We start from the raw sequence: 72,089 nt of genomic DNA on the forward strand, positions 1-72,089 counted from the left end.
CCCAAGGAGTGCATGAGCTTTGAGCATCTATAGTGGGGGCTAAAAATGTGTCCACCCCTGGCTTTATTTTAGCACTTCCAATTATGGATGCAAGAAATGGTCCAGTCAGACTGTTGCATCCTAGCTGGAATGTATCTCCATGGCACCATTCAATTTAGCCTACTAAACATAGCTACCATACTGTTTGACTGATTGTGCAACAACATACTTCTGTCAAGTTCATCTTCTATTCAGAACTTTTAGTTGTGACATAATTGATACTCTGTGGTTTGTGGTGAGGTCACAGATGTTGTAGAATCTGATAATCGTTGATTACGCAATCTCTCTACATATCAGTACCAATCCAATCAATATAATCAATCTACACATCAATCCCTCTACATATCCCTATCACAATTTACAACTAGCCAAAAGTCTAGAAGCAGAGTAGCAACTAGATGTTTGGTTACAACTATATGTGACTGGGCCTGCAAAAACAGGGCATGTGGGTGCAAACTATAGTATGTTCATATTGAGCTGAATCCTCAAAAACATTTAATAACTCATGGATGCAATTACACATGATCTTGAAATTTGGCTCATTTGTAGTACTGCTTAACCTGCTAAAAATATTTCACTCAAATTAGCATACAGTTTTAAAAGTTTTCTGTAGGGGCACGTCCCTAGATCTCCTTGTATTGGCATGCTTCGTATGCTATAGTGTCCTTAGCACACTAAGGTAGCTACTTTATAATACTTTGTACATAACTTACAGCCACCCCATGCACATGACTTGCCCCCCTTCCCGGCCTCAATTCCCCACTTTTGAGTACTGTTGTTTGCCCCTAGTACATGGACACATGGATGGCATTTGACTTGGTGAGGGAATCAAGTGTGTGTAGAAAATTATATTTTGCTGTTAATCTGTTATCGTACATATACCTTAGCCCATGCAAACGTCCAGCTTGTATCCTATCAAAACCTTATGTATTTCATTAATACACAAATAATTAATGATCATATGTAGTTATATATACATCTAAAGAAATACTCTGTCTTTGCACACCGCAGCAGCTTAGTGCTTGCATGTATATGCACGCAAGAAAGCTACTCATCCAATAGATATTATGTTGCTGCATAAATAGCTATGTGGTCTAATATACGTATGCTGAAGATAAATTTACACTATATCTCTGTGCATGCACAATGCTGTTATTATAATTATAGTACCTTACAATGTGGTATAAAATTTAATGGCTCAGCAGATGGCAGCAGTTACAGCTAGCCAACATCATTGATTAATGGATATACAGTGGTCATGTCAGTGTTATAATCTTTGCTGGAAATGGTGTTTAGAATCCTGCAATCATGTCATTGGCAATCTATATACTGGATTTGTCAAAGTAGATCCTGTGTTATATGCGTCACAATTCCTGTAATGGTCAGTGGGAGATACTTTGTCAAATGTGACACTAAAAATATCCCATTTTCAATTTTACAGATGGTGCTGGTGGTACTCCATTACTTCTTGTACACTTGTCTACCACCTTCATAGCATCAAGTAGTATACCTCCAGTCCAATGGTAATGATATTGCAATTTATTATGTATAAACTATAGTTCCTTTGTGATATGCTACTATCATTTGGGGTTGAAATGAGTTTTGTTAGGTACATTACACCATTCCTGATGACTAGAGTAGGCACCAGCCTATAATGCTGGCATACTTTGTAACATAATAGGTGCTTAGAAGCATCAAGCATAATGCTAGCATAATGTAAAATATTATCAGTGAAAAATGCACATCATGGAAAAAGATTGAATATCTGTAAAGTCTTGTGTAGCCATATCACTGCTTTCCTACATACTGAAAAGAAGGTATATCAGTAGTGCATGGTCTGTAGCCTAATGAAGTAGTTATATTTGGCTGCAAATAAATTATTTTTCAATGGTTAACTGTAAACAATTGCTTTCAGGCCAAATATTATTGTCATCCATTATGCTGTATAAAGCATAAAATTATTAGTTTACCCTGGAGGTTGGGGCAAAAAGTATGAGCATAATTTTGAGCATAATAGGTTAAATTTTTGAGCACTGCAGCATAGCATAATAGGCAAAATTAAAAGCATAATAGGCTGGTGCCTAATGACTAGCATCCTTGACACAAGGTTGATTGTAGTCAGTGACTCAGTGTAGTAGAACATCTTTTCATACAGTGTTGTGTACTTCGTGTAGGTGTGTTGCCAAACAAGAGTCCATCCTCCACCACCAATTGTCATATCACAGTAAATCTAAACAGTATAAAACAACTATTTTCCTCATGTTATTATACGTACATGTGCAAACCTATATGTACATATCTGTGTCAGAATTATTTTTAAAACGTGATGAACAGAGTGCTTTATTTGCGAAGTTTATAATTGAGGTTTAAAGACATGATATACTGTATGTTACTGATACGACTGCAAGGTTTGTTGCTCACTTGCGTTGTGTTTCCAGCTTATTTCAAATAGCTATAGTTTAATATTATTTACACTGAAAATTGGGCCATTGCACTATGTTTAGTGTTGCATGCTATTATGGGATATTTTTTGGTTTAGCTGTTTACTTTGCAATTCATTCTACCATGCATGCATATTTGCAAACTGTAATAAAACATTAATCAGCCATGACATGTATGAATTAGGAGATGAACCATATTTAGAAAAATCATGGTTTAAGTACATAGTTCACACGTGAGAATAGACAATGCAAACATCTGGAATCTGAAGTTTATTCAGCTCGGAAATCTCCATTCTTGTTGGAGAGAGACTGTGTTTGCTGTTAAAATACCCACGTATAGCTTTCTTAAAGATGAAGGAAAGTCATTAAACTGCAAAATATTGATATAATGCATATTCTGTACCCAGTAGACTCCACTTTCAGAAGATCTGGTACAATCAGTAGACAATCAGTGCTTCTTTACAGTTAGTTCCTTAGTTTACCCAGTGGATGGTGACAACTTTGCTAAAGTCACTCTTATAGGTAGTTAACTTACTCAAATGGGGTCCATGTTGTACTCTCACATATTCAAATGACTAAAGGATCAACTGGATTGTAAACACTTTCTACTCCATTATCACTTGTACACCGTTTAGTAGGAGTAGTGGAACGCTATGGAAATGACAGTATGTATCTTCAACATTAATTCTCCACGCTGGCAGCAAGCTAGCAGTTACTACTGTAACAGTACTCAAATTCAAAGCATAAATACATAAGCAATGCATGTGCTATGTGTGTTTAGGTACATGCCTTGGTCAGAAGTCCACCTTGTGGATCTGGTGATGCTGCTAGGCTAAAATGTAGCTAAGATATACATCCTATCAAATTATAAGATAAATTCCTTAACTTAATTCAAGCAGAGCCAACACAATAAGAAGAGCATTTATCAATGTCATGCTGATTTTCAAATATAATCACAGAAACTCATAGTACACAGAATACACAAAACCTTGTTTGGCAGTGATTTATAGATGGAAACCACATGTGGGGCAGAAACCAGCTGGTGTGTGTGATTGAGCATGTTCCAACGTTTCTTTATCGTTATGCATAAACAATGGATATGATGAGTATCTAGAAGAGTGAAAACTTTTGGTGCATTATATTCTACAAGATATGCTTAAAATTCTTGGATGCACTTCCAGCAAATTTTCTAACCGGTACATGTATAATTAAGAGTAAATAATAAAAGAGAGAGTGTCTAACTCCAGCATGGGCCATCAAACATGGCAGCCACAAGCCTTTCTGGATATTAGTAAATTCATGCTTATGATGATACAAGTGCTGATTGAGTGAGTAAACACTTTAGGAGGTGGTGACCTTGAGTAGCCCCTTGAAAGTTAGTGCATGCAAGCTAAAGCATCCTTCCTGTAAATTCAAGGGACTTGTGGCTGTCATTTTTGATGGCCCATACTGGAGTTAGACACTCCCTCTTTTATTATTTACTCTTGGTATAATAGTATATAGATTTCACCAGGTAGTTGTGAAAGGTGAATACAGTAGATTGCATTTCTATAGTGTATTTTCTAGAATTCCACTTCACTAAGCAAACAACATCTGCTAGGATGAGCAGTCGTCACTTATCCTTGCCATATAATGCTACATACCAACTCCACCAGACATCTATAAATTCCCCTTCAAAGGAGATGTGATGCCTCCATTGTTTGAGTCATGAAACCCCTAAAAATCCCATGATTGTGGAACATGCAGTACATTTCCATGCAGTCTCCTTGTCTGATCAGCCTTCACAGCTAAAGTTTCACTTCCGTACAATTGCAACAAGGTGGCCACTACACTAATTTCCCATATATTGATATTAGTGATGGTACTATTGAACTTGTGTCAGTCATCCTTTCATTACCTAGGGTCAGTAGTAGCATGTTGTATATTGTGGTGTGATTGCATAACTGGAAACTATGTACAGTGTCCCTTAACTGCTGCAACAGTGTTTGAAGCTTTGAAAATTTCTGTTCCTACAGTACGTACTAGCTAACAGCATAGTATGCCAGCCTGTATATATAGTTATGATTCTGCATTACTTAGTGGAGACCAAGCAGAAAGATTAAGTCTTTTAATCATTGTTATTTAATTATCTTGGTGCATTTCTAGGGCAGAGCAGGCTAGAGGAAGGAAGGATGGTAAATACAGTGTTGACAGTCGATCAGTGTATATGACTTATGGTACAAGTTTTGTTGAACATCGCTGTACACTATCAAGTTTGCCTTGATCCAATGAGCCCAAGGAATGCTGCTCCAAGGAACACTGTTCTTAACATATTCCCAACTAGATCTTTCCATTTGAAACAATGCACTGTCTCCTATTAGATATAAATCCATCAGCCCATCTAAGAAAGCTGTCTGTATTTCCATAGTAGTGATGCGGCACAGTATCAAAACTTCTTTGCAAATCTATGCAAACAATGTCAGCAGACACTCCCTGATCAAGTGACCTTGTTAAAATATCTATCATCAAAGTAGTTGGGTGGTGCATAAGTGGCCCCTTATAAATCTGGATGTGAGCAGATTGTTAGAGGTTATAGATTAACTCATTCATACGTATTATAGTCATACACAATACGTATGAATGAGTTATACTTATAGTTATACCTCTCGAATGTTTATACTTATAGATGCAATCTTGTGTTTTGAAATGCTTTAACAAAGCTATGTATATTTTATATAGCACAATATTTAATATTTCCGCTCTAGAGTCCAGTAAGTTTTACCTAATATGTACGTATTCCATAACATAAACATGTATACGTACATACGTATGTAGCCACTATGAATATATAAATATTTCACAGAATTTGTGGTAAATCAAATGATTCTAATCATTGTAAAGCTGGTTGGTAGTTTGGAATACATTATTTGTATCATAAATATTAAACATTAGAGTTGTAAAATGTGACAATAGAGCTGATTTTCAAAATCCAATCACATATGTACTTATAATCCCTCTTCATTGTTGAGTCATACTATTTATATCATGGTCTAAAGTTGTAAACAACACAATTGTAAAAGTATACCTATTAAATTCAGTGATTTATTTATTTATTTATTATAGGCTTTACAGCACAATATGCAAGAGACTAAATGGACATACAGTGCAGTGGGTACAAAAACAAATGTGCTGAGGGTCTGGCAGAAAGTACTTCTGCCAGCCTTAATTAATTCCAATAAATAAAAACAGACTCAACTTGAGTGTGAGGCATACTACTTCTGACATTCAGGTCGTCAAACTCTCTTTGAAACAATTTTTCCTTTTCTAATAACTAGGTTCTGCTCCCCATCTTTTTTTGCTTAGCAAATTCCTCCCTCAGTTTCCTATTAACTTCTCTCTTCAGGTGTTAAATCAGAAGATAGATAAATTTTACTAAAACAAGTACTAGAACATAAATCCGAAGCAGCTCTCAAGACATTCCATTTCATTCTCTCTGACGCTAAGTCTAGAGTTTCTGCTTTGTCCAAGGCACACCACTTTAACAATATTGCACCTACCAACTTTAAGTTCCTTCTCAAATGTCTTTCACTAGCTCTTCATCATTTAAACCTTCTTGAACACTATGGACAATTATATTGGGTTTCCTCTGTTGTCTGTCAAAGTAATTGTCCACCATCCGAACAACTTGTCGAGCATTGTTGGGCACCTGTGGAGATTCAGGTATGCTTTCTGATATATCCATAACATGAGGTTGCTGTGAGACCTCTTTCAAAGATTGTTTAAATTTCTCTTTCGCTTCTTCCATCATACTGTTCAGCTGATTAACAAGACTATCCAATGTCTTCTGTATCAAAGAGTGGATACTGAGTTTCTGAGGAAGTCTCAGTCTCTATTGCTGTGTCTGAAGAAGGGTTGCATGCTTGATGCTTTTTTTTGCACAGATTACAGAACCAGTGCAGACCCTCTAAGAAGTCCAGTACCTCTTCAGCAAGTTTGGCACAGTTGAGACAATGCCAAACTAGACAACGCTCACATTGAGGTATCTCGTTTGCGCACTTCACAAAGATCTTCTTCTCCATCTGAGCCAGGGGTGACCTTTTGGTTGCTGTTGCCTTTTGTGGCCAGATTCTTGGAGGTAGAGTATGCTTCACCCTTCTTCCGATGTTTGGCTATCCCATCTACTGTATACATACACAGTTACTGTAAACTTTAATCAAAAGTTTCTAGTTTCAACAATGAGTTTGCATCCAGCCTTGATAGCTGCCTTTTTATTTTCATGCAAGTGTACAGTCTTATAGACTTATACATTGCTTCCAATGCATGCATTAATTAAAGCTAGATGGAGAAATGGTGCTTAAGAAAAGGAATGATGTGTGCATGCAGGGCCAGGTGTGTTATGCATACATAATTATACTCATGCACATGCACACAAGTACATGTATACAGTAAGTTATACACTGCTACACACTGTAACACACACCAAACATACACTTCACATATCATTCTATGTGACCGGAGTATGGAAAATCAGTCACTATAAGGGCACATGCATGCAGTCATCCATGTTTGCAACTCAGCATTAATATAATTTAAAATCTAGCTGGGATATAAGCAATGGGAACATGAATATCTGAAATCCTCACTCATTTTTTAGTGCCACCATGCATGCAGTGAACAAGAAACATTTATATAGCTAGCTAGACTTCCAGTTCTATATACAAATTGCAAACATCTACACTGCGTGCAACGCTATATACCAGCTATGCATCCATGTACATGGGAACATTTTCTGAATCAGTTGTTCCCAGTAAATCTCACCGACTTTTCTTTCCAAGACTATAAGTTAGCATATAAGAATGAGTTGGCCTGGTGGTGCAAAGCTACACCATTTGCATATTTTTAGATGACGTAATTAAGGGGATCTCGGTGATGACATCATAGATATACTAACCCCAGGTGTTATGATATGATGACATAGGGGACTTCCAAGCTAGCGTGGCTTCCGTCCGCAACACGGTGACAAAGCGGAAAGGCTTGTTTTTTTGTTTTTACTGTCTGCTTTTTACCAGTTAGGCACTGGAGGGCGAATACTGGAGCTGTTGTCTATATGTGACAACGTGATAAGGAGATGGATCGCAGTGATCATGAAGGGCTAAACCAGTTTAAAACTTCCGAGAAAGGTAGTTTGTTTTGTTTTTATCTGCTTTACCATGCAGTTAGCGAGGCAGTTAGGCACTGGAGGGCGGACACTGGTACTGTAACAGTAGCTAGGTGGCGACTGTGACGTGTGCACGTGTATAGCTATACATATAAACCCTTTATACAGCTACCAGTACTCCACAACTGAAGGACCTCTATGAGTACATCACTCCGCAATATGCTACTTACTGGAAAGTTATGGGAGCACTACTGGGTCTATCCAGTGGAGAACTAAAGATCATAGAACAGGACAATCACTACAAAGCTGCTCCTTGTTGTAATGCCGTTTTGGAGAAATGGCTTGAAGTGGACCCCTCTGCTAGTTGGGAGAAGCTGTTTATTGTGATTGATTCACCTGCAGTGTCCATTTATCAAGTCTGTGATAGAGGTAAACAAGAATTGTATGCTTGTGATAGAGGTAACTAGAATTGTACTCAACTAATTATGCTCCGTTACAAAGGGATCATACCTTACTCCAGGAATACTGTAGGCTACTGATGCACCTGCATTCTCAGTGTAACTTTTATTAGGCATTCTATCCCGATTTGGAAAACTGGACTTTTTATACTCAATAGATAGAGTACTGATTGCCAATCTCATAAATATATAGTACAGTATGTTGGGTAAGAATTGCAATTGGCTACTTTGGCATGCACAGTGCTTATAACTGAAAAAGGTGCATTTTTCTCTGGGGCTCCTCTCCATATACATTTTGTGGGAAAACAATTTCTAGATTTTATTGAATCTCAGTGATCTTTGTATGCTTTTTGGTGAGCAAATAAGTTTCACTGAATGCACACTTGTCAATACAATGGTGTATATATCCATAGGCAAGTGGCTAAGCACAGCAATACATAAGGCAGAGTTATGGTTTCAATTATGGCATTGTTTGCAGACTTTGAAGTGCCTGGTTATGCCAATTTGGTGTTGTTGTTTTCTTGAGCAGGAAACTTTACTCACATTGCTCCAGTCTACCCAGTTGTATACTGGGGAATTAGTGGCCTGGGGAAGTAACCCACCCAGCTGTAACATCAATTATGGGTATCTGATGTTTGCTGGGAAAGTAAATGCTCTTGTCTTGTTTAGGAGTGCACAAGGCTCAATTGAGTGATGCACATGTATAGTGCTGGTTTACTGGGATGCAGCTATACCTGTGCTTTGCACGGCTGCCGTAGGCTTTGCTTTGTGTGAGATATGTGCAGGTAACTTCACATAGTTATTGTGTATACTACAGTGACTTCCAAACCTGCCAAGTCTATGTTCACTGACCAAGGTAAGGTGGATGTATTGTTGTATACTTCATTATAATGGTTTGCTAATTTGTGTAGGAGTCTTAATACTGTCCAACATAGTGGCCCTGCTTAATGTACAAACACGTTTCAAGGTTGACGATGACACCTGGCCTCACTATGAAGGACATCGCAACTTACAACAAGCCATTGCCACCACTAAACTAACACAAACAGGTAATATTGCTTCATTAGCCAGCAATCAACCAGTTCCCAAAAATCATTCTAACTATCAGCCATTGAAAGAGGTCCTTGATACTAGTATTGTTACTAAAGAAGTTGAACAGATCTTAGCCCCACTTGAAAAAAATGATGAACCACAATTTATTTTGATTGAAGGTCCTCCTGGTATTGGCAAATCTGTTTTACTAAAAGAAATTGCATATCGGTGGGGTGATAAACAAGTATTGAAAGGTTTCAAATTTGTCTTCCTGGTCTGCTTACGTGATCCCACTGTACAGCAGATTACATCAGTCCATGATCTCCTCCAGTTGTCTGTGTTGGACACAAAAGAGCAGAAGAAATTACTGATGCATGCAACAATTACCTTTTTGAGAATGGCGGAGAAGATCTTGTTTTCCTTTTGGATGGCTTTGATGAATTTCCAGTAGAGTTTCAAAGAAATACTTTGATCTCAAAAATTCTTGAACGTCGTGTACTACCCAAATGTGGCTTAATTGTGTCATCTCGTTCACATGCCACAAAGAAACTTCGCAAGTATGCAGCGTTTAGGGTAGACATCTTGGGTTTCACTGAAACAGAAAGAGTAAAGTTTATAAAAGAAGCATTGCAGCCACAAGCAGTTGATGAACTTACCAAATATCTTGAAGGCAATTTGACTATCAATGGTCTGTGCTTTGTCCCATTTAATATGACGATCTTGATTTATCTGTACAAACAAGGAATTCCCTTTCCAAGCTGTTCCACACAACTCTACAATTACTTCATCTGTCTTACCATCTGTAGACATCTTGCCAAGTCTGGTTATTCCCTTGACAACACCATCACTGATCTGGCCACTCTGCCTGAACCCTGCAACACAGTAGTTCACCAATTATCAAAATTGTCACTCAAGGGTCTTAATGACAATAAGATAATCTTTACCTTGGAAGAGGTGAGAGCAGCCTGTCCAGATATCACAGGTTCTCCAGGAGCACTCAGTAGCTTTGGGCTCCTGCAGGCCATTCAGCATTTTGGCTTAACTGGACAAACAATGACTTTTAACTTTGTCCACTTTTCCATTCAGGAATTCCTAGCTGCTTACCATGTCACTCAGCTTTCACCACATGATGAGTTACAAGTGCTTAAAGCAAAGTTCTGGATCAAATTTTGTTCTAACATGTTTGCAATGTGTATACACTTCATTTACCAAAGGACAATGGCCTGCTTTCAAACAGTTCCTCTCTGGTGGAGATGACACGATTGTCATTTCAGAAGTATTCTTGAAAGATCAGTTCAAATGTTTTCACCTCTTTCGCTCCTTCCATGATAAATCCATTTGCATGTCTATACAAAAGGGACGAATCTTTGATGATAGAGTAATCAATCTTCGTGGCATCCACCTATCTCCTTATAATGTGGAGTGTGTCACCCTCTTCCTAACCAGCTCACCTTACAGGAAGTGGAAGGAGCTTAACTTATGGAGCTGCCATATCCAAGATCAAGGCCTTCATGTGTTGCACCGTGACCTGTTGCACAGTGATGTCACTATTGGTGTTTTAGACTTGTTAGATAATGGTCTTACTAGAGCATCCTCCCAGTCCATCTGTGACCTCACCATCCACTGTAGAGTGGAAGAGTTGGTAGTTAGGGGTGATGACTACATTGGAGAGGACCACGCCTTCTATGATATTATATCCAATCCCTCCTCTATGCTAGTAAGGCTAAATGTGTCATTTACCAGGTTAACATGTTCTTCTGCCACTGTTCTCTTCATTGCTGCACTAACAAAGGGGAAAACTTTGTAGCAGCTGTATGCCAGCAACAATGGCATCACTGATGAAGTCTGTGACATTATTGCTACTTCACTGAAGGAGAATATTTCTCTGATAAAACTATGGATAGATGGCAACAAGATCAGTGCAGCAGGTACACAACATCTAGTGCAATCTCTTTACCATAATGATACATTACAAGAATTATCACCGCCCCGTTACCCTGATGATGTTAAAGAGATGATCAGATCTCTACAGCAAGAAGTTATCAAGGGCAGAGAAAGTAGAGGAAGTCAAACGAAACTGAATGTTAAGCTTAGCAAATAGGTAGACTATTTTTTAGTGTATGCTACACTGTATGTATATAGTATAAGAAACAATGGAAGTAAAGGCTACAAGTGTCATTTTCTTCTACTTTTAAAGGGATGCAAGTAACAATTATGATTTTTGTCATGTAAAATGTCTCTGGGATGAGTTTTAAAGGTGAAATTTCGGGTAGTGCATGACATTTTCAAGGCAATCCCTGCTTAAATGGTACTACCGTACCGTTTGATAATTAAATGCTTTAAATGCCAATTCCAAACTTGTTTCAACAATGATGCAGTGGATTCATGAAGACTTTTAGGCCTGCACCTAATATGCCGGCATAATCTTGAGAATAATAGGTCACCAATTTCGTGAGAATAATTCCCGAATAATAGGATGGTTACAGGAATAATTTTAGAATAATCGGACGACCACGGGAATAATCGGTGGAATTAGGGTGTGTGTCTCTTCTTGATTACCTAGAAGAAAGAGTTAAGCTACTACAAATTATATAAAGCTGACAGGAGTGCTGGCTGAAAGGATCTGAAAAGCCTCTAAAAGATCGATATACTCTAATAGAACGCTCAAGTACTCTAATAGAGCAGTCGGATCGTTTCATGTTAACAATCTGCAGCCAGCATCAGGGATTTAACTACATGATTATATCTGTAATTCTGAAACTTGTACATCTTCATTGTTATTTACCTAACTTATAATTTATAGTAACTATACAGTGGTTACAGCATATTATTATAATACACTAATTATTAAATATACTTGAATTATTACTGTAAATAGCTATCCTAAGTCTGCTGTAACTATTATGGATAGAAAAATGATGCGTAAGGTGGAATGCTGTATATATGGCTATTAATAATTTGAACAAACTACTTATAGCAGCATCTTGAAAACTAAGCAACAAGCCACAGATATAGTATACTGAATGAGAATAATTACGGAATAATAGGCTGGATACAAGAATAACAAAAAGAATACCGTAGATTCCCTAAAAATTCGGCAGAAATAAATTAATTCCATTCGTGTCTGGCCTAACAATTAGGAAAAAATGTACCAATCCGGCGCTATTGTCGAAGTTTTAGGGATCCATTCCTAATATAGTCTGCACGCTTCATGGTTATGTTATTTGTGATCCGTTTACTGTTTACTCTCTGCATTACTTTCTGCATTTCTTTCTACATGCACCAACTGCAGGAAGACCTTGCGGAGGAATTGCCGGACGATACTGGCCGCAACACTCATTTGGCTGCAGCACTAACTTATATACCGTGATTGCCTACATTATCCAGGAGAGATGATCAATGTTATTACTACCGTAATTAGCTTTTTTCTCGTTGTAAAATAATCTTCGTATGTAAAACTTGTACGAAAATTTCTTACACGAAATTTTTGCATAAGATCGAACTACTTTAATAGAGCAGTCATTCACGTAAATCATACGAAAATATTTTTACACGAAAATTTTTATCACGATAATAAAGCGAATTACGTACGGTCAAGAGTACATAAATATATATATTATGTACTCTTGGTACGGTACATCGCTTTTGAATACAATCACTCAGACGCAACTAATAAAATAAAAACCACAATCAATATGATTATTGAACTACGCATCTCATGACAATTAATTAAATCTCACTACCAGATGCTGCATGAAGTGTTCCGTGGCTTAACAGAGCGTTATCTGAAAGTGTATCATGTTTGTGCATGGGTTCCAGGAAAGATGTTATTTTGTGAACAGAAACGAAGACCGTTTTACAGTAGCCGCCCTCGCGTGTTGTCACATGATGATATCGTTGGGCACGTTCCCTGAACAATTCCACACTTGGTGCTTCATCCAGCATCGAGGTAGCTTATTTTGTGAGGTACTGGGAATCCTCAGTACTCAAGACCTCCGTCAACTATAGCACTCCAAGTGCCGAAAAATTAGCGCGCTTATAACTAGAAACTTTCCTTGCGCTTGCCGAAATTTAGAGCACAATGCGTTCAAAGCACGGGGAGTGCCGAATATTTAGAGATGCCGAAATTTTAGGGTATCTACGGTAATAGAATTTTTTTGGGAAATTCTGGAAAGAATAATAGGTAAAATTTTGAGCATAATAGGCTCAGGCCTACTTTTAATTGAAGTTTCACTCTAAGACATGATTATAGTTAACTCACTTTCTAGCTATAGTGTGTAGAAAAATCAATTCTCAGTAATGCTTCATTGTTAAGTAAGGATCTGTGCAAAAAAAAGCAACAAGAAATGTTAAAGGTTTAAGCATCAATTAAGTGCTAATTTGTAGCTGGCACTTACACTGGTACAGTATATTATAGATTTTCAAGGGAGTCTCCAACAGTGTCACTAAGTTTCTGGATGCAGGGGTCCGGGGGTGCAACCTCAGTGAGAAATCTTGAAATGGTCAAACTCAACATAATAATAGTAATATTAATGCTGTATTTCACAAATGATCGTGAATTAGTGCATTATGTAATGTATAACGAGTCTTTGTGTAACTCCTGAGAAGCAGTTAGCTAGTTAATTATAAGCTACAGACTTGAATTCTTTGGCAAAAATGCACTCATGGCTTATAAACAATAAAAATTGTATTGAGGATCCATCCTGTACACACAAGTGATATTAAGAAAGGAAATCTATATCCATATCATCAAAAGTATGCACAGATTAAACATCAAACAAACTACTAGTAGAGTTGTACCAATTCCCACATTTTAGGTTTCTGATATTTTATTACTAATTATAATAATTAACTGATACCCGATTGTAGTACTCTGTGAGTTATGCTTGTGCATAATCCACTAAAATATAATTGAGGTTAATGTTGTACACATGCCACAAGTCAAAGCTGCTAATTGCCAGGGCTCCAACCATCACTGTTTTTTTTTACCAACTGCATGCCCTTGGCCATGAGCTTGGGTAATTTGTTTGTGGTAACATATATATGATGGGTAATAGGTTTGTGTGACCACAAGCCAGATCCTAACAGTGAAAATTGAAAACTGAAACTAAAAACCTGAAATTGGTCAAAACTTTTAACAGTATATAGGTGCATGGATGCCCAGATACAAATCCTGTTGTAAAAAATTGATATCTTGATATGCTTTACAATAAAGTTTCTGATATATCAATACATATGCGGATCTAGGAGACACTGTTGGGGGGGGGGGAAGAAGTTTTAGCATACAACAGTATTTCTTCCACTAAGAGGATTAGAATGGAACTCTAGTACATAAGCTATATTCATTTACATAACTTTGTTCAGTATAGCTGGATGAATGATGGACATACAGTTTTAAAGATGCTGCTGAGTTGGAAAAATTTTTTAAATTATACTTTCTAGGTTTAAATTTGGGAGCATTTTTGATAGCATTTACCTAACAAAGTGTAACTTATGCTTTGCAAAGTATATAAAGATTTATTAGCTTGAGATAAACCTGTTTGATGGTAACGTGTACTAAATCAAAATAAGGTGTAGCTAGTATTGTTACAATTTGTAAAAAAAGTATAAATTGATGACATTAGAATTGTGACTGTTCTATTAGAGTAGTGACTGCACATACTCTATTGGAGTATCTCAAGCACAAAAAATTCAAACTTATTTGCCTCACTTTCTTTACAGTGTACAGTTTATAACTGTAAAGTACATTTATAACTGTTGTCTTCTATTTGCCCATTGGCTTTCTGTACTTCTGAATACAGTGTGAATGCATGATACATATTCCATGCAGTTTATGGTATCAGTATAGTACTGTAGGTCTAAGGAGGGCAAGAGAAGGGCCAGGGGGGAGGGGGGGCAAAGCACCCTTTCCCCCTCAGATATGCCTATGTATCAATGCATCATTTACATATAAACTTATGTACATATACTGAACAGCTTGTTTGGGCAGGTCATTTAAACAGCACAAGAAAAAAAGAAAGGTGATCCCCAATATAATACTGAACCTTGCGGGACACCAAACTGAACTGAACACTTTGTTTCCCATTCAGTACAACTTGTTGAGACAGTGACCTTACTGACAAGAAACTTTGAATCTACTTCAGTATACTTCCCCAATTCTGTGGTTCATAATGTAATCTAATAATTATTAGGTACTTTATCAATGGCCTTTGGCTGGTCTAGATCTGGTATGAAGGTGGCATCAACTTGTAGCTGTGGTGTATTTCATCATTTTGTGTACGAGGTCATCTTTTGAGACTAATTTCTTGTCTTGTATTTTAGTGAACTAATGTGTGGTACAGTATATCATGAGACACCTACAAGACTGACATAACTATACAGTACATGTATGTGCATGGTCTCAAGTAAGGAGACTTTTAGCTTGATTTGATATGCACCATTAAGGTTAGCTAGCTGGCTATAGCTAACTTTTCATGGTTATTTCATTTGTTCTTGCATGGCCAAACTGCTGTTTCTATCATTGCATGCACTGTAAAAAAGGTTTTTTCATTTTAACGGAAAACTTATTCCTGCTGCAAATAACAGCAAACACACTATTAATCTTGTTAAAATGACAACAGGGAATTTTTGTTTTTGTAACATCATTTTCTTGTTAAAGTCATTGCATTACCAGTCACTTTTCGTTAAAACATCTAGAATGTTAAAACAGCAATTAACAGTTCTGGTGAAACAGTGTGTAGTTTTGTCATTTTGGGGTATTTTTTACAGTGTGGTATAGGAGTGACTTGCACAAGATGTCTACAAAGAATCCACGAGACCCATTCCGTCTACTCAAATCACAAGAATGTCATTTGAGGCCATGTATAACCATGTAATTAACTAAATAGCCTCATGAATAAGACCATCCCAAAGCTATTGTGGTGTGCTTCATGATCTTGACCATGTTCTTCTAACAAATTGAGGGGAAATGATTTTGAGGTTGTAAATAATGAGGACCAATTTGGGTTTTTATTAATGAGGTCATGAAGTACAGATCAACTTTTTATGGACTTACTTGACATGTTCACTATAATGAAGTGGTCTCAGAAATTACGGAGGTGATGAGGTGGACTTTGTAAAGAGATACTTATTAGTAGCATTTTATGTGAAGTTTCAACCAGTTGTACTTTTCAGTTTCAACTTCCAAATAAATATCCCACATGCCAGAGCCTTTAGTACTGTAGCAGTACTAACCACAGCTCATTCATATCAGCGTTGAAACCGGGTCGGGCGAATTTTTTTTTTGGGCACACTTTGGACTTAGAAAATTTTCACGAAATATTTTTTTCCGGATAATGTTGTGTACGTATCCTGGATACTGACATGTTCAAGGCCAGTTAGCAGTGCCAACAACGTCGTGCTCTCCGCCAGGCTGGCAGCCGCTAGAAAAGAAGGGCGAAAAAATTGAGCCAGTTTAGAAGAACTCTTAGTTTCTCCTGCCGTTTTTTCAGAAGGACTGTTCTTACCTTGTTTATTCTCTCACTGGCTGCCTCATCATTATGAACTGATTTGTCAGTGGCGTCTCGCATTATCTGGCAGCACAGAGCTATTCACAGGTATTGGTGAAACTGATTATGTGAGTGTGAAGCAGCTTGTGTTTTATTCTTGTGACACCACTATGTGATTCTTGTGACACCACTATGTGTGTGTGTGTGTGTGTGTGTCTCGTTTTTGTGCTATGTAATGTACCTATCAATGTCACGCCCCACCTACCCCAGGTCGGGAAGCAGGTGGGGATTTGTAGGGGATTTGTCACCCAAGCTCGTCCCCAGGGTAGGGGCATTTGCAACACGAATATCCGTACTTTTCCATACTGTTGTGATTCCCGGGATAATTAGTAGGGGATTCGTAACTCAAAGTTGTCCCCAGGGTTGGGGAATTTGCATTCTCGCATTTGCAAATCCCCAACAGTCCCCACCTCTGCCCGACCTGGGGTAGGTGGGGCTTGACATTGATAGGTGCATAACTGTTTGTACCTCCTGCAAGGAAGAACAGCTTAAGCCGATTGCATTGAGTTTAAACAATAAATCAAATCTGTGCATGCGTGTGCTTGTGTGTGTGTGTGTGTGTGTCAATATAGGTGTTACGAATTCTCTCATGGAAGAACGGCTCTGCCGAATGTGTTGAGTTTAAATTTTAAAAAATTCTGACATTTGTTAACTTATCTGCTTTACCAGTTATAACTGAACAAGGGATGGTCACTACCTATGTATGGTCCTGTAAAACCATCTGTGACTGTGATCAAGATATTTGATTTCATCTCAGGAAAAGGGGACAAAGCTTAATTTACTGTTTTGCTAATACAAGCCACTTGATTGCCTCTTTTAAGTCAGTAGAAATTAACATCACAGTGTTGATCTCTTGGTTGATCGCTGTCGTAGATAGTTTTACAGGAGTATTATATATGTGTGAACAAGCAGTTGTGCTTTTGATGGGTTTAATAAAGAGATGTTTTGGTCCTTGGACGCTATGATATTTGTTGTATTGGAGATAACTTTGATTCAACCAGTTCTACGACTATGCTGCTGTAATCTATGGGCCTCATTATTAGGGTGACATTAACAGAGTTGAATCACTGAAACACAGAGCTTCAAAACTAGTTAGTGACTTTCATCGTTATGAAAGATTACAACCACCCACCTTAGTATACAGAAAATTTAAAGAACCACATATCAAAAATTGAATGGTAACATGCACCAATCCTTGCAGCTTACCAGATCCACCATTTCCCATTGACATTCAATTGTACAAGCATGCAGTGCATGAAAATTTGTGAAGAAACAATTATTTTCTAAAGAATACTAATTGAACATTGGAATGCACTACCGAAACATGTTGTAATGGTTGACAATTTTAAGTGAGATTACTATAAAAATTAAAAAATGTGATTTGAATTGATCAGCCATCTGTCTTAACCTTATTAAGTATTAAAGGAAGACATACAAAAGGATGATAATTATGTGTTTGTTATTTTATTGTTGTAATATCAAGTGACTACAAGTTTAAGACTGAATTGCATCACAATTCACAATATAAAGTAATATTTTTCCCTAATTTGCCACTCAGATGTTCCTTGTACTACAGAAATGTTGCTGATTTTATGTACATTATAGGTATATTATATTAGATAATGATTCACTACTTTATTATGTGGTGATGATTTTGTGTGATGATCTATGATTGAGTGTAATGTTCTTAATTTGTAGGTGGATTCACATTGTTGATTTACTTCTCGTCTAAATGAGGTGTGGAACAATGAGTCCGTACTATGGTGATCTTGTGAGATGACTGATCTATGTTTAATGATGAACAATTTGACTGTGAGCATTCAAGGGTAACAGCAACAACAAAAGACATGATTGAAGTTTTGCATTTAGGTGTATATTACAATAGCACCAGTGTGTGTATCGTAAAGCACCTTTACACAACTAATTTTTGTTGATGGCTACATGTTATTGACATCACCCTCTTTAAGAAAATGGTATATTCTTTTTGCCAGAGTGTAGCCAATCGTATTTTGCTGTACATAGAGTGTATGCTCACCTCAATATGCTAGCTGTATCCTCACACCTGAAGGCTGCATTAGTGTTAGTGTAGTAGATTTAGTGCAAGTTATTTGCTATTTTATCCTATAATATAAGAGCACATGTCATTCATAATTTCCGCAATAAAAATCAATGCATCCTCGTCAATTTTATAGAGTACATCTACTGTCCTTCTTTATGCATGTATGAACTTGAAGTGCTATTGTTATTAACACTTCAGCACTGAAGGTCTATTAGTGTGTTAGTGTCAGGTCATTTGGGTTGCATTTCAAGGGACTTAATGTGGAGCTGTACTCATGCACCATTTGAGAATGTTTTTGGTGTCTTAAGTGATATATGGAGCCACACCCACATCCTCTATGGTATTATGCCCACTTATTGGGTTTGTGTTGTTGTACGCAACAAGTTTGCATGGCATCAAGAAAAGTGCTATGCCTGTTTATGGGAGCCTGTAGACTACCATGGAACCACACCCACTTATTGATCATTGAGTATGTGTGTTTTGATACCTGTAGCTACTTGTTCATTTTCTTTTGCGTACAATTCTTCCTGTTGGTCGACAACCTTGACTTGCACCATGTAACTCTTAATCCTGAATTTAAAAAGCATTGATGGATTATCTAACTGTAGAACCTCTCTTAAAGTACCCTCCACTATAAAGAAAAATTTCTGTGGTTCCTATAGAATACAATTTAAAGGACAAACTCTCAGTAAGATTTCATCAGTTGGTCTCAAACTGTTCGTTACATACGTACGTAGTGGTTCGTTACATAGTGGTTCCAATAGATGAGTTTATATATATGTACATAATTATACCATACATACACTAGGTCATTCAACATATGCTTGACTCATACTGTACGGGAGCAGTTCTAATTACCAATAATATTAGAAATGTTCCTGTACAATAACCTGTATAAGAGATAGCACTGAGAATTTACAAATTTGTCTATATACAATGAAACCTCTTAAAGATTGGTAATTTTTGTCCTTTATAAAAAAGATGTACCTTAACTGTATGGTTGAGTCATATACGTAGAACTATGTACTACATTAGCCAGCAAGTAGACTGTCAGTCACTCAATTAAATGGTTAACAGTAATCACATCTGTGGATCACAATTCCTGCACAGTATGTAACATAGTTATTAGAAACTACAGTGAGTTTCTTTTCTGTTTCCCACATATTTACCCATTATTGCAGATTTAACAATTATTTTGTCTGAATAACAAAAAACTTGAATATGCAGCAAAAGTACAACATTTGTATATAGGTACCTAACTAGTCTCACATGCCAGACAGTTTGTGTGGGGGCGAGAAATAAACAGTCTGATCACTGTTGTATATACACTTTCCATGAATAAACTGACATGCAATTAGATTACATCACGCTATTGTTTTGTGGCAAGGATGAATCGTGCCAGTCACGTCTGAGCAAGCTGAGGTAAATTTTGTGGCAAGGATGAATCGTGCCAGTCACGTCTGAGCAAGCTGAGGCGAATTTTGTGGCAAGGATGAATCATGCCAGTCACGTCTGAGAAAGCTGAGGCGAAAATTGTACTGGTAATGTCATGATGTATTTGAAACATTGCTGAAGGTCTTCCTCGACAATTCCACTACTTCACAAATCCAATGATTATAAGAGCTCTGTACAAGGGGAACAAATATCCTAAGCCTATGGCATTGTTAAACTTCAGTCCTTTATTACAGTAAGAATTTGAATAATTGGTGTTTGTTTTATAGAGCCCGCAAGGCAATCTGATTGGCTCTGCCAACATTCCACAGTGGTCACAGAATGTGTGCAACAGTGACTAGAAGCTTATTTGCCACCCCCACACAAACCGTCTGGCATGGAGACTAGTTGGAACAATGAGTCCTTATTCTCACAGTGATTGCATAAAGATGAGATGACTTCGATCCAATAAGCATTTCTTGGCATTCTGTAGTGTGTTAGGTTACCTCATTAGACGTTGAATTCCCTAGCCAGTTGCTTGCAATATCTGAGTTTCCACCTACAAATAAGAACATCATACCCAATACACACAACATCACACAAAATCATGACCACGTTACCACATAATAAAGTGGTGATGAAAATTAAAATATCTATAATACACCTATCAATGTATTTACAGGGAGAATTGACACAAAACTGTTGCCGCGCTATAGGGCATTAATTTTGATAAACATTCATTAAGCACACAAGTATACTTTTTCTTGTAACTTGTCATATCTCTGTGTGGATAAGTGAGGATTTGACACAATAGGTTTGCCCTTCTATGGGTCATTTGACATTCAGCTGTTTGAAATCCCCATATATGCCCAAGGGCAGGATAGTAGGGTAATACATTGATAGGTGAATTAACCAGTGGCGGATCTAAGATTTTTAAAAGGGGGTTTCTGAAAGTTGGTATAGCTGAATAAGGCATCTGATGACACTTCTCCAGAAAATTTTGAGATTTTAGAAGCTCTGAGATCGGATTTTAGGCTACTTTTAGTTAGCAATTAGCTACAATAAATCCAATGCTTTAAAACTGTAAATAAAAATAAATAAAAACTAACTATAGAGAAAAGATGGTGACTATAAGCTGTAACTTTGATTGGTCTATTAGAGTAGCCACTTGATTGCTCTATTAGAGAAGTTACTTGACTGCTCTATTAGAGTATCTCGATCGATTTAATGCAGTGGGAGATGAAAAGTGAAGTGTTGCTGAGGGTTTAATAGCTATAATGCACTTGTCAATTTCATGCCCCACCCCCCCACCCCCGGGGTGGGTGGGGGAATACAGGGGATTTGACCAATCGTGGTGTCAAATTCCCCACTACTGGGGCAAAATCGGCTGTCAAATCCCCACCCCCATAGTAGGGGATTTGACAACACCTCAAGGATGACTAAGCTCATATTTCATGCATGCGACTAGTAATAAACCTGCCCTGTAGCTAGTAAAATTATAGCAAGTGCGATTTTATTGTTTAGAAATGCAACTACCGAAAATCGGTCAGTGAATTGGACAACTGTCAATTTCCCCAGGGGTGGGGACAAGAAGCAATGTCAAATCCCCACCTGGGGTGTGGGGATGCCCCGGGGGTGGGGCATGAAATTGACAAGTGCATAAATGGTGTCAGGTAAGTGCAGCAGCATGCATGCTACTGAAATACAGTGGTATATAGTTGTTTGATATGACAAATTGTCAGTACAACAATGTTTATGTATTTAGATAAAAGGGGGTTTCTGTCGAAACCCCAAAAACCCATCTAGATCTGCCACTGTTAACGTATATAACAGTAGCATCTCTATAGGGCAAGGAACATCTCTAAGTAGCGAAATGTTATTTTCTATTGGGACTTATTGTCACTACACTTAATATCAGTCACTTAATTGTTACTACAATAGAATAGCAAATAATTTTTCATATTTCTTTCTGAGAAAGTAGAATTTGGTAATACTAATAAGATGACAAAAATCACAACTGACGTTCAGCAACATATTATAGTTCCAATACTCAGTAGGACCATCTGCACAGTCGTAGATGGTTTTACAGAACCACAAATAGGTAGTGACCATTTATAACTGGTACAACAGATAAAAACAAACAAGTTATCTAATGTCAGATTTTAAAAAAAAAATTTAAACTCAACACATTCGATAGAGCCGTTCTTCCATGAGAAAATTCATAACACCTATAGTGACACACACACACACACACACACACACACACACACACACACACACACACACACACACACACACACACTTGATTTATTGTTTAACCTCAATGCAATCGGCTTAAGTTGTTCTTCCTTGCAGGAGATACAAACAGTTTAATACATAGCACAAAAACGAGACACACACACACAGTGGTGTCAAGAATAAAACACAAGCTGCTTCACACTCACATAATCAGTTTCACCAACCTGTGAATAGCTCTGTGCTGCCAGGTAATGCAAGACGCCACTGACAAATCAGTTCATAGTGATGAGGCAGCCAGTGAGAGAAACAAAGTAAGAACAGTCCTTCTGAAAAAACGGCAGGAGGAAATTCTTCTAAACTGGCTCAATTTTTTCGCCCTTCTTTTCTAGCGGCTGCCAGCCTGGCGGAGAACACGACGTTGTTGGCCCTGCTAACTAGTCGGCTTCAACATGTCAGTATCCAGGATACGTACACAACATTATCCTGAAAAAAATATTTCGTGAAAATTTTCTAAGTCCAAAGTGTGCCCAAAAAAAAAATTCGCCCGGGTCGGGTCATCCGGGTCACATTTTCTCCGGATCATCCGCGTTTGACCCGGTTTACAATTTATCCGGGTCTGACCCGGTTTACAATTTATCCGGGTCTGACCCGGATTGGATCACGTGAGAAACAAAATTATTCGTTTGACGACATGGAAACTTATAAACGCTATCGCGTAGCTCTTTCGTGAGCCACGCCCACTTATCGCATTACCAACATACGCTCAGCCACGCCCATTTGTTAGTAAGTGTAGTATGTAGCACGAAACTGAGAGTATATCGATGGTAAGGGGTAGCTATTGTCAGTAGGTGAAGGCCCCCTTTTTTTTTTTTTTGGTCTTCAACCTACAGCTAGCCTGAAGTTGCAATATTTACTCAACACGAATCGAACGCTCAAAATGTAGACTCGTTCGCTCGCTCGAGACTAGCCGAAACACGTCTCGGCTCTAATTAATCCGGGTCAATCCGGGTCACATCCGGGTCAGCAGTAGTGACCCGGTTTCAACGTTGATTCATATTATTGCAACGGTAACAACCGAATTCCAATTATGGTAATAACCATTAATTATCAGCTTCTAGTTTTGTTCCCCATTGCTGTCAGTATGGCCTACATATATAGAAGTATCATAAGTTACTACGATAATAGAATAATGGAACTGATGGAGGTGCATTGAGTCTTAAGCTGATAATGAAAATTATTCTGCAGTGGTTTGTGTAAGGTTTGAGTCACTGAATGATGGCTGATCGTTTTATTATGTGGTTCTGTATAAAAGCCATAATTATCATGATCCATCTGGCACAGGGTCCATCTTATCTTAGCATCGTTATGCAAGTAGCTGTCACTGGTATCATATGCAGTCTGACTATTAACCAGTATCAGTTGCTTTATAGAATCTGTGACATGACAAGAGCTACTGTTGAAAACAATAAATCATCGCTGTGGCTAGTGGTGGAGGAAGCTGTTAATGTGAGGGGGCTGAACAGAGCAAAGAATTTCCCCAGAAGCTGTAGCCATTTTAGCTTTCATGCATGCATGCATGATGTTTCATAGTTCACTTTATAATGTAGACCTACGAGAAGAATCATCATTATTGATGTAAAAGGCATGAACAGTACACTCCTACTTAATGTGATGCGTCTTTGGACTCACGCGACCACATAGCTATGGGTGTGGCTATACTGGTCTCGTGATATCTACCATCACCAGTGGGAGTTGACGGCAAGAGATTGAGTGGGGCGAACCAACTTAAACAACGCTGATATATAGACAGATCCAATTCCTGTATGGCACCATTTGTTTTATTGTTTACTTTGCTTACACTAAGTGCTGCAAGTATCGCCCAGAATGACTTGGAAACCCACGCGGAAACTTCACCTCGAACTTCACTGAAGGAGTACCTACGGATTGCACAAACGGATGGAATAATATCAAAGGAACAGTTTGTACAGCTGCAGGATTTAGCTATCAGATTGGGTTTGCTTTTAGACGATGGAGTAGGCCTACCTACAGAAATTCCAAGTGATACACCCGTTACTAAGCCAGGAATATTTATGAGGCTATACAACCGTTTGACTCTATTGAACGTTCTCTACTTTGGAGGTGGGCTTCTTGTAATGGGAGCCTCAACATTGTTCATGACATTGGCATGGGAGAAACTGTCTGGAATTAGTTTGTGTGCTATAATAGGCTCCATGTCAGCTTGTGCAGGTGGTGTTGGCATAATGTTTTGGAATGAAGAAGAGTACGAAATGGCTGGAGGGCTGTGAGTTGAATATAACAATGTTAACTTGTGTATAATGGGATATTTTTATAGGCTGTGCTGTATCAGTGTGTCACTAGTTCCATTTGCGGTTTACAGTCTTGAGAGAGGACTTGGTTGGTGGCCTAAAGGACAGGATCCAGGAGTGTTTCAAGAGTTTAGGGAATATATTCGTCCTGGTTGGGTAGTAATGGAAATTGCTACAGTAGTTGTTGGAATGATGTACATTCGATTTGTTCGATTTCCGTTTTTGCTTGCTCCAGTATCTTTTAGTTTATGGTTCCTCTCAATGGATTTAGCTCCTTTACTCCCCCAGTATACCAATAATTTGTTTCAAACTAGACGTTGGGTTTCTTTGTTGTTTGGTTTGGTGACAATCATAGCTGGATTTGGAGCAGAGCTAACTCTAGGAAGCCATCCTGACTTTGGATTCTGGCTATACATTTTTGGCATAATTCCATTCTGGTTTTCTCTTATGCTTGAATTCCCAAATCAAGAGTTACTCCACTCAATTCAACTGGTAGTGAATGCTTGTTTGGTTTTAATAGGTTCTGAACTTGACAGAATGACCTTTCAATGGTTTGGTGTCATTGGAATGTGCTTGTCCACAAGTGGGATTCTTTACATCAAAAGTTCAAAGTCACAATATCTTTGGATGCTAAAAGCTGTACTAGCTAGTGCATTAATATCACAATCCTTGAAGAGTGCTGCTCCATTACAAGTTATCAGTGCCTTAGTTGGTATTGTGGCCTTCAACATTAATGCTACTAAATTTTACAGTAGTGGTGAAGTGTATTTTCTAATACAATTGTTCACAAACCTTGGGTATCTGATTAGCTTAGCTAAACTATTCCATCCATTTATCATGGAAATTTGGTTTGTATCACTTGATTTGAGACATTTATTTGCTTTTGTTTGTTCTATTGGTATAGCCTGCTTTCATCTACACATACCTCTCTTCTCACATAATCGCTACTTCTTCTGCTACCGATTCCTGATGAGTATATTCCTTTCTCTGTTATTATTGTTACTGCAAGGAGGATTATTTGTTGTTGCTGGATTAGTTGGTATTCCTACTGTTATTTTCCAAGTGTTACGAAGGCATATATATCGCTCAGATCCACCTTTGTCACTGCTCTTACTGTTGATAGGAGCTACAGTTTTTGGTATTGCATTTTGTTCTGTGCTTCAGTCACCATTGATTTACTATACCTGCTGCATTTTATGTGCAATGTTATTGTACTCACTTTATGATAAATATCGCCATCAAGGTGTAATTGTAGTGCTAATTCTGGTACTGCTGTCTATTCCATTCCAGTCAAAATCACTCCTCACAATATGCGTGCTATACATATTCTTCTATCTAACATGGTTAGCATACAGAGTGTTCCAGAATTCGTTAATGTTCCCAATTGTTCTTGTGGTCTTGGGATTAGGGGTAATATTTCTGGCTGTGCAGTATCAACAGTACGAAATGTTCATTAATGACACTTTTAATCAAGTAACTCCAGTGATCATTCATCTTTTACTAAGTGATTGCACACATTGGGAATTTGTAGACCATTACAAGATATCACCTCAGCAGTCCAGTACTGCTCTTAATGTAGTTTATGATTATATGTTTTGGTCGTCAGCTGCAGTGAGTGGTTTTGCTAAACTTTCTAGTCCAGTGTTAGTTGGCCTCACTATAACAATTATTGTATTGCTGATGTTGCTGTATGCAATAACAACCATACTGGAATCCTTTGATAAACAGTCAGTGGGAAAAGTGAAGGTATGCATGTAGCTACATAACAAAAGCATGCATAATATTGTTGCAACAGAGTGTGAGCAGTGCGTAGACTGTGTGTCTGTTTTGTCTGTGTACATTCAATACTTCTATGTGGTGTGCCTGTCAACAGTACCATTGTCAGTTTTTTTCCTGAAATGTTTAATATACCAATTTTGAAACTTCTCTTTCATTTATGATTAATAGATTGCTCGAAGCTCTCTGTTCTTGTTATCATAAGTTATTCTTCACAAGTACAACTCTGTAATATACTGTAATGCTGAGGTCTGTTAATGGTAATTATCATGCAGTTTTAATTTGATGCAGATTAATTCCTTTACAATTGAAATCAGTGGAGAAGAATACAACCACTGTGGTTTTGTAATTACTGTTGTTGGAACTAAGCCAAAAGAAATGCAGAAGCCATCTTATCTACAGCTTGACATTGAAGGTCATGCATTCTGGAGAAAACTTGAGAAAGCTTACGGATCATTGCTAATTACCCTTACCAGGTGAATGATTATATTGTATTGCAATGACACAGGGACAGTTGACTATAGAATTGCATATTTTGCGAACAATTAAACCTACAGTCTTTTGTGTAATGGTGGATCTGAGAATTTTCATGGTCATTCTACTGTTTTAAGCTTTAAATGTACCACAAACTTGAATATCCTTAAAGTTTTTGTTTTGGAGTAATGGATGTTGCACTCTGTTGAGAAAATAGTGATGAAACTTATCTAGATTTCCCACTCCAAATTTAAAACATCTATGTTAGTGGACTCATTTGAGCAATGTTGAATAGTAGCTTCTTGTCTATCTCACAGTATGGTAGTACTGTATACAGTGGTCCCTCCATCATCCAGCCATTAATAATCCAAATAGTTTGTTATCAAAATGTTATGAGTGATGGAAGTTTAAAAAAGTAGGCAAAAATCATGTGCCCGGTGGAAGTGACTGTTCTATTAGAGTATTTTGCATAAAATTATGTGTATGTTCTGTTAGAGTATTTTAACCTGAGTTCTGTATATAAATTGTAACAGAGTTGTGAACTGGATAATGTATATTAGTGTGTATGTGTACACATGTATGTAGTTTTTTAGTAGAGACACGGTAATAAAAATAGTCCTTGTGTCGTAATGGGGCACCCCATGCCAGTCCATTACAAAATGTATGAGGTTTGTTTATCTGAACTTTTCTGTTATCCGAGCACACCTATTGCCCAATGAGTTTGAATAGTGTCGCAATCTGCTGATTTTGTGTCTTCTTGGACTGTATACATTTATAAAAACAACAAGGAAATATAGCTTATACTGTAAGGGTATGTGCATTATCTAGTAGAGATATACCGATAAGACTTTTTTTGTTCAACAGAAGTGGTATAATGTTTAACTATAAAGCATAGCTAGCTGATTACCTGTGGCCTCTATTGCACTATGCAGACAGTTACAGGCACCACAAAATGTTTAATACACACCCCTTCAAAGTCTTGTCCAGATTACTTGAGGTATCAATATGGCTGGTAGGTAAAGCCCAGGGTGTAGCCAGACTTTTGGTCATACCAGGGCCTAGCTAAATGACATTGTAGCTAGTGAGCATAGGGAAAGCAAACTATGGCATGCAAAATATGCCAACCTAAGGGAGTTTGGGGCATGCCCCCAGGAAATGTGTAAGTATATATGCTGCCTAGGACATTATACCCTCTGAAATTGATTGTAGGACACAGTTTATTAGAGTAGTTACTATTGCTAAATATTTGCCTGACTGCTGTATTAGAGTGACTGTTCTATTAGAGTATTTCAATCTTAATATTTAAATTATTGATGTCTGGGCCTGGTTCTGGCTATACCTCTGGCTAGGGGGTTCAAGGGGTTCCATGGAACCCACTTTTTGAAAGAGTCTTAATAGCTATAGTTTCATGAGCTGCTGCCATTTATTTCTCAAGTTCGTTGTAACATAATGAGCTGATCAGTAAAGAAATACTTATTGCAAACACTTATAGTAACAAAACACTCATGTTACCTTTCTTTACTGCAAAATCACTTGAACAGCATTTTCATACACAATAAGTGCCTCTAAAAATAATTATCGTTTTAATTATGCTATAAAGCTAGTTGTATTTCTAAAGGCTTAAATTGTGGTAAGATTTAATAGTGAAACATTCATTGCTGGAGAGTAATTATTTACTATTAAATAAATATTGGGTGGCTAGATGGCTGGAGCTGCGATCACCATGTTCCAGAATGAAACTCCCCCCCTTTATAATTCTGGATCCCCTCCTGCAGGCAGATCATTTAATTTATCTTGTGGTATGTTTCTTTATTCTTAAAGTGTAATGGTTACTGTTTTCAGAAAACCTGGATAAGAGTATTCGACAAAACTTAGACACACTTCAGACACTTGTATGGTGAGATATGGCTTCTCACAATGTAGTGCTTTATAACATAGGTAATAAAGAGGCTTTCTATTTGTTTGTAGTGAGAGAAGGATGCTTTTAATACTGCAAATAATAGTACTAATATAACTATCGGTATTGCAATATTGATTCTTTGAGTGCTAAATTTTGTGTTGATTACCGATAATGGTTGAAAACGTCACATTGGTACCCAACTGATCCAATTATCAGTACACCTCTATTATCTAGCATACTTGCACTCACTTATTTATTGATAATGGTTTTACTATAGATTATAGTTTTGTGCTTAACTACTGTGTGTGTTGTTTTTAGGTCCATCTTTTTGCCTTACAAGTTGACTCCAAACTTAGTTGAGTTTACAAGTTTTGAACAAGGCAGTGGCAAGTTTAAATTCATTCTTTATCCACTAACTGGCAGAAGCAAGTCAAAAAGATTCAGTAGACGTAGAATTCGAAATATCTTAAAATCTCTTCATGACATTCAGTTGCAATGTATTCTGCGTTTCTCTACAGCTTGGTACAAGCCATATCAACAACTGTGTGTTGTTGATATTAACATTGATGAAGTTTCTTTCACATTTAATGCTTGAGAAGAGAAGTATAAGAAACCATTATTATTATTATCTGTGACTAATGCACACACACCAACTGTTTCAGTGTCAGGGACATAATGTTCGACTCTTTTAGTTATGTATGAATCTCTATACACAATAAACTTTGCATGCACGTGCAGTTTTTGTATACGAAATAAATCATTCATATACTACATAGCTGTACAATAGTGAGCCGATTCTCTCAATACTCATGGTTCAGCATGTCACCACAGCTACACACATCTATAGCACCTTGATATGGTTACATGTATCTATGCTAAATAGCACCTGCTTGGGTAGGTGATCATCACTCATCCTTGCCATATGACCTAACCAGCACAGACGATGCTGCACCAGTAACTTACCAACCCCATCAGTCATCCCAAAATCCACAGCTAAATGTTCAGAAGAAAGGTGTTCCCACCACTGTTGTCAAGAAAACCTCCAAAATCCTCTTTACACAATGATTGTGAAACACTTCTAGATCTAGTCTCCTGCTTTCACAACCCAAGTGTCACTCCCATACAACAAGGTGGCCACAACAGTAGAAAGATAAACACGTCTGTGAGCACCAACTGACGACTTATCAACAAAGATGGACTGACGGATTGGCACCCAAACATCTTATCTGCGTTTGCTAACTGCCCAGACAACTCAGCATACAACTTCCTGTCATTATTAATGATAGCTACTTCCCAAGTTCCACAAGTCTACAATATCCCTCTCCACATCATGATGTACAGTGACTGGAGACAACACAGAAGTATCAGCCTGGCCTGGCAATTCCAGCCACCATATGTGACTGTCTCTGGGAAAACCGGTCTTATCGCCCAATATAAAAGTATCGAGATTCAGAGTGTTGTAGCTGGCCAGTGGTGGTAACTACGCATACTAAATTTTTGCACGTTTTACAGCAATTTCTTACCTTCCAGATCATCCACTGAAGAAGTAGCCAACAGCTAAGTTTCCCTCCATTTTAGATAGTTTTTAAACCAGGATTGCCTGTATTTGACCTGCTCCACCTCATGCTTTGCTATACTTAATTGTTCTACTAAATCAAAATTTATCTTTGGGAAAAATTCTGATTTTGAGTTCTGTCCCCATGCACAGTCCCTGAAGTGATGCATGCCGATGTAAACACTATATTATTCTATAAGTCCAATCCATTAGTGTTGGGGGTTAAGATGTTGCCAGGCTAATGCATTAAAATTTAATACAGTATAGCTACCACCATTAAATCAGTGGAACAAGCCATAGCATGAGAAGGACAATAGTGAGTCTGACCTCCAACACTAATGGATTGGACTTATAGAATACTAGTGAATTTAAAAATTGTTAATTTAGAAATGGAAGTAGGGATCAAGCGATAAAAACTACTGAAACAAGTGATTTGAATGATGGCAACTATTACAACATAGCTTTGTGGGGAAATCCTTACATTGGCATCTCACCACGTCACCATATATGTTCAATGCCAAAGTAGGGATTTCCCCACAAAGCTATGTTGTAATAGTTGCCATCATTCAAATCACTTGTTTCAGTAGTTTTTATCGCTTGATCCCTACTTCCATTTCTAAATTAACAATTTTTAAATTCACTAGTTTGTTAACTTTTTTTGGTATAGGTATATAGCTATTATTGATCTTTGGCACTGACTGCTCTATTAGAGTATCTCGATCTTGCTGCTTGCTTTATGCAAGCTGCTCAATTACTAAATTGAAAGGCATGCAGGGTTTCTATCTCCTTTTTTCTACAAATAGTTACAGCTGGACCATTAATAGTGGGCGTGGTCCACTGATCGTTAAGTACGAGCGCGCGCTCTGATTGATAAGGGCGTGGCAGTGTGTTCTTACTTCACTAGGCTGTTTGATCGCTTTGCAAGTGTTGCTATACAGGCATCTACTTGCCCTTACAGTACGGAATCCGTTATTAGTTTTGTGGCGTCCGAATACGGCTGCTCTAAGGAAAGTGTCGATAACGCCTCCGTGACTGGAAAAGAAGAAGACGATCCGTAATTGAAGATAAAAGGAAAGGCAAAGCGCAGAAGGCAGACACTCGTTGGAACCCGAAAAGGCACATCCCAGCAGCGAGTTAAATATTGTGGCAAAGAATGGTGATCCTTCGCTGCTTCGTTTGGCCTGTAGCCTTGCGAATGTGGTCAGGCTGGCAGGCAGACGAAAATTTCTGTTTTAGCAATTTTTTAGAAATAAAATTCCAGCACTTTTCTAGTCGTTTCCTGATATATAACGCTAGAAATAAAGTTAGAAACTTGAAGACTCTTTAGTAAAAGGTTTATTTGCTGTGTGAGATATTTCTAGGATAATTTTTGAGGGATCGAAATTTGAGGCGCGCGCCAAATCCACCCCGATCCCTACTTAAACAGTACTATCGTACTGTTTGATAGTGTTTACATCGGCATGCATCACTTCAGGGACTGTGCATGGGGACAGAACTCAAAATGAGAATCCATCCTGATGAATTGACATCATTAATGTGACCCAACTTTGGAAAACCAAACAGTAAAAATGAGTAGTAAATAGCTACCATGGCAAATATTATTATTATTATTATTATTATTGGTAATACTGTGCAGACCTCTATTAGAGTATAGTGCACAGGTCACAACATACATACAAGTATACAAATTAAATAATTGCTAGTTTTTGTTTGAACTGATCAATATCATTGGAGTCAATCACATTTTGGGGTAGATCATTCCAGATTTTGATTGCCGAAGGGAAAAAGGAGTACATATAAGAATCAATCCGTGTCATTGGTTGCATAAATCTCATATTATGACCTCTGGTACTATGTACAGTGGATATGGGTGTCAGAAACGGATTTACTGGGATGTCAACAAGGTGGTTAATTATTTTAAACATCATTATGGCTTTCAGTTCATCTCTGCATCGTGCAAGTGTAGGCCAATTAAGGTCTGTAAGCATTTGCGTGACACTAGCGTAACGGGAGTAGTTGCTGGTCACAAATCTAGCTGCTTGTCGTTGTGTTCTCTCAATCATATCAATATCCCTCTTAGTATGAGGTGCCCAGACAACAGCTGCATACTCTATAATTGGCTTAACCATTGCTTTGTACAACCTGTCCTTAATTGTTGGTGTACAATTGTGGAGGTTACGCTGAAGAAAACCTTTAGTTCTGTTAGCCTTGGAAGTTATTTGTTTTATGTGTTCTGACCAGGATAGATTTTGGCTTATTGTTACACCCAAGTATTTGGCATGGTTGACTTCCTTGATTGGTTTATTTTGAACATTATACTGAGCTAGTATTGTGTGTTTCTTGTTAGCTATCCTAAGAAATTCGCATTTTTTGTGGGTTAAACACCATTTTCCAATTGTCTGCCCATTTTCCCAGTACATCTAAATCCTTCTGCAACTGATTGCAGTCCTGTTCTGTGCGAATGGTGGCATAAAGTAATACATCGTCAGCGTATAACTTGATTTTGGATGATATGTTATTTGGTAAATCATTTATGAAACAGAGAAACAAAAGTGGAGCAAGGACAGTACCTTGAGGAACACCAGAGGTAACTGCTGTTAAGTGGCTCTGTTGACCTTCAACCACCACACACTGAGATCTCTGCAGTACAAAGTCTTTAATCCAGTCAAGTAAATTACCTCGGATACCGTAATGGTGGAGTTTATGGAACAGGTGTTGATGGGACACTTTGTCGAATGCCTTTGAAAAATCTAGTAGTACGACATCGGTTTGATCATTGTTATTTAAACTTTCGGCAAAGTCATTGATTGTCAATAGTAGCTGAGTTTCACATGAGCGACCTTGTCTAAACCCATGTTGTTGATCACACAGAAGATTATATTTATGTGAATAAACGATGTGCTCTAACAGTTTTGAACAGATACATGTTAATGAAACAGGCCTATAATTGCTAGGAAGAGAACGATCACCAATAGTGAGCATTACTAAGAATTTGTAGTGAAGTTCACTATTTGCCACAATATTCACTATTCATGATTTTTTAGGTGCATGCATCCTTTTTCAATTTGGCTCAATGGTCAATTTTTCTCTTTTGTAGCTAAAATAAAAGGCACTGAATATTTATCTATATGTTGTGTTAAATATTAACTTGATACCTTGAAGCATTCCAGAGATATGGCCAATGCATGTATATAGACAATGATTCATGTCATTTTATTTAAGGAAAGGACCAAGAACATAACTATCAGAAATCTCTTTTATATATGCATGACTACATCATAAGAAGCTTTCTGTGGACAATTCTTGCTCTGCAACACTGATGACTGAAAATGATCTATCTTAATTGGCTTGGTGTAGCTACCATGACTTTTAGGACAAATTTCCATTCCTATATGCCATGTAATAATTATATAAACATAATTGGAAGAATTGATACCAAAAAAGCAGCATTGAATGATTCAGTAATGTGTCACTTCATCACATCAATCTGCTAGCTGACAACTTTGCAATACCATGCTTCTTCATGTGACACTAATAAATCCATTCACTTTTGCTGAGATTTCCGCATGAATCTTTGGTCTTCTTTCATCTGAACTCTCTGGATCCTAGGCAGTGTTGGGAGTAACGCGTTTTACTTATGTAACGCATTACATAATATTATTACTTTTGTGGTAACAAAGTAATATAACGAATTACGCTATTAAGGGTGCTAGCGGGTTTTTGAAGCCATTCAAGGGACAACCCACATAACCACATGCGGCTGTTACATCATAATTGGCATACTCAAAGTATCCGTGTTAGGCGACTGTGTTTTGCGCCAAAGGAATTGGCCAAGAAACAGCCTGTTTCGTTTGAAAACCATCACGAAAATGATCGTCTGGGTGTCCAAGAGTGAAAATAGAGTGAATTAGCCTGAAAGTTACTGCTAGTTTTGAATATACGTGCGAACACAAGCCGAGACACAAGCTGATTTGTAGCCAACACACGTTCTTCCTGCGTTTTCTCGAGTGATAGTGTACGCTGGTAAGTTATATTTGTATTGTACACCTGTTCTTAGGTAGTGACGATGTTCCAGCTGGATTTATCACACATAACAAGACACTGACGGTGCGTTACGAGGCGTTACCTATCGAAGAGCAGGCTTGGCGACTCCACAAGCAACAGGAAGGTGTCCCAGTGTGTAAAGAAAAGGAACAAGAGCTTTTATTTTGTTTAGAACTTCATTTATAACTGGTTATTTGATAAAATTGGCATTTGTGGTTTATTGGAATTTGTAGTAATAACTGGTCGGCGTGCGCATGTTCTACACTGCATTGTAAAAGGCGATATTCTGGAATACACGATAGTCGGATCTTTACCAAACTTTTGGTGGACCATCAGTGATAAATTTGTAAACTTTTAGCGCATGGAATTATAATTGTTGTGATCCAGCACGGAGTTACAAGGCCCGGAAGTCGAAGTTCGCTCGCGGGCACTCACTCTTTGTTTTATAACTCAAGAAAGAAGAAGTGCAAAGACAAATCCCTGCGCTAAGTTTCCACAAGTTTGTTGAAGAACCTTCACAGCGAATTTGATGCCTGTGCAAGCAGCCAGTATCTCGGAATAAGAAAAATGTATGGGTTGACTTTGAGGGACTATAGCGCGTGAATGAAACAAGGTACAATCTTATACTTTGGTCTCTGTATAGTAGAAAGTTAGGTCAATCTTCGAAGCAGTAGTTTAGATTTCTGTAGCTTCCTTTTTGCCTGTATCAAAAGTAAAAACAACAGCATTTGTGTGGCTTCAAAAAGGCGCTAGCACCCTTAAAACAGATACTGAAATATAACGCAAGTTACTTAACTTACAAATGTAACGCGTTACATAAGTAATATAGTTACTGTATAGAACGAGTCTACTATTACGTAATATTATTACTACAAGTAACGAAGTTACTAGTCTCGTTAGTTATCCTCTGAGTAACGCCTAGCCACAACGAAGTAACGAGGCCTACTGAATGAAGCTTATTCACCAGCTTCTTACTTATAACCAAGATTTGCATATTGTCCAACAACGCAATCATGTAACGTGATAAGGTGGTAGTTTCACACATGACAGCTTAAGGCTGTGGACACAAAGTAATATAATATGTAATATTATTACAGTTACTTTATTTTATGGGTAATATGTAACTGTAACTAAATAGTTCAGTTGCAAGTAATATGTAATATGTAACTAGTTATACTTTTACAAAGTAACTTGCCCTAGGAAGTCCACAGGTCCAGATGGCGTTAGGTTCCTGAAAGAAATAGGCTGCTCTATTGGCTACCTTATACTGTTCACGTTCATTAGGGTTAGGGTCAGCTTACAGCTATGCCAGGGCCTAGTTGTAAGCTGAAGACTAGTATTAGTATTAGTATTACAGGTAAAGAAGGCTCAAGGAGCCTGTAAAGCCTGATCTGTACAAAAAGAATTTAACAAATTTGCAACTACATAGAAAAAACTTATATACAATAATACGTACTTTATTTTATGGGTAATATGTAACTGTAACTAAATAGTTCAGTTGCAAGTAATATGTAATATGTAACTAGTTACTTTTACAAAGTGACTTGCCCTAGGAAGGTCACAGGTCCAGATGGCGTTAGGTTCCTGAAAGAAATAGGCTGCTCTATTGGCTACCTTATACTGTTCACGTTCATTGCAGAGTGGAGTTGTTCCTTCAGACAGGAAGTGCTCATGATCACATATACTCCAGTTCATAAAGGTGCATGATGATTTGGACAATCCTGGCAACTTCATACCAATCTCTGTTGTATCTGTTCTTGCTGGTTTTTTAAAATATTTTTTTGTGTGTATTTGTTCAATCATTTTTATAATTTGCCTTAAGTTAATTGTTGCATTTGTATCCACGTATAATTGTTTTGTATGTGTGTGTTAAGTTTTGTACTTGTTAGCTAGCTATATGTTCATTAATTTTGTCTGTATTGTTTGTTGCTCTGACAAGGAAGAATGGTAGTTGCCAATTGTCAGAGACTCAGAGGGTAATTTATAAATCAATCAATCACATCAGTCTGATAATTTAAGAAACTTTTATTGCTAACCCACAATGAAAATTTCTTGCTGTACAAACTCCAAACATTTATTGAATTTATAAACTGTCAATAGCTAACTGTGAAAGTGCGCGCACCATCTGAATCCAGTAATTGTCTAAACAACCAGAGCAACAGTCACTTGGTAGAATAAAATCAGTGGAGCAGGTCAAAGAGTCTGGGTAAACTTATAGCAATGAAAGTCATCACATCAAGCGTACAGCTACAAAAGGAAAGACAATGATATGGGTGACATTTTGGGAGTATGATTTCCATCCAGCAAGATTTTAAATTTGAAAGCACTATGACTTTTCACCTTGTTAATATTAAAAATACATTAACAAGCTACTGGCATTTAGTGGCAGTTAAGAGACAGAATATGAGACTGTTAAGAGACAGACTGCTCTATAGAGTGGCCGGCTGATTGCTCTATTAGACTATCTTGATCTTTTGTAAGTTCGTATAAGGCCAATGAAACTTGATTGCCAGTTTCTCACTCAGAATTTTGAAAACTTGATGCAGGCAGGCGGTTATTAATCATTATTCATTTTTTCCAAAAGCACAACACATATCCCAAACATGAAGATTTCTGCCAAAAACAGTGAGATCTACATTGATTACTCTTGCATAAATACCTTACTAATCTATAACAAGTGATTCTTCCATTAGAGTATAGCTGATTGCTCTATTAGAGTAAAAGTGACTGCTCTATTGGAGTATCTTATGTAGCAGAAACTTACCCTCTGAATGGAAAACACACAAAATAATTCCTGTGTTCAAATCTGGAGACAAAACTTCTGTTGCCAGCTATCGACCAATTTCACTCCTTTGTGTCATCTCTAAAGTGCTAGAAAGATTAGTTTATGACAAAGTGATAAATACAATAGCTCCCTCCATCACTCCGCATCAATTTGGTTTTCAAAGTAACGCTTCAACTCAACAACAACTTCTCATCTACTTTCATCAGCTAATCACTTCGAGGGAAGAAATAGACACCATCTACATTGACATCAGGAAAGCCTTTGATAGTGTGCCACACAATGAATTATTGGTTAAATTATGGAACACAGGAATCACAGGCACTCTATGGAACTGGTTTAACAGCTATTTAAGTAACAGATCCCAGTGTATCTCTGTTGAAAACCGCCTGTCAGATTTCCTACCTGTAATCTCTGGTGTTCCCCAGGGAAGCATTCTGGGTCCTTTGCTTTTCTTGATCTTTATAAATGATCTGCCATCTACCATCATATCTCAACTACTCGAATTTGCAGATGATACAAAGTGCTTTTGACAAATCATTTCCATACTAGACATACAGCAGCTTCAAGAAGACCTCAACTCTTTATTTAATTGGACTATTAACAATCATCTGTCATTTAACCTCTCTAAATTCGTATTCATGAACTTCCATTGTAAATTCAACTCTCAGTACATCATAAATGACCATATAATCAATGAATCACCCAGTTACAAAGACCTAGGGATTATTTTCACTAACTCGTTGTCATGGAGAAAGCATTATGAAATGATTTCCTCTAAAGCCTACAAGTCACTTGGACTGCTACGCAGAGTATTCAAGGATTCGCATTGTCCTCAGGCTAGAAAATCCCTATACATTTCATTAGTGAGATCTAAATTGCTATACTGCTCCACATTGTGGAGACCTTATTTGTTGAAAGACATAGAATTAATTGAGAAAGTACAAAGACGTGCTACTAAAGTCATACTCTCTGATTACACTTCAGACTACAGGACTAGATTGACCCAACTAGGTATGTTGCCATTGATGTATATTTATGAATATCTGACATCCTCTTTTTCATCAAATCACTTAAAACTCCTACAGATAAGTTCAATATCCTGAACTATGTCAGCTTCAATACTGGTTCTACTAGATCTTCTGGAATCAAACTACACCACAAGACAGCCCATACCAATGCAGCTATGAACTCCTATTTTTTTCGCCTACCTAGACTATGGAACTCTTTGCCAATAATTGATCATACACAATCACTAACTGTAATAAAACAAAAATTGAAGAAATTTTTATGGAATCATTTCCTAGCTAACTTTGACAATTCACTCTGTTGTTTCCATTACCTTTGTCCCTGTTCCTGTTGTTCCAAGAATCCTGCATCTAACAATTTTAACCACTTGTAACTAAGTATGTAAATGTTAGTGTATAGTTATTTTTCAATGTATGCTAGGCTATCAGTGTAGGTCACTGGTAGACCCTCAGAATTATTATTCTGTAAAGCATTATTCAAGATTATTATATATATTTCGATCTGAAATACCAATAATGAAATTCCATGCGGGTGTATCAAAAGCATGCGGGCGGTGACGCGTAACTGCTAATCAAGTTTCATTGACCTAATAATAATATTATCCTCATGTTTTAAAGGAGGGGAGACTACTTGCATGAGTGCTCTTCTGCATCAATAAACCATCTTTAGACTAATGCAAAAATATCCCGGTCCCGGTTTTACCAAGAAATCTCCCTTTCCCCTCCCGGTTTTACCAATACCCGTCTGATGAAATACAGATACTAAATCATTTCTACCGCCCAGATTCGGCGGTAGCCAATTAATGCATGCCAATGACGTTCACACAGAAATCGCCTTGGCAACACAATGCTTTTGTGCAATCATCTGACGCAACAAGTATTATGGGCGCTGTCTAATAGACAATATGCATACCGAAAACATTCTAATAAGCACGTGATCTTTTGACGGTGAATTAAGTGCGAATTGATTCATATCGTGGCAGTATCAGCGATTCTTACAGAGCGGTGACTTCTTCTACCCAGGAGATAGTATAACTGGCGAGCGAAAGGTTTCCCGTAGCATTAGTGGTGAGTTATAGTCCTAGCGAAGTTATCAGCGTTTCTTACGGAGAGGTGATTTCTTCTATCTAGGAGGTAACACACCTGGCGAGAGAAAGCCTGCCTGTAGCATTAGTGGTGAGTTATAGTCTGAGCCGCATTAGCTACCCATACTTATGTATGGGATTTTCACAAAATTTCGGTAGTCGTTCACCGTCAACTTTTTTTGGAAAGCGTCGCCGCACTACTGTAATTGATCATTTTTCTTTCGAATAATATAGCATGCATATTGTCTACTGAATTCCTTTTGAAATGATTTAGTATTTGTATTTCACCAGACTCTTACTTTTTGCGAAGGAGCGGGCGGCGCCAGACTAAGCTATCTTCTGGTTGGCCAGGACTCCATCAAGACTCCACACCCTCGTCCAGATCACTCGTACGACTCGCCACTGTGCTTTAAAAAAGCAGCCAGCAAAAGCAGACCACTTTATTCTGGTCTACTGTGACAGTGAAATTTGATAGTGCATTCATTAAGCTTTGTGCTTGTGGGAAAAAAAAAATCAAACTTCCTGTCTTGGGCGATAAGAACGGTTTTCGCAGATCCAGTGGCGTAGCTAGCCAGAAAATTTTTTTTTTACCGAGGCAAAGTAAGTTATACATTGACGTAATTGAGAGGGTCTGCTTGTGACTCAACTGATTCACAAACACTTTCAAGCATGAGTGGTACAGCATTTGCAGGTTGATTCTCTGGTTGGATGGAAGAAATTGTTTCAAAAGACTCTGAGTACTTTTCTACATGTCATGCTCCAGCTTAGTTAATGCAACAGTATACCATGCTTCAATTGTTAGACTAGTTTAATTGTACTCAACACAAAAAAAAAAACTGACTTACTCTGGAGATATTTTGAGTGGTCAGGCCATCCATGGACTGCAACAGAGGTCATAGTCATGCACACTATACTTTTTATTGATCCGATATGATATTTAAGTCAGAGATATCTCTTCCATGAAATAATCAACTGCATGTGTCAAGCTAGGGAGTCTGGGGGCATGCTCCTTCGAGGAAATTTTTGAAAATATATGCTTTGAAATGGCATGTGGAGGCTACTTTCATGATATACATGCATGATCAATGGGCTTTATGCATTGCCATGCAGTTAATTCATTGGAACACTTTTGAAAAGTAATTTAAAGACAATTAACAATGTAAATGATTTAGACCAAGCAGTGTAAGAGTACTGGCTATATTACACTGAATACTCTATTAGAGTACATTACGATGACTGCTCTATTAGAGTATCTCGATCTTTTTCCGAATACAAATTCAAGTAGCTGAAAAGTGGTCCTCACCATGGGCTCCGGCCTGCTTAGTACTACAACCATAGATCTATTGTGTGTGGTACAGTAATGCTGTATAGTAACATTTGAGTAGAATATTCAAGGTGCCAAAACTCAGGCCTGCTCAGTGCTCAGCCTGAATTTTTGAGCATTTTTTTTTTACCGAGGCAGCTGCCTCGGTTGCCTCAATGGTAGCTACGCCACTGAGATCCAGTCACATACGTATATGCCTTTGATCATGAAGAGTATAATTTACACTGGTCGGGCGCACACTAACTAGCTATTTAGCAAAGCTATTGTAATTAGTGCATGTAATCTTTAATTTTGTGTTTGCTACTTCCTGCGAAGTGAAATAGTATGGGAACATCTCAGTCACGCCGAAGGACACAGACCCGCAGCGGATACCAAGTTACAGCCTCAGAACATAATAATGTGGACCAAGAAATCGAAGCAGAGGTTACCCGTGTTGAAGCAGACATAAACGAAGTTAAACGCAAGAAACGAGAGAGGTTGAAAGAACTGGATCTCTTCGTGCTTGATAACTCCATTCGTGAGAGTACTGTGGGCCAGCTGCGCAGCCACACCTTGCAGAACAAGCTGGACATCTTTGAGCAGGTGAAGAAAGTCGGCATCAAGGATGTAATCATTGCCTCATTCTCTCACATGACACGCGTTGATGATGACTTTGTGTAGTACCTCAAAGATCATAACGAAGATTTCACTCATTTTTATTCTTTTTCTGAAATCACTGAAGGAATTAAAGATGGACGATGTGATACTGAGACCATTCCAGTTTCTCTGGAGAAGAACCACGAAATTGGCATTCCCAACACAATTTTTGAGGTGGACCTAGCTAACGAGGATATAGAGTGGGAGAAAAAGTTTACAACAGATGATATGTGTCAGCTAATCCAAAAATGGACAAAATGGGTGTATGACAACATCTCCACCAAGGCACGCGTTCTGTTCAATTTTCGTGATTTTCCAGTGACCATGAGTACTGCTCCAAAGCGCATGCTCAAAGTAGCTCAATTTCTTTGAAAGTTTCCAGTTGAATATCGACCTTTTGGTCTTTGCTTTGAAGATCCGATGGGAGAATATTTACCCGAAGAGCTTGAGGCATGGACAGCCAGTGTGAGGAGGATCATGACAGCTAACGGCTGGTTAGATGGGAAGATTCTTGTACATATCCACCAAAAGTGGGATCTCCAAACAGCTTCGCAACTTGATTGTCTTAGTGCTGGTGCTGATGGTATATGGGCCAGTCTTTGTGAAGAAGGTGCTGCTATGGGTCATGCTTGTGCTGCCATCACCATGATGAACCTGATTCGTCTTGGTAATACCAAAATTCTGAAGAATTATAACTGCACTGAGTTGAGAAATGCTGCTATGGAAATTACTAGAATCACAACTGGGAGAGAACCATATCCGAAACAAGTGCTATATGGGGAACGAGCAGTTGATCTTGTACTTGGTGTGCTAGGAGTTGGTGATTTTAATTTGGCTAAATTCTTTGGTGTTGAAACACCAAACCGAATGACTACCCTTGTAACTATCGATATGATAATTGAAAAGTTGGAAAATAATTTTGGAAAAGATCCACAGTTCACCAAAGAAATAGCAGAAAATATGAAGGAGCAGATGCTCTCAGATTTACGCAGTGGAAGAAAGGAGGAATACAATAGTGCAGTCGGAATGGCTCTCTTATTTGACCGTGCTGGTGGAAAGCTTACTGAAAAGGTCATTATCACACAGTTGAAATTGGTTGCCTTGGCCATTACCTTACAGAGACAGTAACATCTATGAAAAGAGTTTCAAATCTGAGTTTTTCCAAGACGAAAGCATTGCTTGATAGAGCAGCTGCTGTGGCTATAACTTCCTCTCAGAGAATCTTTTATGCACGTAGTAATCCAACCTGGACACTTTAAGTTAAGTTTTGTAGTTAATTATTTTTGTATGTATCCTTGCCATGCCTACGCGGATCTTATCTTTGTAGTCGCATGGGTCCGAGGCTCTGTATGTAATTTTGTCATTTCATCATTATTCTGATGGTTTCAAAAAAAAAAAAAATGGGTGAAGTGGTAGCGAGCGTAGAAGACCAGTCCTCCCGTCATAAGCAATTGATTGCTGAGATTCAGGAAGAATGGGATAAGTGGGACAAGCGAGATAAGACTCAAAGTGATGATCGGCTGCAGTTTGATAATTTTTACCATGGCTTTATGCAACCATACTTTGGATGTTACCGATGTGTAACTACAAAGAAAGGTTTGAAGGCATTAGACATGGATAAAGATGGCTACATTGATTGGTATGAGTTTCTTGTCTACATCAAGTGGGCTTTACGTCAGTACCCTAATGTGGCAGATGTTGAATTACTGATGAGTATTGTGTTTGAGAAAGGCCTTATACCTGCAATGCGAGATGAGAGGATAAAGCAGAAAGCTTTTAACCGTACAGCTTGCTAACTTGATCATGAATTAATTTTGATTACATAGCATATGTAGGCATTTTGCTTAGCTACAGTACAATACACATTAACAGTACTACCCTAGCTTTGATGTATATAGCTGCAGTGAATACCTGTATAGCAGTGAAGCATTACATGCACATATATTTAGGAGTAATGGCCTCTACACATGGTTTCTTTGTAGCAACAGATATCAAACATTAACAAGTTTGTCACTGGTTCTATACATATAGTCAGTTATGTGGGTGCACATGTAAACTTGAGGTCAGTTAATGCATTAATTTTGTACTTGTCATGCTTTCTAGGGGTGCACTGATTTATTGTCAGTAACGCCACGTGTACAGTTATGTAAGAATTTATAATGAGGTATTATGAGTGATTATGCTACTACATGTACAATTAATTATGCATGTGGCTATTAACTATCTGCTACATTGTTGATCATGAATTACACAAATACGTATGGGAAGTTGGAAGCATTATTGTGTAGCTACATGCACCGCACACAAAATATGGTGAACATTGCATTACTAATGTCAAATCCATCCATATAGCTATGGCTGTCTGGATTCAGTGGAGTGGAATGGTGGACAGCAATGATGAATTAGATAAGTTCACCTAGTGGTCACTTCTTTATAATGACCACAGTACCTCCAAATGAAGATAGCCTCTTTGTAAAGACCATACTAATGTAGTGTCTAAAATTTTATGACTGACCCCATAGGAAGGTCTTATTGGTATGCCACAAAGTATATCTCCTACACAAAGACCACCTTTATAAAAGCCAATTTATATTAATTGCTGCTCTGCGGTGTCTAGCACTGATGGTCTGACAGCAACTCAGGGGTATATTTCGTGGGTTTGGGTTCCAAACTCCCTCTGAAATTATAACTTCTGAGCTTGCATCAGGAACACCACACTATCAGTATCTTAGTTTGTCAGTGCAAATGATTATACAGAACAAATGGGAACAGCGCAGGGTGGTATAGCTACAGTGTAGCTAATAGGAATCTTATTTTTCAAATGCGGATTAAGAGAGAAAAAGGGTATACTTTGAAAAAGATTATTATAAAGATCGAGATACTTAGTCAGATGTACTCCAATAGAGTAGTCAAAACTACTCTAATAAAACTACTCTAATAAAACATTCGTAACAAAATATAATGTTATATAATATAGGACTATAATTTGAAAGTTAAAGAATATTATAGCAGCCCAGTAAATCTTGAGTTTTCCATTTCAATAGATTGGATCACTACAATGTCTGACTAGCCATATAATTAACATTTAGGATGGGAAGCAAGCATGTATATCGAAAACAGTTTACCTTCCATAAAATCATAAACTAATAGATTTTAATATTTAAAATCTGCCAGCAGCTGGGGCTGCACCCCTATATTCCTACATATATAGCTCACAACCGACTATGGAAACCACCTTTAAAAATCCTGGATATGCCCAGGCAACTTGTGCTGTAGCCTTTGAGTTACCCAACTTGGTAAACAGGAATTAAACACAGCTAATAAGGTGAAACAGAAAATGGGCCAAAGAAAGGAAAAAACCCCTCTTACCCAGGATTCGAACTACACGTCACCCAATGTCTAGTCAAGTGCCACACTCAGTCTCTTCCAGGAGGGATGGATTTTCTTCCTTCAACCTAAGTATTACTACTGCTTTACAGTGTCCAGCACTGAAGATCTGACAGCATCTTGTGCTGCAGCCTTTGAGTTAAAGACTTTGACATTATTTAACACAGCTAATGTGTAAATTGCTATTTTCAGTGTTGTTTAGAGTACTCCTTATTGTTGAGGTTTTATATTGTGCACTGCAAACAATACATGATATGATATAGCAAAATTATGAATACAGAGAAATAACGTTACCTTTTCCTGTGATTAAAAACCTTTCCTATTGTATTATCAAATTACCATGTACAGTAGCTATGCAGCTGGTTTTACAGTAGATAGAGTTTGCCAGTACAGATGTATATAACATGGTTTTTATAGAGAGGTACACGTGCACTGGGTGAAATTATCATTCCATTCCATATTTTGTGTAGTTAGCTATATGTGCAATGTGTTTCTGTATGTGGGATTAGATTTTTGTTTAACCGGCAAAAGCCATTCTCTATCAGAGCACACACACGCACAACAATAAACACAATAAAAACACAACCACTAAACATTTAGTAACACAAATACACCTGTTCAGCAATTGTTGTAGACTTGCTAACTGTGACTGTTTAAGAGGAAGACCCCAGACAGGTATCCTAGAAAAAACTAGCTAGCAATTAAATCAACATCTTAAGAACATCAAAATTAATGATGAGGATTTCCGGTGGAGGATAAGTATATGTACATAATATGATACCAGCTACACACACTACTTAACTGAGGATCCCATTGTATATGTCTGTCAAAAATACTTTTTGTTTATCCACTTTCTTAAGCTGGTGATCATCTACTAGGATTGTAGGTAGATGCAGCACGTTTTTGAGCAAACCACATGACACTACAATAGCTTGAGGTTTCAGTCTGCTTGATACAATCCCCTGCCAGTGTAGGTCCTTTATTTCACAACTTCATGATTTTCACCAGAACATATCAATGTAGTGTCATCAGCAAACTCTAGTAATCTATTAATGAGGGAATTTCATTAATGTACCCAAGACATAGTAAAGGGGGAAATGCACTACCCTGTGAAATTCCACCCTTTACAGGAGACCAAGACGACATCATGTCTTTGTGTCAGACGTGCTGTGTTTGTTGGGAAAGATAATTGGTAATATGGAAGTATTTTCTATTCTATGTACATGTCCTCAATTTGGAGAATCATCAGAGAGAGGTTCCATTGTAGTGGCAAGACAACTATGTAGCTCTATACCTCTATATTGACTACACAAACACAACCCAAAATGGTAAAATTTGACAAGGATATCTAAGTACATGCTAAATTACCTACACGGTCATTTTATGCAAACCTTAAATGAATTAGTCAATTTAAGTCCTTCGTCATTTTAATGGAGAGCACACAAATTAAGCATCCCTCAAATGACATGAAGAAAGTTATGTAATTATGCAACTACAGTAATATTTGCATTGCGACACCACAAGATCTGCTGCTTCTGCTGGTTACTGCTGATAATGACGACAATGAGTGATGCTTATTGTACCACTGTAAGAGGCCTTTTAACTGCATGCAGTCAGCGTTAGTTCAATGGAAGAACCCTGGTCTCATATCATTGTTAAATATTATATTAATGTGGGCTTGAATGTGCTAATCACTCCAACAATTCACCCTCAACTCCAGATTCCCTCCCTAAATCTTCCTACACTCCATTGTCTTTCCTGTCTTTTATTTCAGATAGCTTTGCAAGAATACATGTTTTTCACCACAGTAGACTCTGAATACATGTATATAACATCTACACAATTAAAGGAAGCCATCATTAAATGTTAGCACCACCATAATCACATGGTCATCCTTATTCATATACTTTGTACAGCAGAGAAAGCATTCCTACAAATGAACACTTCTGACTTAAGATTTCTGCGCCATTTCTCCCTCACAAACTTGTCACCTCCACAGTCTTATACACTTTAACAAAATTTAAACAGCTCTTGTTAACTCTATTAGTATAATCTTGCTAGACCAGTTGAGAATAGGGAACCAGTAAACATGTACAAGAAGAAGACAAAGCAAAGACAATTCAGACCCTCCAGCATGGGATTGCTGCGTGAGCCATCTCCTGTGGAGAACAGAGTTCATGTAAGACAAAACATCATTGATGAACTGGACATGATAAAAACAAGAGTAGATCAGGTGATGTAACTATTTGTACATATACAACTACAAGCCAGGCCATGTATTTTCTACAATTTAGATACTTCAAAGTTTTGAGGAAGAGAGTGAATTATACATGGTAGAGACTTCATAGAAAATTTCACTATATATTTCTTTATTACAGCCATCAGCTGCGGCTGTGTCTATTCCTGTAAAGGTGAGTGTTGTATATGTCAGGCCAGACAAACCAATTTGATAGTTTCTCATCCACAAGTGCAATGCAATGCAATGCAATGCAATACAATGCTATATGTGTATAGATAGCTGAATTAGATTGGTCACATGACTCTGAGTGTAAATTCCCTAGTTGGTTAAATTAATAGATAAAATGAGAAACGGATGATTTGGTCTTAAAGTGCCTTTTTGTTTTATATTTTACAAGGCATTAGAAAATCTCTTCAAAAAGCATGAAGCACTGGGAGCTAGAAGAGAAAAGGTAAGAAACATTTGAATACCATGCAAGCACTGTTATTGATCAGTGTGTTTGTTTGTAGGAATTATCCTCAGTAAAAGAAGTAAGTTTAACTACATATAATTCAGCTGGAGCCAAGTTCCAACTGGGTCGGCTTGTTTAACCACATGGTCTACATTTTTATGATATATTCATTTAGTTTTTCAAGAAATGTTTAGAAAGATTCTTTGATGAGGTAAGTGTGTATAAGCATTTATAACTTGTGATAGCGCAAGTGTGAAATGACACTGTCATAGGCTGCGGCTGCAGAACTCAACTATAGTACAAATGAACACCACATTCCTGATATAAATGAATTTGTGTAAGTATTAAAGGAATACACAACCTTAGGGATGTACATGTCATGTTTGTACATGTGCACAACTTATAGGTCTGCGATTCAGAATGCATTTCAAATGGTACAACAACTGAAAACCCTCAATGCTCAACTAGTTGCTAAGATGTCTGATGCTCTTAGGTAAGTCATTTTTATATACATATACTATATAAGTTAGTAACCTCTAATTTATTAGAAGAAAAGATTTGCAGTCACATGGAAATGGTAATGGTTATAAGTAGCTACATGCTTGTATCACAAGCCATGTAATGCTAATGTGCATATATGGAAATATTCTATATATAGCAGGAGACAGTGGAATGCATAACAGAGATCAAATACTCACTATGTATACAAACGAGGCTGTAAAGTGTGGCAGGTAGTACTATGTAATCATCTACACACTTGTATGTCTAAAGTTCATATGCATAGGCTGGAGAAAACCATCAAAGGCATGATTGAGGTGAGAACTTCTTTCAAAATGGAATACCACCACTTTTAATGCTTGCACACACTGTAGGAGCTTGAGAGTTTAAAGAGTCACAACTCATATTTAATGCAAAGAAATGAAACAGAAAAATCCAAACTAAGTGAAATAGAAATATCAAACAGAGAACTTGCTGAGGCTAGTACCTCTACAAGAGATTTGTGCATTATGTTGAATACATTAGACTGTTCAGAAGTTGAGGACAGAGGTTAACTCACTAAAGCATAAAGCTGCCAGACATACGTCTACCTCTCAGGTGTGTAGGTATACGTTGCAGTAACTCTTGCAGTAATTCCAACTTATTTTGCTAATTTTCTTACTTTTATGTGTAGCAAGTCAACCATCATGCAAATTCATTCCATGCTGCATCAAGACAATTCAGTCAAGCAGATAAAAATGAGACCACACACGCTGGAGCCTCACAATCAGAAGCTGCATCACATAGTAAGACTATAATTGTCCCCTCTACTAGCACAACCAATCAACAAAAAGAAGAAAAGGAAGAACAAGTTAGTGACTTTTGAATCGCAAAATGTAACGTTTTGTTCTCAATATGTGTACGTAGGTACCTACTGCTGTTGCCTCTAAGAAGCAAAGTGTAAGAGGCATAAATCATTTTATTTCCAGTTACAAGTTACCTCATGTATACACAGTCAACAAAACATACATCTAGACTACTGGAACAACAGCTTAACACTATGGAAGAGTTACTGATGCAAGGGCAGAAAAAAATGAATGCTGTTGAGAAGGAAATAGCGGAACTCACTAATATGACTGATGAAACTTTGAGCCATAAAGTAAAATGTTTAAGTGATGTATGCAACACAACAAAGGTATATAACATTATATCCTTCACATTGTAGTACAGAGAACAGTACAATTGTTTGTGTGAAGCAGTGGATGTGATAATGATTTTATTGGGAAGAGAAGGTACTCAATTCCATGTGGTGTGTGCATTATCAATATAACTACATCCACAGGATCAGAGAAATTGATGATGACTTTAAGTAATGCTGCTCCTAACAATATTTTTGGTGATAAGGTTAGCTGCATGTTATGCAACTTTCACTTTAAGTTTGCAAGACATTTTTCCTTGTGCACCATGGCTGAAAGTATGCTTTCATCAACTGAAAGTTACACAACTATTAATCTTACTTGAACATTTTTGTTACAGAAACTGGTTATTCCAATCAATAACTTGGCTGATGTCATCAAAAGTGGTCAGTATAGTAGCACTATACACTTTACAACAAATCCTAATTTAAACCTTTTAGCTGTTTCTCGAGTCATGTTAGAATTAAAGTTGTTTATTAAGCTAAAGGTAATTGCATTTAAATGTGTAGCATAATGATATGATTTCAGTGGATGCATCAGAGAAAACTAGCTGCCATACCAAATAAAAGAACTTTGCTGACAAGTGAGGACGCTAAAAAGGTAATTTTGGATAAACAAGTGTAGTGATATTTCATGTGAGCAACTGTACTAATAGAGTATTAATGAACTGCAAAAATGGCTGGACAAAGAGCTAAAAGGAATTGATGAAGAAATCATAGGATCTGTACAGCAGTAAGAGTAAAGTAAGGAGGTGGTTTCCATTATAGAAATACACTAAGTATAGTTATGAAGAACACAAGAAGGAAATTGAAACTACACAAGTAGCATACTTTGATCAACTCTCAAAGAAGGTGAGTAGAACTATTGCATTACACAGACCAATGCTATACTCATAACAAAGGTTGATGGTACTATCCAGAAACTATACAAATCAATGGAGAAGCTTGAGGTTCCAGGTAATAAAATGAAAGTGTGCACAACACACAGTGGTAGATCCAGGGGAGAGCTGCATGCATAGAACCATCCCAAACAAGACTAGTATACACATCTTTGGACAATTTTTTAAAGCATTTATGTATTTTACCATCCTTTATGGTAAATTTATCTCCCTGAACCCTTCATATTACCAAGATATTGACTATTCTGCATCTATGCTTCTGAGTGGAACTCCCATACTAAAAGCCTGGATTGGCCACTGCAACATTACTTGTATTAAATTGTTATAGATGAAATAGAGTCAATGCTGGGAAACATCCTCGCCACAGTAGAGCAACTAAATGACAATCCTGCACCCAAACTTAAACCTGTAAGTTACTATATCTGTTACAATAATTGTATGCAAATACTGTGCACTACAATTATGTACTACTGTCATGTTACTATATAGTGCATGTCACCAAATTTGTGACAAGATGTCTTTCACACACAGTCATGTCTCACTTTCCAACTTTGACAATGCATATCTACAAAGTGAGAAAAGCCATTGCTTTCTGAGTTGTATATTTAGAACTTAGCTACAATATAAATAATGGAGAAATTTCTGGTTCTGTATTTTACAGAAACAAAATTATGATCTTTCAAATTTGCAGTGTTGCATGTGTGTGTGGAAGACTATTAATTGCAAATCCAGTTAACATATTCTGGTAGTATGTATGTACATAGCTACATATATACAATATATGTATGCGAGTTCTGTCATGTATTATTATTACAGTCATGTACAATGTATTCCCCTTTTGAATTTACAGCACACAAGCCCTATGGAAAGCACTGAAGAAGAAATAGTTGCAACAAATGTAGTGGGAGGAAATGCTAACTGGCTAAGCACATTCTCTATTCCAGGCTAGTAATGTATATACTAGATATGAATGGTGCACAGTGTGTTGTGTGTATACAGCCATTGATGTAATTAGGAAAAATGTGGCTGGTCACTTGAGGACAAAGGTACACGTATGTACATTGTCCACATAAATATGCAGTGTTGGACCTGTATTATTCATAGCATGGAGTTAACATTAGCTCAACATCATGGAGGACGAAGGCCTATAAAAAGAAAGAAAGACCACAACCAAGTCATCAGGAAAATGTATGTATATGGAGTTTAAGAAAAATGCATGCTGTTTGATGAATTGTTTGTTAGACACCAAGCAGAAAGTTTCTAATGCCTTCATTAGCAAATTGCGTGGACTTTAGCGCAAATAGCAGTTTCAATTTCAGCAATCAACCACCTTCAAAGTCACCTTCAGAAGCTGTTCACTTACCAACTATACACAAACAGCAACCAAGAAGGTTTTCAGAAGTTCTTCAGCAGACAATGTATCCTTATGCAACCAGGCACACTCCAGCTACAACTAATGCCACAAGAATATTTGCTCGTAAAATGTCTCAAAAACAACAGAAGGTGACACATGCTCTTCCACATGTAGAGAACACAACTAAACTCACAGGACCCAAAACAGAAAGACCACGACACTGATTGTGTATATATGTCACTTTAAATTTAGTAACTCACTACTAATATTCATATTGTATACACTATTTTGTTATGTACTAAATCTACAGTAAATCAAGGCACATGGTAGTGTGTTATGTGGCCCAAGAAGTCGGCACATCACACCATGCAGTGATTTCTTGGTCACCATGTACCTTTCATTTAACAACTTTTTCACTATGCATGGCTTTTTACGGACGATACCTTTGCAGCTTGGTATAGAATGCATATATAATGCACATCAATTCCACAGCTATCATGGTAATGAAACGAATATTCCACTGTGGCCACTGCACATGCACATGAAATAAAATGTCTAAATTCATATAATAGTATGTATTCATTCATGCCATTATCGTCCACCTGTATGTAGGAATGAAATGTGTCAATGCCCAAGTAAATGTGACAAGTTACCTTCCTTGCCGTTTAATATCACAGCTAAAGTAATGGGTTTGCTTCCCTGTATACTAAGTGATACCTGTTACACCCAAAAGTCTCCTTTTCCATTCAAAAGTACTCACAATGCCATCTAATCTACATATATAAATAACTCCCTGATCCTTCAATTTTGGTTAGGTTTCCCATGGCAGACAGAGTCCTTGTATATAACTACCAAATCCACAACCATCAGATGATGGTGGTGGATAGACCGATCAGTTACACGTATGTACGTGGGAGAAAGATTGGTGACAAGTAGGTTAGAGGTGAGCTAACTACATTAATGATGTTTCAACTTGCAACGAAGGACTTCAGGATGTGTGATAATTGTAACTTTATTTCTTTTACTAGCTACCATTGTGAAACTATTTATGGTCTTTAAGTCAGGCAGTGAAGAATACTTATTAGTTAAATCTGCACTGTTGAGCCTGTAATTTTCAGTTTTACTCTAGGACGATAAAAATGATAGCAACCATTATAGTCATAAAGCATGTGTACCTGATATATTCATTGTGTGATGAATTATGAGTGACTTGTGTGGCTATTGTATCCATTAATATAGTGACATACTGTATCAGATGTTATTTGGTTAACTTACTGATATTGGTGGTGGTGTAGTCTTTTTCGTAGTAGTCAGTTGTTTTTTTTGTCATAAGTTGTTATGAATAATGGCTGTTTAGTGACCTTTTTGCTGTCAGTTGATGCATTTTCTCCTTCCAAAATCAGCTTTAAAGTTTGACGTTTCTTAAGTATAACATGTAACTAAGCACTGTACATCCTACATATGATCTGTACATCCTAGAATACTTACTTCATTAATCTTCTCTAGCTGTTGCCTAAGTTATCAGCTTCATTTTTAGCCTTTGCAGTTGCTTCTTCATTCTCCTTTACTAGCTCTTTATATCGCTTTTTGTAAATCTCAAGCTCAAATTTTGTTCTAACACGTTTGCAATGTACACTTAACTTACCAAAGGGCAACGGCCTGCTTTCAAACAGTTCCTCTCTGGTGGAGATGAAATGATTGTCATTTCAGAAGTATTCTTGAAAGATCAGTTGAAATGTCTTCACCTCTTTCGCTCCTTCCATGAGGCCAATGATAAATCCATTTGCATGTCTATACAAAAGGGACGAATCTTTGATGATAGAGTGATCAATCTTCGTGGCATCCACCTATCTCCTTATGATGTGGAGTGTGTAACACTCTTCCTAACCAGCTCACCTCACAGGAAGTGGAAGGAGCTTAACTTATGGGGCTGCAATATCCAAGATCAAGGCCTTCATGTGTTGCACCGTGACCTGTTGCACAGCGATGTCACTATTGGTGTGTTAGACTTGTTAGATAATGGTCTTACTAGAACATCCTCCCCATCCATCTGTGATGTCACCATCCACTGTAGAGTGGAAGAGTTGGTAGTTAGGGGTAATGACTACATTGGAGAGGACCATGCCTTCTATGATATTATATCCCATCCCTCCTCTACGGTAGTAAGACTAAATATGTCATTTACCAGGTTAACATGTTCTTCTGCCACTGTTCTCTTCATTGCTGCACTAACAAAGGGGAAGACTTTGCAGCAGCTGTATGCAGCAACAATGGCATCACTGATGAAGTCTGTGACATTATTGCTACTTCACTGAAGGAGAATACTTCTCTGATCAAACTGTGGATAGATGGAAACAAGATCAGTGCAGCAGGTGCACAACATCTAGTACAATCTCTCTACCATAACGATACATTACAAGAATTATCACTGCCCCGTTACCCTGATGATTTTAAAGAGATGATCAGATCTCTACAGTAAGAAGTTATCAAGGGCAGAGAAAGTAGAGGAAGTCAAACGAAACTGAACGTTAAGCTTAGTAAATAGATAGACTATATTTTTAGTTTGTATTTTGTATGCTACACTGTATGTATATATATATAGTATATGAAACAATGGAAGTAAAGGCCACAAGTGTTATTTTCTTCTACTTTTAAATGATGCAGTAATAAGTATGATTTTCATCGCGTAAAATGTCTCTAGGATGATTTTTAAAGGGGGATTTTGGTGGCGCACGACATTTTCAAGGCGATCCCTACATAAACGGTACTACCGTACCGTTTGATAATTAAATGCTTTAAATGCCAATTCCAAACAATGATACAGTGGATTTATGCAGACTTTTAAAAAGAATTTCACTCTGAGACATGATCATTATAGCTAACTCTCTTTTAGCTAGTGTGTAGAAAAATCAATCCTCAATAATGCTTCATTGTTATGTAAGGATCTGAAGCCTTGTGCAAAAAAAAGCAACAAGAAATGTTAAAAAGGTTTAAGCATCAATTAAGTGCTAATTTTGTAGCTGGCACTTACTCTGGTACAGTATATTATGCATAGCCAGGATTTTCAAGGGAGTTTCCAACAGTGTCACTAAGTTTCCAGATGCGGGGGTCCGGAGGCACAACCTTAGTGAGAAATTTTGAAATGGTTAAACTCAACATAATAATAATAATATTGCTGTATTTCACAAATGATCGTGAATTAGTGCATTATGTAATGTATAATGAGTCTTTGTGTAACTCCTGAGAAGCAGCTAGCTAGTTAATTATAAGCTGCAGACTTGAATCCTCTGACACTCATGACTTATAACCAATTGATGTTGTTTACTTTGACTTCTGGAAAGCATTTGATACTGTCCCCCACTCAAGACTCTTGTTGAAACTTGCAGCCTATGGAATCTCAGGAAATCTTTTAAATTGGATCAAGTCTTTTCTTGTACACAGGAAACGAAGTGTTGTGGTAAATGGAGAATTTTCCTCATGGTCATCTGTTAGGAGTGGAGTTCCCCAGGGTTCCGTCTTGGGACCCCTATTGTTTGCCATTTATGTAAATGACCTCCCTACTATAGTTAAGAGTTCCCTTGTGTTATTTGCTGATGACACCAACTTTTTCGTAGTATTGAGTCTCCTGAAGATGTTAGAAAACTGCAAAAGGACATTGATGCTCTCTTCTGCTGGTCCAAACAATGGCTTTTATTTATTCAACATTGTCAAGTGTAAGGTCCTCACCACTATCAGATCCCCTATACATTGAATGGCACAGTTATTGAAAATATTGATAGTGTTAGAGATCTTGGCATTCTAATGGACACACAACTAAAATTCCATCAGCAAACATCAAATGTCGTGCAAAAAGCAAACAGAGTTTCTATCATTAATAAACATTTCCACGGACACGCTACCAGTGTTATATATATTAAGTCACTAGTTCGGCCTATCATTGAATAATGCGGTAATCTTGTCTGGGGACCCTTTTATAACCAGGATATCAAGAGAGTTGAAAGTGTCCAGAGATGAGCTACTAGAATTGTTCTATCACTAGCTGCCATGCTGTACTCAGAGAAGTTGAAATCCCTAAACTTACCATCCTTGATCCTTGGAATACAGATGTAAGAGAGGTGACATGATTTTTACCTACCAACTTTTACACAATCAGTTTGTCCACCCTTCTCCATCCAGCAACATATAACAGCCACAACTTTAAATTATACAAACCGTTTTCAAGTATACCCAGCTGAAGAAACTGTTTTTCAGTGAGAATGATCAATAATTGGAACAATTTACCTTATCAAGTAGTAAATTCTGATTTATTAAATACCTTTAAGAACAGACTAGATAATTATTGGCATGATGATATGTATGGTTGTTTGTAAATTTACACAATGCACACACCCATGCAAGATACACAGGCATTGCCTTTACATCCTTAACAAATAATAATAAATACAATAAAAGTTGTATTGAGGACCCATTCTGTATACCCAAGTGATATAAAGAAAGGAAATCTATATCCATACCAGCAAAAGTATGTATGGATTAAACATCAAACAAAACTACTAGTAGAGTTGTACCAATTCCCACATTTTAGGTTTCTGATATTTTGTTACCAATTATATAATAATTAATTGATACCTGATTGTAGTGCTCTGTAAGTTATACTTGTGCATAATCCACTAAAATATAATTGAGGTTGTACACATGCCACAAATCAAAGCTGTTAATTGCCAGGATCCCAACCACCAATTGCCCTTGGCCATGTGCTGGGTAATTTGTTTGTGGTAACATAGATATGATGGGTAACAGGTTTGTGGTGACCACAAGCCAAATCCTAACAGTGAAATTTGAAAACTGAAACCAAAAACTTGAAATTGGTCAAAACTTTTAACAGCTAGGTACATGGATGCCCATGTACAAATCCTGTTGTAAAAAATTAATATCCTGATATGCTTTAGAACAAATTTTCTGATATATCAATGCATAGGCGGATCTAGGAGACACTGCAGGGAGGGAGGGCAAGGGGGATAAGAAGTTCTACAGTGTTTATTCCACTACGCGGATAGAATGGAACTCTGGTACACAAGTTATATTCATTTACATAACTTTGTTCAGTATAGCTGGATGAATGATGGACATACAGTTTTTAAGATGATAAATTTTTTAAAATTAGACATTCTAGGTTTGAATTTGGGAGCTGTAATTTATGCTTTGTAAAGTATATAAAGAATAGTTAGCCTGAGATAAAACCTGTTTGATGGCAAAGTGTACTAATTCAAAATAAGGTGTAACTAGTATTGTTACAATTTGTAAAAATTTTAAATGATGACATTAGAATTGTGACTGTTCTATTAGAGTAGTGACTGCGCATGCTCTATTGGAGTATCTCAAGCACAAAAATTCAAACTTATTTACCTCACTTCCTTTACCTGTAAAGTACATTTATAACTGTTGTCTTCTATTTGCCCATTGGCTTTCTGTACTTCTGAATACAGCATGAATGCATGATACAAATTCCATGCAGTTTCTGGTATCAGTATAGTACTGGGCACTCTTCCCCCCCCCCCCCCCCCTAGATCCGCCTATATCAATGCATCATTTGCATATAAACTCACTCACATACATATACCAAACAGCTTTGTTGGGCAGGTCATTTAAACAGCACTAGAAAAAAAGGTGGTCCCCAATATAATACTGAACCTTGTGGGACACCAAACTGAACTGAACACTTTGTTTTCCATTCAGTATAACTTTTTGAGACAGTGACCTTACTGACAAGAAACTTTGAATCTACTTCAGTATACTTCTCCAATTCTGTGGTTCATAATGTAATCTAATAATTATTAGGTACTTTATCAATGGCCTTTGGCTGGTCTAGATCTGGTACGAAGGTGGCATCAACTTGTAGCTGTGGTGTATTTCATCATTTTGTGTACAAGGTCATCTTTTGAGACTAATTTCTTGTCTTGTACTAACTATAATTTATATGTGTGGTACAGTGTAATCTGAGACACCTACAAGACTGACAACTATACAGTATGTGGTCTCAAGTAATGAGACTTTTAGCTTGATTTGACATGCACCATTAAGGTTAGCTAGCTGGCTATAGCTAACCTTTCATGGTTATTTGTTCTTGCTTGGCCAAACTGCTGTTTTTATCATTGCATGCACTGTAAAAAAGGTTTTTTCATTTTAACGAAGAACTCGTTATTCATGCTGCAAAAAAAATTAGCAAACACACCATTTGTTAAAATAACAACAAGGAATATTTGTTTTTGTAATATCATTTTCTTGTTAAAGTTGTTGCATTACCAAACACTTTTCGTTAAAAGATCTAGAATGTTTAAACAGCAATTAACAGTTCTGGTGAAACAATGTACCATTTTTGGGTATTTTTTTACAGCGTGGTATAGGAATGACTTGCACGAGATGTCTACAAAGAATCCACCAGACCCCTTCCTTCTACTCAAATCACAAGAATGTCATTTGAGGCTACTGATGTACATTACTAAAATATAGCCTCATAAATAAGACCATCCCAAAGCTATTGTGGTGTGCTTCATGATCTTGACCAAGTTCGTCTAACAAAATGAGGGGAAATTATTTTGAGGTCGTAAATAATGAGGACTAATTTAGGTTTTTATTAATGAGGTCATGAAGTACAGATCAACTATTTATGGACTTAGCTATATACTTGACATGTCCACTATAATGAAGTGGTCTAATTACGGAGGGACTTTGTAAAGAGGTACTATTAGTAGTATTTATGCGAAGTTTCGACCAGTTTTACTTTTCAGTTTCAATTTCCAAATAAATATCCCACATGTCAGAGCTTTTAGTGCTGTAGCAGTACTAACCACAGCTCATACATATATGTAACAGTAACAACTGAATTCCAAATATGGTAATAACCGTTAATTATCAGCTTCTAGTTTTGTTCCCCAGTCACTGCACTGGCTGTCAGTATGGCCTACATATATAGAAGTATGATAAGTTACTATGATAGTGGAGTGATGGAACCGATGAAGGTGAATTGAGTCTCAGCTGATAATGAAAATTATTCTGCAGTGGTCTGCGTAAGGTTTGAGTCACTGAATAATGGCTGATCATTTTAGCTATAATGTGTCTGACATGGCGCTGTATAAAGCCATACTTATCATGATCTATCTGGCACAGGGTCCATCTTATCTTAGCATCGTTATGCAAGTAACTGTCACTAGTATCAGTCTGGCATAAATTATTAACTGATATCAGTTGCTTTATAGAATCTGTGACATGACAAGAGCTACTGTAGCACAACCGAAAACAATAAATCATTGCAAAACAAAGTGTGGCTAGTGGTGGAGGAAGCTGTTAATGTGAGGGGGCTGAACAGAGCAAAGAATTTCCCCAGAGGCTGTAGCCATTTTAGCTTTCATGCATGCATGATGTTTCAAAGTTCACTTTATAATGTATATAGACCTACAATCCTAGGGAGAAGAATCATCATTATTGATGTAAAAGGCATGAACAGTGCACTCATAAATAAATACTTAATGTGGTGTGTCCTTGGACTCACGCGACCACATAACTATGGGTGTGGCTATACTGGTCTCGTGATATCTACCATCCCATTATTTCGAGCAGTGGGAGTTGACGGCAAGAGATTGAGTGGGGCGAACCAACTTAAACAACGCTGATATATAGACAGATCCAATTCCTGTATGGCACCATTTGTTTTATTGTTTACTTTGCTTACACTAAGTGCTGCAAGTATCGCCCAGAATGACTTGGAAATCCGCGCGGAAACTTCACCTCGAACTTCACTGAAGGAGTACCTACAGATTGCACAAACGGATGGAATAATATCAAAGGAACAGTTTGTACAGCTGCAGGATTTAGCTATCAGATTGGGTTTGCTTTTGGACGATGGAATAGGCCTACCTACAGAAATTCCAAGTGAGGCACCCGTTACTAAGCCAGGAATATTTATGAGGTTATACAACCGTTTGACTCTATTGAACGTTCTCTACTTTGGAGGTGGGCTTCTTGTAATGGGAGCCTCAACATTGTTCATGACATTGGCATGGGAGAAACTGTCTGGGATTAGTTTGTGGGCTATAATAGGCTCCATGTCAGTTTGTGCAGGTGGTGTTGGCATAATGTTTTGGAATGAAGAAGAGTACGAAATGGCTGGAGGGCTGTGAGTTGAATATAACAATGTTAACTTGTGTATAAAAGGGATATTTTTATAGGCTGTGCTGTATCAGTGTGTCACTAGTTCCATTTGCGGTTTACAGTCTTGAGAGAGGACTTGGTTGGTGGCCTAAAGGACAGGATCCAGGAGTGTTTCAAGAGTTTAGAGAATATATTCGACCTGGTTGGGTAGTAATGGAAATTGCTACAGTAGTTGTTGGAATGATGTACATTCGGTTTGTTCGATTTCCGTTTTTGCTTGCTCCAGTATCTTTTAGTTTATGGTTCCTCTCAATGGATTTAGCTCCTTTACTCCCCCAGTATACCAGTAATTTGTTTCAAACTAGACGTTGGGTTTCTTTGTTGTTTGGTTTGGTGACAATCATAGCTGGATTTGGAGCAGAGCTAACTCTAGGAAGCCATCCTGACTTTGGATTCTGGCTATACATTTTTGGCATAATTCCATTCTGGTTTTCTCTAATGCTTGAATTCCCAAATCGAGAGTTACTCCACTCAGTTCAACTGGTAGTGAATGCTTGCTTGGTTTTAATAGGTTCTGAACTTGACAGAATGACCTTTCAATGGTTTGGTGTCATTGGAATGTGCTTGTCCACAAGTGGGATACTTTACATCAAAAGTTCAAAGTCACAATATCTTTGGATGCTAAAAGCTGTACTAGCCAGTGCATTAGTATCACAATCCTTGAAGAGTGCTGCTCCATTACAAGTTATCAGTGCCTTAGTTGGTATTGTGGCCTTCAACATTAATGCTGCTAAATTTTACAATAGTGGTGAAGTGTATTTTCTAATACAATTGTTCACAAACCTTGGGTATCTGATTGGCTTAGCTAAACTATTCCATCCATTTATCATGGAAATTTGGTTTGTATCACTTGATTTGAGACATTTATTTGCTTTTGTTTGTTCTATTGGTGTAGCCTGCTTTCATCTACACATACCTCTCTTCTCACATAATCGCTACTTCTTCTGCTACCGATTCCTGATGAGTATATTCCTTTCTCTGTTATTATTGTTACTGCAAGGAGGATTATTTGTTGTTGCTGGATTAGTTGGTATTCCTACTGTTATTTTCCAAGTGTTACGAAGGCATATATATCGCTCAGATCCACCTTTGTCACTGCTCTTACTGTTGATAGGAGCTACAGTTTTTGGTATTGCATTTTGTTCTGTGCTTCAGTCACCATTGATTTACTATACCTGCTGCATTTTATGTGCAATGTTATTGTACTCACTTTATGATAAATATCGCCATCAAGGTGTAATTGTAGTGCTAATTCTGGTACTGCTGTCTATTCCATTCCAGTCAAAATCACTCCTCACAATATGCGTGCTATACATGTTCTTCTATCTAACATGGTTAGCATACAGAGTGTTCCAGAATTCGTTAATGTTCCCAATTGTTCTTGTGGTCTTGGGATTAGGAGTAATATTTCTGGCTGTGCAGTATCAACAGTACGAAATGTTCATTAATGACACTTTTAATCAAGTAACTCCAGTGATCATTCATCTTTTACTAAGTGATTACACACATTGGGAATTTGTAGACCATTACAAGATATCACCTCAGCAGTCCAGTACTGCTCTTAATGTAGTTTATGATTATGTGTTTTGGTCGTCAGCTGCAGTGAGTGGTTTTGCTAAACTTTCTAGTCCAGTGTTAGTTGGCCTCACTATAACAATTATTGTATTGCTGATGTTGCTGTATGCAATAACAACCATACTGGAATCCTTTGATAAACAGTCAGTGGGAAAAGTGAAGGTATGCATGTAGCTACATAACAAAAGGATGCATAATATTGTTGAAACAGAGTGTGAGCAGTGCGTAGACTGTGTGTCTGTTTTGTCTGTGTACATTCAATACTTCTATGTGGTGTGCCTGTCAATAGTACCATTGTCAGTTTTTTTCCTGAAATGTTTAATATACCAATTTTGAAACTTCTCTTTCATTTATGATTAATAGATTGCTCGAAGCTCTCTGTTCTTGTTATCATAAGTTATTCTTCACAAGTACAACTCTGTAATATACTGTAATGCTGAGGTCTGTTAATGGTAATTATCATGCAGTTTTAATTTGATGCAGATTAATTCCTTTACAATTGAAATCAGTGGAGAAGAATACAACCACTGTGGTTTTGTAATTACTGTTGTTGGAACTAAGCCAAAAGAAATGCAGAAGCCATCTTATCTACAGCTTGACATTGAAGGTCATGCATTCTGGAGAAAACTTGAGAAAGCTTACGGATCATTGCTAATTACCCTTACCAGGTGAATGATTATATTGTATTGCAATGACACAGGGACAGTTGATTATAGAATTGCATATTTTGCGAACAATTAAACCTACAGTCTTTTGTGTAATGGTGGATCTGAGAATTTTCATGGTCATTCTACTGTTTTAAGCTTTAAATGTACCACAAACTTGAATATCCTTAAAGTTTTTGTTTTGGAGTAATGGATGTTGCACTCTGTTGAGAAAATAGTGATGAAACTTATCTAGATTTCCCACTCCAAATTTAAAACATCGATGTTAGTGGACTCATTTGAGCAATGTTGAATAGTAGCTTCTAGTCTATCTCACAGTATGGTAGTACTGTATACAGTGGTCCCTCCATCATCCAGCCATTAATAATCCAAATAGTTTGTTATCAAAATGTTATGAGTGATGGAAGTTTAAAAAAGTAGGCAAAAATCATGTGCCCGGTAGAAGTGACTGTTCTATTAGAGTATTTTGCATAAAATTATGTGTATGTTCTGTTAGAGTATTTTAACCTGAGTTCTGTATATAAATTGTAACAGAGTTGTGAACTGGATAATGTATATTAGTGTGTATGTGTACACATGTATGTAGTTTTTTAGTAGAGACACGGTAATAAAAATAGTCCTTGTGTCGTAATGGGGCACCCCATGCCAGTCCATTACAAAATGTATGAGGTTTGTTTATCTGAACTTTTCTGTTATCCGAGCACACCTATTGCCCAATGAGTTTGAATAGTGTCGCAATCTGCTGATTTTGTGTCTTCTTGGACTGTATACATTTATAAAAACAACAACAAGGAAATATAGCTTATACTGTAAGGGTATGTGCATTATCTAGTAGAGATATACCGATAAGACTTTTTGTTCAACAGAAGTGGTATAACGTTTAACTATAAAGCATAGCTAGCTGATTACCTGTGGCCTCTATTGCACTATGCAGACAGTTACAGGCACCACAAAATGTTTAATACACACCCCTTCAAAGTCTTGTCCAGATTACTTGAGGTATCAATATGGCTGGTAGGTAAAGCCTAGGGTGTAGCCAGACTTTTGGTCATACCAGGGCCTAGCTAAATGACATTGTAGCTAGTGAGCATAGGGAAAGCAAACTATGGCATGCAAAATATGCCAACCTAAGGGAGTTTGGGGCATGCCCCCAGGAAATTTGTAAGTATATATGCTGCCTAGGACATTATACCCTCTGAAATTGATTGTAGGACACAGTTTATTAGAGTAGTTACTATTACTAAATATTTGCCTGACTGCTGTATTAGAGTGACTGTTCTATTAGAGTATTTCAATCTTAATATTTAAATTATTGATGTCTGGGCCTGGTTCTGGCTATACCTCTGGCTAGGGGGTTCAAGGGGTTCCATGGAACCCACTTTTTGAAAGAGTCTTAATAGCTATAGTTTCATGAGCTGCTGCCATTTATTTCTCAAATTCGTTGTAACATAATGAGCTGATCAGTAAAGAAATACTTATTGCAAACACTTATAGTAACAAAACACTCATGTTACCTTTCTTTACTGCAAAATCACTTGAACAGCATTTTCATATGCAATAAGTGCCTCTAAAAATAATTATCGTTTTAATTATGCTATAAAGCTAGTTGTATTTCTAAAGGCTTAAATTGTGGTAAGATTTAATAGTGAAACATTCATTGCTGGAGAGTAATTATTTACTATTAAATAAATATTGGGTGGCTAGATGGCTGGAGCTGCAATCACCATGTTCCAGAATGAAACTCCCCCCCTTTATAATTCTGGATCCCCTCCTGCAGGCAGATCATTTAATTTATCTTGTGGTATGTTTCTTTATTCTTAAAGTGTAATGGTTACTGTTTTCAGAAAACCTGGATAAGAGTATTCGGCAAAACTTAGACACACTTCAGACACTTGTATGGTGAGATATGGCTTCTCACAATGTAGTGCTTTATAACATAGGTAATAAAGAGGCTTTCTATTTGTTTGTAGTGAGAGAAGGATGCTTTTAATACTGCAAATAATAGTACTAATATAACTATCGGTATTGCAATATTGATTCTTTGAGTGCTAAATTTTGTGTTGATTACCGATAATGGTTGAAAACGTCACATTGGTACCCAACTGATCCAATTATCAGTACACCTCTATTATCTGGCATACTTGCACTCACTTATTTATTGATAATGGTTTTATTATAGATTATAGTTTTGTGCTTAACTACTGTGTGTGTTGTTTTTAGGTCCATCTTTTTGCCTTACAAGTTGACTCCAAACTTAGTTGAGTTTACAAGTTTTGAACAAGGCAGTGGCAAGTTTAAATTCATTCTTTATCCACTAACTGGCAGAAGCAAGTCAAAAAGATTCAGTAGACGTAGAATTCGAAATATCTTAAAATCTCTTCATGGCATTCAGTTGCAATGTATTCTGCGTTTCTCTACAGCTTGGTACAAGCCATATCAACAACTGTGTGTTGTTGATATTAACATTGATGAAGTTTCTTTCACATTTAATGCTTGAGAAGAGAAGTATAAGAAACCATTATTATTATTATCTGTGACTAATGCACACACACCAACTGTTTCAGTGTCAGGGACATAATGTTCGACTCTTTTAGTTATGTATGAATCTCTATACACAATAAACTTTGCATGCACGTGCAGTTTTTGTATACGAAATAAATCATTCATATACTACATAGCTGTACAATAGTGAGCCGATTCTCTCAATACTCATGGTTCAGCATGTCACCACAGCTACACACATCTATAGCACCTTGATATGGTTACATGTATCTATGCTAAATAGCACCTGCTTGGGTAGGTGATCATCACTCATCCTTGCCATATGACCTAACCAGCACAGACGATGCTGCACCAGTAACTTACCAACCCCATCAGTCACCCCAAAATCCACAGCTAAATGTTCAGAGGAAAGGTGTTCCCACCACTGTTGTCAAGAAAACCTCCAAAATCCTCTTTACACAATGATTGTGAAACACTTCTAGATCTAGTCTCCTGCTTTCACAACCCAAGTGTCACTCCCATACAACAAGGTGGCCACAACAGTAGAAAGATAAACACGTCTGTGAGCACCAACTGACGACTTATCAACAAAGATGGACTGACAGATTGGCACCCAAACATCTTATCTGCATTTGTTAACTGCCCAGACAACTCAGCATACAACTTCCTGTCATTATTAATGATAGCTACTTCCCAAGTTCCACAAGTCTACAATATCCCTCTCCACATCATGATGTACAGTGACTGGAGACAACACAGAAGTATCAGCCTGGCCTGGCGATTCCAGCCACCATATGTGACTGTCTCTGGGAAAACTGGTCTTATCGCCCAATATAAAAGTATCGAGATTCAGAGTGTTCTAGCTGGCCAGTGGTGGTAACTACGCATACTAAATTTTCGCACGTTTTACAGCAATTTCTTACCTTCCAGATCATCCACTGAAGAAGTAGCCAACAGCTAAGTTTCCCTCCATTTTAGATAGTTTTTAAACCAGGATTGCCTGTATTTGACCTGCTCCACCTCATGCTTTGCTATACTTAATTGTTCTACTAAATCAAAATTTATCTTTGGGAAAAATTCTGATTTTGAGTTCTGTCCCCATGCACAGTCCCTGAAGTGATGCATGCCGATGTAAACACTATATTATTCTATAAGTCCAATCCATTAGTGTTGGGGGTTAAGATGTTGCCAGGCTAATGCATTAAAATTTAATACAGTATAGCTACCACCATTAAATCAGTGGAACAAGCCATAGCATGAGAAGGACAATAGTGAGTCTGACCTCCAACACTAATGGATTGGACTTATAGAATGCTAGTGAATTTAAAAATTGTTAATTTAGAAATGGAAGTAGGGATCAAGCGATAAAAACTACTGAAACAAGTGATTTGAATGATGGCAACTATTACAACATAGCTTTGTGGGGAAATCCTTACATTGGCATCTCACCACGTCACCATATATGTTCAATGCCAAAGTAGGGATTTCCCCACAAAGCTATGTTGTAATAGTTGCCATCATTCAAATCACTTGTTTCAGTAGTTTTTATCGCTTGATCCCTACTTCCATTTCTAAATTAACAATTTTTAAATTCACTAGTTTGTTAACTTTCTTTGGTATAGGTATATAGCTATTATTGATCTTTGGCACTGACTGCTCTATTAGAGTATCTCGATCTTGCTGCTTGCTTTATGCAAGCTGCTCAATTACTAAATTGAAAGGCATGCAGGGTTTCTATCTCCTTTTTTCTACAATTAGTTACAGCTGGACCATTAATAATGGGCGTGGTCCACTGATCGTTAAGTACGAGCGCGCGCTCTGATTGATAAGGGCGTGGCAGTGTGTTCTTACTTCACTAGGCTGTTTGATCGCTTTGCAAGTGTTGCTATACAGGCATCTATTTGCCCTTACAGTACGGAATCCGTTATTAGTTTTGTGGCGTCCGAATACGGCTGCTCTAAGGAAAGTGTCGATAACGCCTCCGTGACTGGAAAAGAAGAAGACGATCCGTAATTGAAGATAAAAGGAAAGGCAAAGCGCAGAAGGCAGACACTCGTCGGAACCCGAAAAGGCACATCCCAGCAGCGAGTTAAATATTGTGGCAAAGAATGGTGATCCTTCGCTGCTTCGTTTGGCCTGTAGCCTTGCGAATGTGGTCAGGCTGGCAGGCAGGCAGGCTGGCAGGCAGACGAAAATTTCTGTTTTACCGATTTTTTAGAAATAAAATTCCAGCACTTTTCTAGTCGTTTCCTGATATATAACGCTAGAAATAAAGTTAGAAACTTGAAGACTCTTTAGTAAAAGGTTTATTTGCTGTGTGAGATATTTCTAGGATGATTTTTGAGGGATCGAAATTTGAGGCGCGCGCCAAATCCACCCCGATCCCTACTTAAACAGTACTATCGTACTGTTTGATAGTGTTTACATCGGCATGCATCACTTCAGGGACTGTGCATGGGGACAGAACTCAAAATGAGAATCCATCCTGATGAATTGACATCATTTAATGTGACCCAAATTTGGAAAACCAAACAGTAAAAATGAGTAGTAAATAGCTACCATGGCAAATATTATTATTATTATTATTGGTAATACTGTGCAGACCTCTATTAGAGTATAGTGCACAGGTCACAACATACATACAAGTATACAAATTAAATAATTGCTAGTTTTTGTTTGAACTGATCAATATCATTGGAGTCAATCACATTTTGGGGTAGATCATTCCAGATTTTGATTGCCGAAGGGAAAAAGGAGTACATATAAGAATCAATCCGTGTCATTGGTTGCATAAATCTCATATTATGACCTCTGGTACTATGTACAGTGGATATGGATGTCAGAAACGGATTTACTGGGATGTCAACAAGGTGGTTAATTATTTTAAACATCATTATGGCTTTCAGTTCATCTCTGCATCGTGCAAGTGTAGGCCAATTAAGGTCTGTAAGCATTTGCGTGACACTAGCGTAACGGGAGTAGTTGCTGGTCACAAATCTAGCTGCTTGTCGTTGTGTTCTCTCAATCATATCAATATCCCTCTTAGTATGAGGTGCCCAGACAACAGCTGCATACTCTATAATTGGCTTAACCATTGCTTTGTACAACCTATCCTTAATTGTTGGTGTACAATTGTGGAGGTTACGCTGAAGAAAACCTTTAGTTCTGTTAGCCTTGGAAGTTATTTGTTTTATGCGTTCTGACCAGGATAGATTTTGGCTTATTGTTACACCCAAGTATTTGGCATGGTTGACTTCCTTGATTGGTTTATTTTGAACATTATACTGAGCTAGTATTGTGTGTTTCTTGTTAGCTATCCTAAGAAATTCGCATTTTTGTGGGTTAAACACCATTAATTGTCTGCCCATTTTCCCAGTACATCTAAATCCTTCTGCAACTGATTGCAGTCCTGTTCTGTGCGAATGGTGGCATAAAGTAATACATCGTCAGCGTATAACTTGATTTTGGATGATATGTTATTTGGTAAATCATTTATGAAACAGAGAAACAAAAGTGGAGCAAGGACAGTACCTTGAGGAACACCAGAGGTAACTGCTGTTAAGTGGCTCTGTTGACCTTCAACCACCACACACTGAGATCTCTGCAGTACAAAGTCTTTAATCCAGTCAAGTAAATTACCTCGGATACCGTAATGGTGGAGTTTATGGAACAGGTGTTGATGGGACACTTTGTCGAATGCCTTTGAAAAATCTAGTAGTACGACATCGGTTTGATCATTGTTATTTAAACTTTCGGCAAAGTCATTGATTGTCAATAGTAGCTGAGTTTCACATGAGCGACCTTGTCTAAACCCATGTTGTTGATCACACAGAAGATTATATTTAGCAAAATGGGAGTAAATATGTGAATAAACGATGTGCTCTAACAGTTTTGAACAGATACATGTTAATGAAACAGGCCTATAATTGCTAGGAAGAGAACGATCACCAATAGTGAACATTACTAAGAATTTGTAGTGAAGTTCACTATTTGCCACAATATTCCCTATTCATGATTTTTTAGGTGCATGCATCCTTTTTCAATTTGGCTCAATGGTCAATTTTTCTCTTTTGTAGCTAAAATAAAAGGCACTGAATATTTATCTATATGTTGTGTTAAATATTAACTTGATACCTTGAAGCATTCCAGAGATATGGCCAATGCATGTATATAGACAATGATTCATGTCATTTTATTTAAGGAAAGGACCAAGAACATAACTATCAGAAATCTCTTTTATATATGCATGACTACATCATAAGAAGCTTTCTGTGGACAATTCTTGCTCTGCAACACTGATGACTGAAAATGATCTATCTTAATTGGCTTGGTGTAGCTACCATGACTTTTAGGACAAATTTCCATTCCTATATGCCATGTAATAATTATATAAACATAATTGGAAGAATTGATACCAAAAAAGCAGCATTGAATGATTCAGTAATGTGTCACTTCATCACATCAATCTGCTAGCTGACAACTTTGCAATACCATGCTTCTTCATGTGACACTAATAAATCCATTCACTTTTGCTGAGATTTCCGCATGAATCTTTGGTCTTCTCTCATCTGAACTCTCTGGATCCTAGGCAGTGTTGCGAGTAACGCGTTTTACTTATGTAACGCATTACGTAATATTATTACTTTGTGGTAACAAAGTAATAATTATAACGAATTACGCTATTAAAACAGATACTGAAATATAACGCAAGTTACTTAACTTACAAATGTAACGCGTTACATAAGTAATATAGTTACTGTATAGAACGAGTCTACTATTACGTAATATTATTACTACAAGTAACGAAGTTACTAGTCTCGTTAGTTATCCTCTGAGTAACGCCTAGCCACAACGAAGTAACGAGGCCTACTGAATGAAGCTTATTCACCAGCTTCTTACTTATAACCAAGATTTGCATATTGTCCAACAACGCAATCATGTAACGTGATAAGGTGGTAGTTTCACACATGACAGCTTAAGGCTGTGGACACAAAGTAATATAATATGTAATATTATTACAGTTACTTTATTTTATGGGTAATATGTAACTGTAACTAAATAGTTCAGTTGCAAGTAATATGTAATATGTAACTAGTTATACTTTTACAAAGTAACTTGCCCTAGGAAGTCCACAGGTCCAGATGGCGTTAGGTTCCTGAAAGAAATAGGCTGCTCTATTGGCTACCTTATACTGTTCACGTTCATTAGGGTTAGGGTCAGCTTACAGCTATGCCAGGGCCTAGTTGTAAGCTGAAGACTAGTATTAGTATTAGTATTACAGGTAAAGAAGGCTCAAGGAGCCTGTAAAGCCTGATCTGTACAAAAAGAATTTAACAAATTTGCAACTACATAGAAAAAACTTATATACAATAATACGTACTTTATTTTATGGGTAATATGTAACTGTAACTAAATAGTTCAGTTGCAAGTAATGTGTAATATGTAACTAGTTACTTTTACAAAGTAACTTGCCCTAGGAAGGTCACAGGTCCAGATGGCGTTAGGTTCCTGAAAGAAATAGGCTGCTCTATTGGCTACCTTATACTGTTCACGTTCATTGCAGAGTGGAGTTGTTCCTTCAGACAGGAAGTGCTCATGATCACATATACTCCAGTTCATAAAGGTGCATGATGATTTGGACGATCCTGGCAACTTCATACCAATCTCTGTTGTATCTGTTCTTGCTGGTTTTTTAAAATATTTTTTTGTGTGTATTTGTTCAATCATTTTTATAATTTGCCTTAAGTTAATTGTTGCATTTGTATCCACGTATAATTGTTTTGTATGTGTGTGTTAAGTTTTGTACTTGTTAGCTAGCTATATGTTCATTAATTTTGTCTGTATTGTTTGTTGCTCTGACAAGGAAGAATGGTAGTTGCCAATTGTCAGAGACTCAGAGGGTAATTTATAAATCAATCAATCACATCAGTCTGATAATTTAAGAAACTTTTATTGCTAACCCACAAAGAAAATTTCTTGCTGTACAAACTCCAAACATTTATTGAATTTATAAACTGACAATAGCTAACTGTGAAAGTGCGCGCACCATCTGAATCCAGTAATTGTCTACACAACCAGAGCAACAGTCACTCAGTAGAATAAAATCAGTGGAGCAGGTCAAAGAGTCTGGGTAAACTTATAGCAATGAAAGTCATCACATCAAGCGTACAGGTACAAAAGGAAAGACAATGATATGGGTGACATTTTGGGAGCATGATTCCCATCCAGCAAGATTTTAAATTTGAAAGCACTAAGACTTTTCACCTTGTTAATATTAAAAAATACATTAACAAGCTACTGGCATTTAGTGGCAGTTAAGAGACAGAATATGAGACTGTTAAGAGACAGACTGTTCTATAGAGTGGCCAGCTGATTGCTCTATTAGACTATCTCGATCTTTTGTAAGTTCGTATAAGGCCAATGAAACTTGATTGCCAGTTTCTCACTCAGAATTTTGAAAACGTGATGCAGGCGGGTGGTTATTAATCATTATTCATTTTTTCCAAAAGCACACACACATCCCAAACATGAAGATTTCTGCCAAAAACAGTGAGATCTACATTGATTACTCTTGCATAAATACCTTACTAATCTATAACAAGTGATTCTTAGGGACCCGCCGATTATGCTCATAATTTTACCTATTATGCTATGCTGCACCGCTCAAAAATTCACCTATTATGCTTAAATTAATGCTCAATATTTACCTATTATGCTCAATGTTCATGCCTTAGTTGATATGCTTTGCTACTAGTTTAACACTGTATAGAAAGAAAAAATGGGTGGCTGGAACACAAATAATAAATTCTTGCTGCATGTAAGAGAAACGATCGATATACTCTAATAGAACAGTCAGTGTGATGATTGTTCTATTAGAGTTACTGACTGCTCTATTAGAGTATATCGATCTTATTTTGCAATTGCCATTTTTCCAGCAAGAATTTATACTGTCGTATAAATATTTAACCTATTATGCTGGCATTATGCTCAATGCTTTTAGGTACCTATTATGCTCAAAATTATGCCAGCATAATCGGCGGGTCCCTAGTGATTCTTCCATTAGAGTATAGCTGATTGCTCTATTAGAGTAAAAGTGACTGCTCTATTGGAGTATCTTACGTAGCAGAAACTTACCCTCTGAATGGAAAACACACAAAATAATTCCTGTGTTCAAATCTGGAGACAAAACTTCTGTTGCCAGCTATCGACCAATTTCACTCCTTTGTGTCATCTCTAAAGTGCTAGAAAGATTAGTTTATGACAAAGTGATAAATACAATAGCTCCCTCCATCACTCCGCATCAATTTGGTTTTCAAAGTAACGCTTCAACTCAACAACAACTTCTCATCTACTTTCATCAGCTAATCACTTCGAGGGAAGAAATAGACACCATCTACATTGACTTCAGGAAAGCCTTTGATAGTGTGCCACACAATGAATTATTGGTTACATTATGGAACATAGGAATCACAGGCACTCTATGGAACTGGTTTAACAGCTATTTAAGTAACAGATCCCAGTATATATATCTCTGTTGAAAACCGCCTGTCAGATTTCCTACCTGTAATCTCTGGTGTTCCCCAGGGAAGCATTCTGGGTCCTTTGCTTTTCCTGATCTTTATAAATGATCTGCCATCTACCATCATATCTCAACTACTCGAATTTGCAGACGATACAAAGTGAACTTATCTGTAGGAGTTTTAAGTGTTTTGATGAAAAAGAGGATGTCAGATATTTCATAAATATACATCAATGGCAACATACCTAGTTGGGTCAATCTAGTCCTGTAGTCTGAAGTGTAATCAGAGAGTATGAATTTAGTAG

The 72,089-nt window shown here is 37.4% G+C and overlaps 4 protein-coding genes, 3 long non-coding RNA genes and 1 pseudogene across 7 annotated transcripts; 7 read left to right on the forward strand and 1 right to left on the reverse strand.

Annotated features, from left to right (window-relative positions):
* Nucleotides 1-7,485: 7,485 nt before the first annotated feature.
* LOC136263030 (uncharacterized) lies at nt 7,486-11,358 on the forward strand. The gene is made up of 4 exons (XM_066057473.1): nt 7,486-7,639; nt 7,786-8,046; nt 8,893-8,931; nt 8,987-11,358. The coding sequence occupies exons 1-4, from the start codon at nt 7,588-7,590 to the stop codon at nt 9,556-9,558; spliced, it is 924 nt and encodes a 307-aa protein (XP_065913545.1). The 5' UTR covers nt 7,486-7,587; the 3' UTR covers nt 9,559-11,358.
* A 5,091-nt stretch (nt 11,359-16,449) lies between these two features.
* On the forward strand, nt 16,450-18,838 carry LOC136264404 (uncharacterized). Its single transcript, XR_010705101.1, has 2 exons — nt 16,450-16,702; nt 18,353-18,838. It is a non-coding gene; the product is annotated as an uncharacterized lncRNA (long non-coding RNA).
* A 1,711-nt stretch (nt 18,839-20,549) lies between these two features.
* Nucleotides 20,550-23,030, reverse strand: LOC136263897 (uncharacterized). Its single transcript, XR_010704824.1, has 2 exons — nt 22,607-23,030; nt 20,550-20,703 (listed from the first exon to the last, which is right to left on the reverse strand). It is a non-coding gene; the product is annotated as an uncharacterized lncRNA (long non-coding RNA).
* Nucleotides 23,031-24,121: 1,091 nt separating this feature from the next.
* LOC136264085 (uncharacterized) lies at nt 24,122-29,643 on the forward strand. The gene is made up of 4 exons (XM_066058776.1): nt 24,122-24,684; nt 24,736-26,455; nt 26,777-26,961; nt 29,178-29,643. Exons 1-4 carry the CDS (start codon nt 24,206-24,208, stop codon nt 29,452-29,454), a joined length of 2,661 nt encoding a protein of 886 aa, XP_065914848.1. The 5' UTR covers nt 24,122-24,205; the 3' UTR covers nt 29,455-29,643.
* Nucleotides 29,644-34,119: 4,476 nt separating this feature from the next.
* On the forward strand, nt 34,120-34,684 carry LOC136263399 (uncharacterized). The gene is made up of 2 exons (XR_010704622.1): nt 34,120-34,437; nt 34,490-34,684. It is a non-coding gene; the product is annotated as an uncharacterized lncRNA (long non-coding RNA).
* Nucleotides 34,685-41,001: 6,317 nt separating this feature from the next.
* On the forward strand, nt 41,002-43,109 carry LOC136264903 (uncharacterized; annotated as a pseudogene).
* A 3,145-nt stretch (nt 43,110-46,254) lies between these two features.
* Nucleotides 46,255-50,910, forward strand: LOC136264904 (CAP-Gly domain-containing linker protein 1-like). The gene is made up of 24 exons (XM_066059670.1): nt 46,255-46,287; nt 46,748-46,933; nt 47,079-47,111; nt 47,337-47,390; nt 47,449-47,469; nt 47,566-47,601; nt 47,663-47,727; nt 47,797-47,883; nt 48,175-48,205; nt 48,263-48,367; nt 48,414-48,485; nt 48,562-48,738; nt 48,795-48,827; nt 48,883-49,026; nt 49,093-49,159; nt 49,210-49,271; nt 49,404-49,449; nt 49,504-49,550; nt 49,592-49,663; nt 49,719-49,795; nt 49,848-49,914; nt 49,965-50,019; nt 50,290-50,369; nt 50,812-50,910. The coding sequence occupies exons 1-24, from the start codon at nt 46,255-46,257 to the stop codon at nt 50,908-50,910; spliced, it is 1,749 nt and encodes a 582-aa protein (XP_065915742.1).
* An 8,023-nt stretch (nt 50,911-58,933) lies between these two features.
* Nucleotides 58,934-64,449, forward strand: LOC136264340 (uncharacterized). The gene is made up of 4 exons (XM_066059052.1): nt 58,934-59,488; nt 59,541-61,260; nt 61,582-61,766; nt 63,984-64,449. Exons 1-4 carry the CDS (start codon nt 59,010-59,012, stop codon nt 64,258-64,260), a joined length of 2,661 nt encoding a protein of 886 aa, XP_065915124.1. The 5' UTR covers nt 58,934-59,009; the 3' UTR covers nt 64,261-64,449.
* Nucleotides 64,450-72,089: the final 7,640 nt, after the last annotated feature.

Source organism: Dysidea avara, chromosome 8, assembly GCF_963678975.1.
Source record: "Dysidea avara chromosome 8, odDysAvar1.4, whole genome shotgun sequence".
Lineage (NCBI taxonomy): Eukaryota > Metazoa > Porifera > Demospongiae > Dictyoceratida > Dysideidae > Dysidea > Dysidea avara.

Coding starts and splice junctions, on each gene's coding strand:
- LOC136263030 (XM_066057473.1), top strand. CDS start 7,588: ATGGATCGCAGTGATCATGAAGGGCTAAACCAGTTTAAAACTTCCGAG. Junction 7,640..7,785: donor GTTTAAAACTTCCGAGAAAG/GTAGTTTGTTTT, acceptor CCCTTTATACAG/CTACCAGTACTCCACAACTG. Junction 8,932..8,986: donor GTCTATGTTCACTGACCAAG/GTAAGGTGGATG, acceptor TAATTTGTGTAG/GAGTCTTAATACTGTCCAAC.
- LOC136264085 (XM_066058776.1), top strand. CDS start 24,206: ATGGCACCATTTGTTTTATTGTTTACTTTGCTTACACTAAGTGCTGCA. Junction 26,456..26,776: donor AGTCAGTGGGAAAAGTGAAG/GTATGCATGTAG, acceptor AATTTGATGCAG/ATTAATTCCTTTACAATTGA. Junction 26,962..29,177: donor TTGCTAATTACCCTTACCAG/GTGAATGATTAT, acceptor TGTTGTTTTTAG/GTCCATCTTTTTGCCTTACA.
- LOC136264904 (XM_066059670.1), top strand. CDS start 46,255: ATGACGACAATGAGTGATGCTTATTGTACCACT. Junction 47,391..47,448: donor TGGGAGCTAGAAGAGAAAAG/GTAAGAAACATT, acceptor GTTTGTTTGTAG/GAATTATCCTCAGTAAAAGA. Junction 49,551..49,591: donor AGTTGTTTATTAAGCTAAAG/GTAATTGCATTT, acceptor ATATGATTTCAG/TGGATGCATCAGAGAAAACT.
- LOC136264340 (XM_066059052.1), top strand. CDS start 59,010: ATGGCACCATTTGTTTTATTGTTTACTTTGCTTACACTAAGTGCTGCA. Junction 59,489..59,540: donor TACGAAATGGCTGGAGGGCT/GTGAGTTGAATA, acceptor ATATTTTTATAG/GCTGTGCTGTATCAGTGTGT. Junction 61,767..63,983: donor TTGCTAATTACCCTTACCAG/GTGAATGATTAT, acceptor TGTTGTTTTTAG/GTCCATCTTTTTGCCTTACA.